The following is a 72,089-nucleotide window of genomic DNA, read 5'->3' on the forward strand; positions in this document are numbered from 1 at the left end:
ATGAATAGGAAATAGTAACATCCTTTACATTGTCTTCTTCTTTTTCTTTTTGACTAAATTGTAAACTTTTTTTACAACTTTAGTTATTTTTTAAAAACATAATTACAACTTTAAAGTCGAAATTTATTTTACGACTTTAAAGTAGTAAAATTTTTTTTTAAAAAAAAAACTAAAGTAATAAAAAAGTTTAAGACTTGTTAAAAAACAGTCACAAGTTATCACTTTTAACTCGAAAATCGTTATACATGTTAACGACTTATCCCAAGATAGTAATAATTAAAAAGACTGTAATTTGATAAATTCGGAAAAAAAAATTACGCTCAAATGGTAAATTGGCCGTACAATGTGCTTCAATGCTAACAAGAAAGCGCAACGAAGAGTTTACCAGCAAAAAAGCTATGTAAGTGTTGGTGTAGTCTTCTATAATCTTTCCATATACAATTAGGGTATATAGGAAGATACCAAACTTATACACAGACCCTTTTTTACAGAAAGAAAAACCCTTTTAACCGAACTGCATAATTCCACAGTGCAGTAACCAAGAAACACGCACAACCCATTTAATCTATGATAAACTCCACAGTATTAGCTTCCCATTGCAAGAAAGAGTAACAGAATTTTTTATCAAAAGCTCTTAGCCAAGACCAGCTTTGATATAAAATGTCATGCAGAATTTTATCCTTATAGAACACCTTGTCTCTGAAAGTGATGTTGTTCCGCCAGTTCCATAGAACCCAAGAAATAGCACACCAGAGAACTCTCCACTTACTATTCTCATCCATCGAACTTGATATGAGCACATGCTGACAAAAATGTTGTTGAATTGATTCTGGAAAAGCCATAGAAAAGTTGAACCATGAATAACATTCCAGCCAAATACACCATATTGCATCATACCATAGTAGAACATGGTCTAGTGATTCTTCATCCACCCCACATAAAGGACACATGTAGTCATAGTTAGGCACCAAAATACTCCTCTTTTTTAAATTGTCTATGGTGGGAAGTGCAGACCTTAAAATCCTCCAAAAAAATACGCTCACTTTCGGAGGAATGTGCAAGTTCCAAATAAGACTGAACTTGCTGTTATGCAGGATATCTGTGAGGGAATTGGTGAGAGTTGTGTACGCAGATTTCATGGAATAGCAGCCATTATTGTTGTCATTTTTTCCATACCCATCTATCATCATCCATCCTAAATAGCCTCCTACTAGACAAAGAATTGTTAAAAGCTTCCACCATGGGTAATTCCCAACTAAACCACTTTCTCCACCAAAAATCCCATTCTCACGCATCCCCATTCCATACAGCCATGTTTTTAACCAACTCCTCCTTTTGATTGGAGTTTAGAAAAAGTCTAGAGGAAAGACATGCACTAATGAGTCATGCCCATTCCATATATCATGCCAAATAAATATTCTGTCCCCTCTCCCCACTTTCCACTCAACACACTCATTGAACCATAGGGACTTGTTTTGTCCCCCGCATACCCTACACAAGTCCCTCCACCAAGTGGAAGAAGATGTATGGACACCTTCAATCATCAAACCCCTCCAACCCCATACTTTGATATCAATATATGGAACCATAAAAATTGTCCCTCCTCCTTGCAAAGTTCCCACCTCCATTTAGCTAGAAGGGCCACATTAAACAGTTCTAATTGAATTCTTTATACTCAACCCCCTTTGTTTTTTTGTTCTACAAATATTGGCCCATGAAACCCAAGAGGCCTTCCTTCTACCTTCCTCATAACCCCCAAAAAAGTTTCTTTGTATGGCCTCATTCTTTCTCACAATGCAAAGCAATTTGAAAAAGGATAGGAAAAACAAAGGCAAGGAAGAGAGAATGAAATTTATAAGAGTGATCCTCGTGTCCATTTAGAATGCTTTTTTGAAAACTTATTAAGAATAGGCTTCCAAAAAAGCTGGCATCTACGGTTGCCCCCAATTGGTAAACCAAGATATGTGAAGGGAAGAGATAGCAACTTACAATTTAAATAATCCACAAACCTCTCCACCAATGAGGAATCCACACCAAAAGCATCAAAGTTACTCTTGAAGAAATTCACCTTTAGTCCCAAAGCCAATTCAAAGCACCTTAAAATGCTTTTGATTACCACAACATTGGTCCAAGTAGCTTCTCCAATAAAGAGAGTGTCATCCGCAAAATGAAGAAGATTCACTTGAACATTATTCTCACCCATCAAGAAACTTGTGAAAAGCTCCTTCTCGATAGTCTCCCTCATAAGACCACATAGACCCTCCACCACCACATTAAAAAGAAGAAGGGGATCCCCTTGTCTCAACCCTATAGATATGGTAAATTCATGTATGGGGCTCTCATTTACCAAGATAGAGGTATAACTACTTCCCAAATATGCTTTTATCCAAAGAACCCATTTCTCATTGAAGCCCAATCTTCTAAGGATATAGAACAAGAACTTCCAATTCACCGAGTCAAATGTTTTCTCATAATAAACTTTAAATATAAGATAACTCTTTCTTTTCCTCTTGGCCTCATGAACAACCTCATTGGTCAGAAGCACACATTGCGCAAGAGATCTACCACTCAAAAAAGCACTTTGTCTTCTATCCACCACTTTATTTAAAACCCTCTTTGTCCTATTTGAAAGGATTTTAGCCAATACTTTCTACATACACCCTACAAGAAATATTGGTCTAAAATCCCTCAAATTTCTAGGTATGCCGACTTTGGGGATGAGAGAGATTAAATATGAGTTGCATCATCTTGGGATGATCCCATTTGCATGGAATTCCTCAACAAATCTCATAAAGTCCACTCCTAACAAATCCCAAAATGTCTTTATGAATTTAAAATTAAACCCATCCAGCCTAGGACATTTATTACTATCATATTCCCACACCACCCCTTTAACCTCCTCCAAACTAAATTTTCCCATAAGAAAAGTGTTATCCTCATGGGAAATCATATTAAATCTCACACCATCTAAAAGAGGTCTCTCCTCCTCCACCTCCAAGAACCTTCTTTGGTAAAATTTTAGAACCTCATCCTTCACTTTTCTAGGCTCATCCACACCCCATCCACAAAGAGTCCATTTAAAGTGCTTTTTTCTCCCCCAATTCACCATAATATGAAAAAATTTTGAATTTTTGTCACCATCACATAACCATTTTGTTCTTGACTTTTGCCTCAATAAAGATTATTTACACCTAGCCAATGTCCAAAATTCCTCTTATAGCTCCCTCTTTCTTGAAATCTCTGCCAAACTTAAGGCTTGAGTGTCCTCTTCTACTTCAAAAGTTGAGAGATTAGACTTTGCTTCTTCCACACATTACCAAAATATTCCTTATTCCACTTTTTCAAGCACATTTTTAAATATTTCAATTTTTCTTTCAAAACATAGGCAACAACACACAACTTCCCCCATTCCTCCTTAACAAATAACTTGAAATTGTTGTTTAAGAACCAACAATCCAAAGCCCTAAATGGTTTAGGTCCCAAATTGATGTTGGAGCTCTTCACCAATAAGGGCAATGATCCGAGATATTCCTCTCTAGGGTATATTAAGCATAATCTAGCCAAGAAATAAGTCATTCCTTTGAGACCATCACCCTGTCAATCTTACTTTGTGCTAGCCCATTAGGCCTACACCAAGTGAATTTCTTCCCAATCAAAAGGTAGGCAATCAACCTTTATATCTTCAATAAACTTGTTAAAGTCTCTAATCTCACCCCTTCCTTCAATTCCATTCACACCTTCCCCACCAATTATTTCCTCCAACTTTCTAACACCATTGAAGTCGCCAATGATGCACCAATTCTCCATATTACTATTCCTTTTTTATGTTCAAAAGGTCCTCCCGAAAATTTCTTTTGCTCCTCAATTCACAAGGAGATTATACATAGACAATAACCATATGAACATCGATATTCTCCACATCAGTATTTCTTTTGCCCCCATACATTATAACAAAACATCTTCATAAGTCCACAATCCTAACCCCCTCCTCATGTCTCCTCCTAACTTCCTTCAATCCATTCTTCACTCTTTTTTCCATCTTGTTAATTTTATCAATCATATTTTCCCCTCCCCATTGTATGACATCCCTAGTTTCACACCTAGATTCCATAACTTTCCTGCTTCATCTATATTCTCTTTACAACTAAATAGTCAATTGCAATTAGCAATGCCATAGTCAGAGACACACTTACTTCCAAACGCTTGAGCTTTATCATTAACCTCCTGAGTTGCAAGGAATGAACGATGCATAACCTTCTCTGCCAAGACATAGTCTTCTAGTAGAATAGAAGGTATGTGAAGTCCCCCTTTAGTTACCCATTTCTTCTCTTCACTTGATCTTTGTCCTTCTTGAGAGATTTGATAATTGCTAAATATGAGCTATTTTTATAATAAAAATATGTTGAAAATATCTTTAAAAATATTTATTTAGCAGTTATTTTTTGCTTAAATGTTAGGAATTGATATTTTTCTTATTTATGGCTTGCAAATATGAAAAGGAGAGATTAAAAGCGAAAAAGATCCAAAAAATATCAAAAATATGAATAAGGAAGATTTTTGGTATTAGACCCAAGTTCACTCCAGCAACTATAAAGAGTCAAGCCAAGGAGAAAAGACACCACCCCGGAGACTCAAAGCTTTCTAATGATTACATCCTAAGCTTGAGTATCTCTAGTAGGGGAAATCTTTCTTTTTATGTCCTTTTTTCATCTCTTCTCTTCCATCAATTTCTAAACCCCTTTTCAAGTGTAAGGTCCCTTATGGCTATAAGAGACTAAACACTTAGTTAGGATTTGGCAGGCCTAAAAAGCCAAAAGATGTATTGTACACTTCATATTTATCAATGCAAACAAGGGTTTTCTTTCCTATTATCCTTTCTTATTTTAATTTCATGTATCATTCATTCTTGCATATCATCTATAGGGGTTGGGTGCTCGACAGAGAATAATCCTTGATAGGAATACAAGAAAGGTCTTATATGCATCAGTTTTAAGAATTAGTCACTTGACAGAGGGTAATTTCTAATAGAACTAAAAGGAAAGAGTATCTTAATAAAATCATTGCTAGACATAGAGTGATTGCATTATACTCATGCATCAAAGCAAACATCTAGAAATAGAACTTCATGCATTTTATCTATTGAGTCTTTGCAAAGGCAGTTGGGAGATAGATAGGTAAAATAAGTTTTTCATCGTGAGACATCAAGGGCAAGTATTCTAATAGATGTGGGTAGGAAAAGATAAAATAATACATCTTAGCAAATAAGGCAGACTAGCTCCTAACATTATCACATTCTGAATTTATCTTTCTTTATCTTAATCTTAATCTTTTATTTTTCTTATCTTTTACTTTTTTATCTTATCTTTTTTATCTTCTATTTTTATCTTTATCTTTATCATCTTTTAATTTAAATCTTTTATCTTTTTATCCTCTATGTTTATTTTTAAATTTTTATTTTATCTCCTATTATTTTAAATTCCTTATCTCTTGCTTGTAAATTGGGTTTGCATCAATCTAAATACAAACAAAGTACATGTCGATTCGACACTGGGACTTCCGAGTACTTTATTACTTGTGACAAATTTGGTGTACTTACCAACGAGTTAACAATTATGCTTTCAACCTTATCCATACGTCTCCTAAAGTTGGAAATAAAAAGGTTGTAGACGCCATCGTGTTGCTTATAGTATGAGGGAAAACCAGTAGAGAGGAAAAAGGTATTAGTGATTGGTGTTGGTCTGATTCTCTTAGGTTTTCCAGTCTGTTGTCCCTTCTTTATTTTCTTCAGCTCAATTGGCTCGTGTAAATCGTCAACCAGGCCCTTGTAAGTTGCACTAATACTTTATTGGGTCAAGAGTAAGAGCAAGCCCGTTCCCAACTTACCCGTGGCATTATCTAGACTGTCTTGGCTCACTCTAGATCCTACTTCAATACTAGCTTCGTCACATTTATCGACCATAGTTGTAGAATGGGCCCCTTTATGGGCTTTTTTGTGCCAATTAAGCTTTCTTTGCCATGCCAACTGCTTCTTACATGTGATGTCAGTTTCTCTTTTCCGCTTTATCCTACCCACTGTGTATTATCCTCAGGGAAACATTTTGAATTTTCAAAATTTTCAATCGGTGTGCTCTCTATCACCTCCTTCTCCTCACTTTGATGGTCGACGTTTATTCTACCACTCCTTCTTCATCTCATTCGTGCACTCCAGCAAAATCCAAACAAGGCAAAGCTTGTTCCATACCAATGTCGCTCCCCATAGACCCATCCTTTATGGAGTTTTCATGATTCTCCCATCTCCAGCAGTTACAGAGGTCTTTTTTCCCCTTGTATCCTCCATCTCCTTGATCCAACATATTATGTTGTTTATTCTGATTTTGTCACACCTGTTAATGAAAGACAATGATGATACTCTAATCAAGAGCCTTGCAAATTCAATATGCTCCAATATCTCAGTTTCTTTAGCTGCTTTGACAAAAGTTTTGTATATGTTCACAACTTTGGAAAAGCAATCGCTTCCCCAAACTTGTAGTGGTATCCCCAAACAATGAATCCATGAAAGCCTATTGTTATTTCTCTCCTCCACACTCTCATCAGAAAGACCTTGTAGCAGCACCATGTCATCTCCCATGTAGCTTAGTTTCACCTATCTTAAGTTGTCGAAAATTAGAATCTCCTGGAGCCTATCAAATAGCGAAAGATCCCTTAACCGACCCTCCCAACAATGTTCTAGCCACTTCTTTTTTCTTTCCTCCACAATATGAGATCCATGCCCGACCAAACCCCATATTCCCTTTGTCTTTCTTCATGTTGTTTCCTTTGCCAGATCATTTTTTCTTTCATCACCAGTTGTTGTAGTACATTTGCATAAGAGGGATCACCAGTTGTTGTAGCGCCATATCTATTACTGCCATTGTCCCTTCTTGGTGCGAAGAAGACCTCCCATACTTTGCCCTACCTCGCAAACACTTTCAAGATGTCGTGTTCATTGAAATTTTCTAGGAATTTTGAGAAATAAAATATTGAGATTCTCTTGTTCTCCCTCAACCCACCCCAGTCTTTCTCCCTTAGCCCTCCTTGGTGTATCGGTCTTGCTTTCCCTCGACCTCTCATACTAGTGTTTTTTGTTCACGCATATTCATAAAAGTAGTAAATATTAACAACCCATGAATAACAGATGTTATTACATGGTCTTTCATTACTATGGTTCTTATCTCTATGTGATAACTAATTAAGTGTTTTTGACATTTCTTGTAAATTAAAGATCTCAATTTTATGTTCTTAAATTGGCTCAACTCCATTTGCTTAAGTATAAAAAAGCTAAATTTACAAAATTTTAAAATACAGTAATTTAATATTGGTAAAACAAATTAAGTTGAAAATTGTACATAATCTAACAATGTGTTTGGTTCGGCCTTCTAGGTCCATGCAAATCCAATTTTCCACTTAAGTAATAAGTAATGACACAAAAGTTACCTGTAATAATACATATTCATTGTGTTACAACATTGGTCCGAACACGTGGTATAAGATTCACCAATGCATGTATAAACATATTACATACATACTTTCATAAATTAATATTGAATTTATCAAAAGAAAAAGTAAATAATTCATATTATCATGATTTCAACCAATCTCTATATGATATTTAATTAAGTGTTATCGACTTTTCTTGTGAATTGAAAATCTCAATTACATGTTGCGTGAAAATTAATTTGGACCATAAGCATGTGATGATCTGACTCTATATAATAATATTTTCATATATAGGTAAGAATCTAACAATGTCTTTGAACACTTTTTTAGAATCACACAATTCCAAATTTTTACGTTACAAATAAGTAAAGATACACAATATACATGTAAAATGTGAGTTTGTTGTGTTAGAATGTTAATCCACACACGCAACAAAACAATATTCGCTAATGGTTATATATATATATATATATATATATATATATATAATAGCGTGAAGATTGATATGGACCATGATACATGACAGTTTGGAAGTATATAAAGTAAATAATTCATATTATCATGATTTCAATCAATCTCTACATGACATCTAATTAAGTGTTATCGACTTTTCTTGTAAATTGAAAATCTCAATTATATGTTGCGTGAAAATTGATTTGGATCATAAGCATGTGGTGATCTGACTCTATATAATAATATTTCCATATATAGGTAAGAATATAATAATATTTCTGGACACTTTTTGTAAGATCACGCAATTCTAAATTTTTACGTTACAAATAAGTAAAGATGCACAATATACATGTAAAATGTGAGTGTGTTGTGTTAGAATGTTAATCCACACACGCAACAAAACAATATTCACTAATGGTTATATATATATATATATATATATATATATATATAAAATAACGTGAAGATTGATATGGACCATGATACATGACGGTCTGGAAGTATATAAAGTAAATAATTCATATTATCATGATTTCAACCAATCTTTACATGACATCTAATTAAGTGTTATCGACTTTTCTTGTGAATTGAAAATCTCAATTATATGTTGCGTGAAAATTGATTTAGATCATAAGCATGTGGTGATCTGACTCTATATAATAATATTTCCATATATAGGTAAGAATCTAATAATGTCTCTGGACACTTTTTGTAGGATCACGCAATTCCAAATTTTTACGTTACAAATAAGTAAAGATGCACAATATACATGTAAAATGTGAGTGTGTTGTGTTAGAATGTTAATCCACACACGCAACAAAACAATATTCACTAATGGTTATATATATATATATATATATATATATATATATATAAAATAACGTGAAGATTGATATGGACCATGATACATGACGGTCTGGAAGTATATAAAGTAAATAATTCATATTATCATGATTTCAACCAATCTTTACATGACATCTAATTAAGTGTTATCGACTTTTCTTGTGAATTGAAAATCTCAATTATATGTTGCGTGAAAATTGATTTAGATCATAAGCATATGGTGATCTGATGCTATATAATAATATTTCCATATATAGGTAAGAATCTAATAATGTCTTTGGTCACTTTTTGTAGAATCACACAATTCCAAATTTTTACTTACAAATAAGTAAAGATGCACAATATACATGTAAAATGTGAGTGTGTTGTGTTAGAATGTTAATCCACACATGCAACAAAATAATATTCACTAATGATTATATATATATATATATAATAGTGTGAAGATTGATATGGACCATGATACATGATGGTCTAGAAGTATATAAAGTAAATAATTCATATTATCATGATTTCAACCAATCTCTACATGACATCTAATTAAGTGTTATTGACTTTTCTTGTGAATTGAAAATCTCAATTATATATTGCGTGAAAATTGATTTGGACTATAAGTATGTGGTGACCTGACTCTATATAATAATATTTCTATATATAGGTAAGAATCTAATAATATCTTTAGACATTTTTTGTAGAATCACACAAGTCCAAATTTTTACGTTAAAAATAAATAAAGATACACAATATAAATGTAAAATATGAGTTTGTTGTGTTAAAATGTTAATCCACACACGCAATAAAATAATATTCACTTTATATATATATATATAATAGCATGAAGATTGATATGGATCATGATTTATGATGGTCTGGAAGTATATAACACTTTCTCCATAAATAATCTATATTTGAATTTATTACTTTACACCTGGTGCAAAGAAGACCACACGTCATTGCATTGCCAAATGCCAACTCACCTAAACCATGACATGCATCATGCTTTAACCTTAATTTCTTCTCCCTTGATTTGATCCAGATATTTTGCTCAAACACATGATATATGTCACGAAACCGGCACAATGAGCCAGGCGCACTTCTTTTGCATCCACCCTGCCTATAAATCTCATGTGTTTGGTCCTCTCCTTTCGAGATCTCTCCCAAAATCAAACTAGAGAGACGCATTCTACCTTCTGTCATCTTTCTACTTTTCCTTCAACTATTAGGTGTGTGTGTGTATAGTTGTGGGAAGATGTGGAAAATGAGAATGGCACAAGTGATCATCTTTTTCTCCTTGATTTTCCTTCACCTTATTGTGTCACCCATTTGTGCCATGCCCCTTGCACCTGCATTGTACGTGTTTGGGGACTCCTTGATGGACAGTGGCAATAACAATTTTATGCCCACTTTTGCCAAAGCCAATTACTTGCCTTATGGGGTTGATTTCCCCAAAGGTTCCACCGGAAGGTTCACTAATGGAAAAACAGTAGCCGATTTTATAGGTATCTTTTTATTTTTGGTTTAATTAATTATTTAATCTCTATATGTGTATCAACTTTTTTGTATTAGTCTCTCTATACCTAAAAGCTCTACGTTTTAATCTCTATACAAGCAGTTTTTTATGCTTTAGTTCTTAGGCCACCATTTTGTGGCAACTTTACATTATTAGAAAACTACTAATAAGGATTAAAACATATAAAAAAATTGTTCATATAGAGATTAAAGAGTAGATTTTTAGGTATAGGAACTAAAATAAGATTGCAAAGATATAGGAACCAAATAGTTATTTAGAAACATTTACTGTTTGAGAGAATAAATTATGTATTAATCCTGTAAAACAATTTTAGATTATCACACTATCATAAATTATCATGTATGATATCATAAATTTGTTAAATTTTATAATAATTATTTTAAAAATAATATAAATGGTGATTTCTAAGTTCTAACTAGTTAACAGGGAAAAAAATTTCTACACTAATAGTGCACAGTCGTTAAACTCAATTGTAATGACAACATTTTTTAATCTTATATTGTGATTATGTTATTTCTTTTGCTGTTTAAAATGGTATGCGACAACAATTGTAACAAAAACATCAAAGTTTTTTTTTGAGTTAGTTAAATTGCGACTATCTTATCATTTGTCTAAAGTTTTTAAAAAATGGTATGCAACCACAATTAATGTAACAGTAACATTAAGATTTTTGTTGTATGTGATTTTACTGTGATACAATTGTCAGCGTATCAACATTTATCTGCATTTTTTTATATAAAAGATTATCATAGAATTGCAAGTGTGACCATGACGGTTATTTAAAACCTTGATTTTATCTTTTGTTAATTTCTCTTTGACATCTTTTGATGATCTCGTGATTATATTAATAGATTAAAACAAGCTCTTTTTTTTCTTTCTATATTAACAGCTGAATATCTTGGATTGCCATATTCTTCGCCGTACATCAGTTTCAAAGGTCCAAGGTCATTAACTGGAATCAATTATGCATCTGGTTCATGTGGAATTCTGCCAGAGTCCGGGTCCATGCTTGTAAGTATACAGACACACACAACCGAATCTGATTTTCTTAATTTTTATATATACTAGTAAGGTAAATGTGTGATTGCACGAGTCACACTTGTTTTCACATATGTTCCAAAATGATTCATGTATATAATAATAAGTTGATATATATACTAAATTTATCAATACAAATCATAACCATAAATTAATATATATTAATTCTTAATTAAAAGTTGAATCATAATTAAAGTTTTTCATCAGTCTTCAAGAATATATTTTGTGAAAAATTTCTATTTCAATAATAGTCAATTGTCCTAATGAACAAGTCGTATGAAATTATAGTTAGAATGTAACAACTAAATTAGTTTACACTCCACCAAAAAAACAATACTAAATTAGTTTACACATAAATAATATCGAGTATATATCTCACTCTATGATTGAGGTTGGAAGTGAAGAAATCTTTTGTGCAACACACTCTAATAATATGCAATTCCTATTGTTATTAGTTGCCTTCCTACTTGTTCAAATACAAAAAAAAAATGAGTGTTTAATTATCTATATTTGTTATTATTTGTTTAACAGATATTATATAATTATAATTTCATTAATATGACAATAGTATGATTTTTCATTTATAAATCATTTTGTTAGATAATTATTCATTCCCATCCCTCTTATTTATTTTATATTATTAAATATCAATACTAAGTTTCTTCAAGTGTTTTTTATATTTTGAATAACTATTTCTACCACAAATAAAATAATTTTCATAAATTATCATTATTATGTAATACTAAGCATTTTATTATATTAAATATTTTAAGTGAAATCAATTATCCCGTAGATAAACACAATGGTTCTATATTTTATGATCATATATATTTATATAAAAGATTTAAATACATTGATCCTCCTATTTTATCTAATATGCAATTTTGGTTCCTTACTTTAGAAAATCTGAAATTTTTGTTCCATTCTCATTTTGCCTACATTTATTTCATTCATTTATTACCTTTTAATTAATTAAATCATTTTTTATGGTAGGTTAAAAAAGTATATTTATAGTTTAGGGTTCAATTGGAAAAAATAAAAGAATAAAGCATGAACAAAAATAAAGATTGGAACAAAATTACAAATTTTTAAAAATAAAAAGACCAAATGTCTCTATTTTAAAATGGATGAGCCAAAATTAGAGATTGAAAAAATTGGGAAATCAAAATTACATCTAAGATATAAATTATAAAATATAAATTTTTGTAATTAAAAAAAATAGACAGTAATATAATATAACATAAATATAAATAAAATACATAAGTAAATGTTAGTAAGTTAGGAAATGATTGTCATTATTTGAGTTCAAAAATCTTTTTTTTTTTTTACAAAATCCTGAAACTAACATGTGTTGCGTAATTGCTATTTGGTTATTTTTCATAATGACAAATCTGGAACACATAAAGTTTGATAGAGCTAGCCTTCCGAAAATGTAAATTTGGAATTACGTTAATATAATTCTAGATCAAGCAATCTAAATTAGATCATTGTGTTGTACGGATTGATTAATTCGTAAGACTGTTGAGTATTTTCTATATTTTAGATTAGACAATCCAGAAGTAATATTTTTGTTATCCGGATCAAATGTTTCAAAATAGCACACATATTCTAAAAGATATTATAAAATATCTATTTCACAATAAAAATAAAATATTATAACGGACCACCTATTTGTAATTATATTTTATTTGTATTCCAAAATAGATATTTCAGAATAAACATCAATGTCATAATTCTAAAAATAACTTAGGCAGGGGTGAGAGAGTATGTCATATAAAAGGGATAAATAAAAATAACTTAGGCAGGGGTGAGAGAGTATGTCATATAAAAGGGATAAATTTGGAAATTTACGAAATATATAATTAAAAAGAGGTACATGAAGTATTTTATGGGGTGTAAGAAGTCATTCCCAAACATTTGAGCATGAAAAAAGTCTTGAGGAAGTGACACTTGTCCTCTAAAATCTTCGGATAAATAATATAGTTAATAGTTAACCTTTTTTTCTCCCTAACCCTCTCTCTCTCATTCATTTTATAGGTCTTTCTTCCTTGCTATATGTTTATTTAGTTTGGAAGTTTTTAATATTTTATATGGCTTGTCATGTTGATACTACTAGTTAGTTAAAATATTTTGTAATCCTATTTTTTATATTAAAGAATATTTCAATTGAAAGATGAAAAAAAAATAGAAAACTAATCACATGCACCCATAAACTAGAGGATATATAGATTGTTGAGTCAACAATTACGAAAGAATAAAATGATATTTAATTAAGTGTATGCCTTGAACTTTTTTGGGTTTTTAAGGGAATTTTTTAGGGTTTTGCATACTTCTTTTGGATAGAATATAATTTTGAAAAATCATTAAAAAAAATAAATAGTTATTTAACAAAAGAAGGAGATTCTCTAAAAGTTAATTACAGGGGCTTTTGTGTCATTATTTTCAAACTAAAAGAGTCAGCTTCTTTTCCTTTACCAATTCCCCCCTAGCTTATACACAACATTTGAATTGAACAATGAACACAAGAGGCAAAGTTAATTGGCAATAAAATGTATTTACTTTGAGACTTTGACAATCATAGTTTATCTAATGAATTCTTGATTTGGTTTGGTTTCAAATAACATACTAAATGTTCTTTTAATTTATCTAATAGAAATGCTCTTGATTTTGTAGGGAAAATGCTTGAATTTGAGGGATCAAATTAATTTATTTCAGAGGACAATTAAGAAGGATTTACCCAGGAAGATAAAAAATCCGATTCAATTATCTAAGCATTTATCAAAATCTATTTATGTATTCTCTATAGGGAGCAATGACTACATCAATAACTACCTTGAAACCAAGTATTATGATACAAGCAAGCGCTACTTGCCTCAACCCTTTGCTAAACTCCTCATTGAAAGGCTCTCTGAGCAATTTGAGGTAAACAATTCATTTTATAAATTAATTTTGCTAAGAAAACTTAGGGATTTGGATTCTTTGTAGTAGATTTTCCATACATTTACACAGTCGATAACTCACAACTGTCAGATAAAGATAAAACAATCCATATATTTATCTCAGTAAATCAATCTTAGAAAGCAAATTTGAAATATGATTCATTCGATCTTCATTCAATAGTCACAAATATCTTGACAACGTGAATACGTTCAAAATTGATTACACCCAATCATGTTCCAAACTTATATATTAATTGATTTTGGAACAAGATTCTCTGCAATCACTTTAGTGACTATATGAAATCTCAGTCATCCAAAACAAAATGCATATATTAATTAGTTAAATAAAATTTAACTCAAAAAAATGTTAGCCCATAGATTATGACTACAACACCCTGCAACTGTTTTGTGACTACAGGGTATTTGGGTCCACTGATTTTCTATAAGGATATCATTTTTCAAGTGTTAATTGTTTGATGAAATTGTTATTTGTGATAGAAATTGTACGGATTGGGAGCCAGGAAGCTAATTATGTTTGAAATTGGACCTATTGGGTGCATCCCATCAGTCTCAAGGAAACATCTACACAAAGGTGACTGCATAGAGGAAACAAACCAAATGGTGACATACTTCAATGAAAGGCTTCCTCCAATGCTGAAAAATTTGACATCCAGTCTTCCAGGCTCCACCTTTGTTCTTGGTCGTTCCAATTCACTGGGTTATGATGCAATAAAAAATCCATCCAAATATGGTAAAATTCCCAAACAATAATATTAGTTAATGTGTGAAGTAACTCATTACCTTCTTCTAAACACTATAAGGATAATTACAAAAAATTCTCCTCAAGATTAACACTAATTATACTTGCACTCTTTCTAATTGAAAATCATAGCTCTCTTATTCTGTTATTCTTACAAAATATGATTGGTAGACACCCAACAATCTCTTTAACACTTGGTGAGAAAAAAAAAGACAGGAGAAGAAAGAAAAGTACAAGTATAATAGATGATATATATATGGTACATACATAAAAACAAGAGCAAAGATTAATGGACGCCTCTACTCTACATGACAGGTATGAAAAGTATATGTATAGTAAATAATATGATGTCACAAGAAAGAAGAGAGAGATAAAGAGAAATAAAAAGATCATCCACAATTGCAAACCCTTCATGATATTTAAGAAAATGGCATAAAACTTTCTGTGTATCTAACCATTTTAGGAGTATATAAATTAGAATCGATGCTTATAGAAGCACCTGTGCTAAAAAAATTATGGGTTATCTCATCACATAAGCATAGATTTTTATAATTAAAATAAAAATAAAATAAGGATGGAGGCTTATTAGTGGGACCCATTTAGTTAATTTTGTTGAGGTGTTGGGTTGGAAAGATTGAGTTCTTATGAGATACTAAAATTGGAAAAGATAAAAATGAGTGTTGTGTATAAGTGGGACACATTTAAGAATCCAAAGAAAGTTGTTGCATTGGAGATGTTTTAAGTGTTAAAAATTTAAAGATTGTGCATTTATAGTATAAAGTAATTTTACAATATCAATCAATCATAAATTAACATTATGACAAGTTTGTTGATTTTTATAATAAGTATAGTAAAAGTTATACCAATGTTGCACCAATCACAAATCATATGTATATTTTGTAGGTCTAACGGATGCAAGCAATCCGTGTTGCACCACTTGGGCAAATGGGACTTCAGGATGTATCCCATTGTCAAAACCATGCCTAAACCCAAGCAAGCATATCTTTTGGGATGCTTTTCATCTTACAGAAGCTGTATATTCAGTCATAGCATCAGGATGCCTAAATAATAGATCTGTATGCACACCTGTGAGCATTCAAGAGCTGGTCAAAATGTAAATGATAATCGGTAAAGATTAACTAGTTATTTGTGAACCATATAGTTTATATAATGATCATGTATATATGATATTGATTATGGTGAAGGAAAAAAATTAATAACAGAGGCCATATATATCCATTATTTACTTACATTGCAATAAGTGATGTATGAAGTTCTTGAGTTGATTTTATTGGTACAGATCAAGAAATTGAACCATAATAACACTGTTGAAATTGAGGAAAACATGTTATAAAGTTAGTTAATCCTATTATTAAAATTTAAGGAGTTTTAAGGGCTAGAATGAGGTATAATGTTTTGGAATCCTCGTCGAACCAAGCTAATGAGATACAAAACTCAATTTGGGAAGGGAATGTAGTACCAAAGTGCAAAAACTTAGCATCGAGGGCCTATTCGGACATCATTCTAATTCGAGATAATTTAATTAAAAAAAAAAAGTTATGGTGGATCCATTGTGCCTAAGATGCGATCCCAAGGAGGAAACAATTTTACATGCTTTAGTAACTTGTCCTGAAGTCTAGACCTTTTGGTTTGCCTCGCCATTCGATTTACAAATAGATGAAGACAAATATGCATATTTTTTGGACGGGTGAAGAATTGTATTCTTCATACTAAGGAGGAGGTAAAGACCATTATTTTATCAAATGCTTTGGGCAATTTAAAAAGACCATTTTTTTAAGCTAATTTAAAAAGAATTATTATTTATAAATAAATAGAGTTTTAGAAAAATGATGAGATTTTCTAAATAAATAAATGAGGAGATATATTTATTAATTAAAATAATGGTTTGAGAGAAAATAAAAAGGGTATTTATTTATTTATTTGATAGAGAATAAAATAGAGTTTATTTTTATAAAATAATAAATAAATAAATAGAGTAAACCTAGCTATAAATGGCGTTAGGTCAGTTTTCACACTGATGGTTTCTCTTCCTCATTTTATTTTTTTCCTTCTCCTCTCAAAGTCCTCTCTTTTTCCCGCAGACTACCAAACTTGTCTCAGAAAAATGACGATCTCATACTCATTCACCGTTGGATCATCGTGAAATTTAAGAAACAGGTTTGCAACTCAATTCCGAGCATTCTTACCGTTGGAATTTACGAAAACATGTCGGAGATGGGAGAAATATTGTTCGAATCGTGACTTTTTTTCACGTAAAAACCTAGAGCTTTTTCGGTAAAATTATGATCCCGGATTCATTAACCGTTGGATTTTCACGAAATTTCGATATGTTGTTAAAAATTCAATTGTGCAACACTTCAGCGTTGGGATTTGCGAGATGATAATCTTGATGGGAGAAAAAGGAATCGCTTAAAGACAATACAAATGGAGGCTTCAATCCCTTCTCCGTCTCTCTGACGTTTGGGAACTCTATCGGAGCAGTCAGAGGGAAAACTGGAGGAATCTCAGGGAATCGCTAGAGATGCCGTTATCACTATCAAAAGACACGTAAGTCCGCTTAGAGGTAAAAGATGAGTTATTCACAACTAGGGGTTAGTGAGAACATGTGTAGAGATTTTTAGAGGATTAAATTAGGGTTTTATTTTGGGATATTTATTAAATTGCAATTTTTCCTTTATGATTATAAATAAAACATTGATGTTCTGATGAGAATTGCTTGATAAATTGTGCTCTTGATATTTGTATATTTTGACCTATGATTTTGATACAATTGTGTAATATTATTTGAGGGGTTTTAGTCCCCAAGTTGTGATAGTCTTTTGTATAAATTGTTATATTGAGGATATGAAATGATGAATCAAATTGTGAGTATGTGGTGAATTGAACATGTGATGAATGGTGGAATACATGTATATTGAGATGTGTATTGTGTTGTGAGCTATGAATTGTGCAATCACACAACTGTAAGATCCTTTAAGGGCGACGAGTTTTGCGCGATGAGTATTGTGATGGGATCCATTGTGGGAACCCGACGAGTTTAATCACAAGCGCGACGAGTTAAAATGATTTTGAAAATAATTGAGTAGTTGTGTGTATTGCATAGTTCATAGGTAAAGTGAATATGATTCATAAGGTGTGATAAACATGTTATTTTGAGATTATATCATTGTAATTGAGATCGAGTGTATGTGATAAACTGAGTATGCACGTGATTGAGATGTTGTGTGCATTGAGTTGTAAACTGTGGATTGTACAATCATACGACTATAAGACCCTTTAAGGGTGACGAGTTAATGTTAAGTCCTTTTTAAGGGCGACGAGTTAATGCTAAGACCCTTTAAAGACAACAAGTTAATGCTAAGATCCTTAAAGGACGACTAGTTAAGAATATTTGAAAACAATTGAGGAGTCGTGTGTTTTGTACAATTCATAGATAGAGTCTGTGTGCTAAAATGTTTTCTGGGTTGGACCTGAATCAGGAGGGAAAGGCCCTGACAAACTCTTCGGAGTGTAGGCCTTGGGGGTCACCCGGTTTGAGTGCTCCTTTAAGCCTATGTTGATCCCATATGGTTGGAGCATTCTCGCAAAACACTGTGACCCTGACTGGTCTCCCTATGATATTACCTAGTGAAAGTGACTTGACTTGCTAGTGTGTGGTTTGTCTTGTCATGTACTCCTAGACGCCCGATGAGATTTTTCACTAACATGGTACCACATTATATATAGGATTGAGTCTTAGTGTATCTGCTGCATAACGCTTGTGTATTGTTCTATATTGATTGATTTGATGATATTGTGTTTTGACTATTGAGTATGCGAATGTTGTGAAAACGAATGAGACGTGTGGTAAAATAACGTGAGTTATGCTTAAGTGAATTGTATTTTGTTATATAATATTTATACCTATATGTTGTCTTATTTTTCTCTATTAGCTAGGAATGTGATAACTCACTCCTTGTGTGTTGTTTGTGTTTGGATTCTGTGATGATCTTAAACTTTGTGTTCGGGGGAGCAGATGGCTAGGTGAAGTGCTTTAAGGAACCTTGTGTTGAAGGACGTCGGGACACAATGCTCTGATAGGATGTGACAGTGGGGCATAAGTTTTTATATTAATTGCATGATGTTAGTCTATTTTATTTTATCTCACTGATTTAACAAAATATTTTTTGTAAACTTTGACGGCCTTATTTTGAGCCGAATATGTTTTAATAAGTTTTAATTGATAATAGTGAAGTGAATGTGAACCTTTTACCCGTGTGAATTTGGTTACCAATATTTTTATATATTTTATTTATTTATATATATGTCGGGGTAGAGGGTGTCACAATCAATGCTTGTTTTATGTTACACAATTTCATAAGAGATGAACAACATACTGATCAACTTTTTGAAGTTCAAGACTTAGAATTCTTATATGTTGTTGATGAAGAGTTAGTCCATCAATCAAGGGAAGGAGTTCAAAATAATGTCACAGATGATGTCACAATTATTCAAGCTACTGAGGAATGGACAAGATTTAGAGATACATTAGCTATGAATATGTTTGCTAACTATCAAGTTAGAAGAAACTTTGCTTAGGGATAGTTCTTTTTTAAATATAATTTGTTATTGCAGCAAACTTTCTGTGTTTTGTTACTATTGTACTTTGCTATTGAAGATAGACTTTTATGTACTTTGCTATTGCATAAAAACTTTGCTTGAAATATTTTCTATGATTGTGCAGTAGACTAATCAAATGAATAAAGTAGGTTGTATCTAATATTTGTTATGTGCAGGTTAAATAAGTGACATTAACTTCAATGGAGTCATCTAATGAAAAAATGACGAGCAAAAGAAAAGTTTTAGGAGAAAATAATGAGGAAACAAGAAGTTATTTTACATGAAATTTGGAGATGGAACGTGTATTGCCTGATGTAGGACAACATTGAGGAGGAACTTGAGTCACTAGCCATGTCGGTGTGTAGGACAACATTGAAATACAAAACCTGGTTGGCCACCAACACTATGTTGAGAAAAATTGAGAACTAGTGCTGGAAAAGGAAGCACACAAAGGCAACAATGAAGGTCGCAAGGTTCAGGTTGAGCAACAATGTTGCAATTGTGGTTGGAGAACTCGGCAATGTTGGTCTGGGTAGAACTTGTGTTCTTAACATTATAGAAAAGGAGAGCCAAATAGTCTTCACCTTAGGGCCGCAAAACTCGCATGTGGAGGAAATTAGCACAAGAAGACACGGGTCAAACAAGATCTTCGAAGGAAGCCGTTGGCCACTGATGTAAGGGGGTAAGGTGACAGCAAAAGCGTGGTAGCAGCGACAACCATGAAGGAAGGATGGAAAGTAGGAAGGGAAGGAGGAGATGATTTGATAAGCATGATGGACCACTTATAAAAGTGGTCCACCTTAGGCATCATCTGAATAAAAATAAAAATTATACAAAAGGGGCAAAGAATATTGTCAATACCTACAAAAAGAAAGAGTATTGCCAATACCTACCCCCAAAAAAGGTATTTCCAATACCTGCCCCAAAAAAAAGACTGTTACCAAATAGCTCTTTTATAAGTCATACCATCCTCAGAGATGCAAAATTTTTCTTTGAGACATCGAATCTGAATAACTTTTCTTTAAAAATATTGTCTAAATAATGGAATTCAAAGTTTGTCCAAATAATTCAATTTGTGCTAGTTATTGCCAATTTTATTTTTGAACATGTCATTCTAAATTATACTTAGTTTTATCTTTTAATTTTTTTTATCCGTAGGAATCTAACACAGTATAAAGGGGTTTACAACACTTACACGCCCTATTCAATCAACTAAGCCAGACTTTGATAACTCTCTCTCTTATCTAACTATGAGACACAACGTTAACTTGTATACATGTCACTATAAAACAAAGGTCAAATAACCTATTCGGTTTTTTTATCTTATTTTTTTGGTTCAGTTTAGTCCTTTATCTTTTAAAAAGTTCACTTTAATCCTTTATCTTAATTAAAAGGTTCAAAGTAGTCCTTTCGTCCATCTAATGTTAACTTCGTTAACGAAATATAGGTATTGACGACTAAGAATCGTCACTAAACGTAGGATTTTTTTCCTTCTCTACTCGTATCTCTTTCCTCAACCTTCTATTTGATACACTTAATTTCCCTCTCCTTTTCATCAATCTTATCTTTCATATCCTCCTTAAACCTAATTTGCTTAGTCTCTCCAATTTTCCTCTTCAAATCCCTAATCTCACTTTCGACCTTCACTAATCTACTTGAAATTCTTAGGAATTCCTTTCACCGTGCCTAAGACCTCATCCTTATTCACATCCTCCTTCAATTTCAAGAAGCTGACTCAGATTGCAAAACCCAACAATAGAATGAGGTTGTTGGTGCTAAGGTCGTTGGCGATCCAATCGATGGTCATAATGTCATCGATGATGAGGGCATGCTTCCCTTGATGATGCTGACATGGATAGGGTGTGTGGAGTATGCTCCAAGAATAGGTGCTTGCGAAATGACTGAAGTCGCACTTGTGGATGACTAAAGTCAGGCCTGCGAGATAACGTTGGGACACGCGTTTGTGATGCTTGACCTCCCTCCACCAACGCTGATAGGCTTTGCCCCTTATTGATGATCTTGTTCGCAATGTCACCAACGCTGACAAGCTTTGCACGAGATGCTTGATCTCCCTCTGCCATCACTGACTCTGATCTCTGTCACCGTCAACCCTTCAACCTCCTCTAGTGGAATTTCTCTTTTTCAAAACTATCATAATCTGATGAGATGAATTTGTGATTTGGGGTTGTGATTTGTGGTTCTTTACTTGTTTTAGGTTATGTTCTTGTTCTGGGTTATGAATTATGTTCTTCATTTGGATTCTTAGATGTTGTTCTTGCGTTTACAAAATGAACATGTTTAAAGAAAAAAAAAAGTATTTTGTGATGGTTTTTAGCTGCTAATGGAGCTAGATTTGTCTTGATGGAAGGACTGTTTTGAACCTTTTAGTTAAGATAAATAACCAAAGTGAACTTTTTTAAAAAATAAAAAAACTAAACTGAAAAAAAAATCAAATAAGTTATTTGGCCTAAAAAATGACATGTAACCAACATTTTGGACACCTTTATTAAAATTTAAACAGTACTAATAAAAATAACAATATTGTTTCAATTTTAAAAATTAAGTGATAAAATTGAAATTTTTAATAACACATGGACCAAAATTGATTAATAGAGGGATCAAATTAATAATTTAGCTTATAATAAAACCAAATTAATATAATGAACTGTTATATTATTTCCATATAAAAACTATATTCATATTTAATTTAATTTTAGCTTCAACTATTCTACTGTCTAAATACTATTGCCTTCATTTTTCATTTTTATTTTTTGAAGAATACTTTTGTTCTTAGTTATCCATCATTAAAATTCTGAGCTAATATTAATTATTAATTATTAATATTTTAATTATATTCTTATTAAAAGGGGAGGAAACTGTATAAAATATTAAAATAATAAATGAGAAAAACGATATAGCACAAATTATAAATAAACATATTAATTTTACTTCATCATTCAAATATGATTATAATCTTAAAAAGAAGATAAAAATAAATAACGAAAATAACCTAGACTTTTATGATAATGACTTTAGTTTGGATTGCCATTTCAAACCGCGCTTGGGTCATGTCGGCACAGCACGTGACAGCCCAACGTAGATTCTGCAACAAAACAAATAATAGAATTTATTAACCTAATTATTAAAGTTGAAAAGCGAAAAAAACAAAGTTGGATTCAAAATCCACTGCAAAATTACAAACAAAACAAACCATGAATTGACAACCTTCTTAAAATAGTTTATTCAAAATGAAAAAGCAAAACAATTACTATTATTATTATTTTAAAAAAAAGGCGCGTTTCCTTTGAACACCGACCAATGAAAAACTCGATGTGAACACATGAATGAATACTTCTATTATTCATACACATTTTACATATGTTAGCAGAAAATAAATTATTAATTATACTATTCTACACATCTACTTTATTTTATTTTTATTTGCATTATTTATAAGTAAAAATGTATCAGTTTTAAATTATAAACTTATTTTCTTTTCTCAAAATTATCAAAGAAATGCATAATATCTTAATTGACTATTGAGCTTATAACCAATTTACTTTATTATTAGCTAATAACTTACTCTATTAATATGCACATTCAAATGAAATTAATATCACAACCAACCACGCATGTATGTTTTCTCTTTAATTTTAAAAAATATTAGAGAAGAGAAAAAAAAAAGAAAGAAGAGAGAAAAGTTAAAAAAAAAAATAGAGGATTAGATTCATACTGTCTTAACGCGACTGTCTTTCTAATTAAGAAATACTTTTATATATTTTTAGAACATGAAATTTAATTTAATTATTACATTATTAAATTCTATATTAACTCATAGAACATACATTATTCATTTAAATTAATCTAACTTCATTCATATAATTAATTTATCAATCTATTGGAGTAATTTTTTTCATCAATCTTTTGCTTCATCATATGAATAAATAAGAACACAAATGTGTACTTTTAAACTTTTAACTTTCCATTTAAAAAAGCTTTTAACTTAAATTTTAATTTATATCAAATATCAAATGCTACCTATAATCCAACTGTAAACATTTCTCTTTCTAATTTTTATATTATTAGCGCCAAAAGTAATGATTTAGCAAAAGCTGTAGAATCTTTTATTCAAACCAATTTTCGGAAACAACAAAGAGATGAGAGACCCAATTCAAAAAGCAGAAAACCATAAAGGACACGTGGCAAACGCTGATGAAGCCGTGACCCTTTATCTCTGAAACATCGCCGCCCCACCCAATCATTCCCTCCTCTCGCACGTGCCACCTTCCTCATCCGTGCCGGAAATCCCTCCCTCTCTCTCCTCAAACCCCACGCTCCTTTCCAACAAATCTTTGGTTTACTCCCATTATATCCAGGTCTGTTTGGATATAAAGAATAAATGTTTTTGAGAGTATTTTTTTTTTTTGGAAATATAAAATTTTTTTCAATAAAAAAGTTTTCAAAAGCTGTTAAATTATTTTTTTAATCTTGGATCCAAATAGGCTTTTAATCTTTTTAAACAAGATTTTGCTTATTTTAAGTATTTTAAAAGATAAAAAATGTGATTAAAAAAAAATCTACCAAAATATAGTTAGTGACCTCCTATTCAGCTTATTCAATTCGACCAAAAAGTAATACAAATGTTTCGTAATAATAACATTGATAAAAAATAATCATATTCTTAAATTCAACTCATTGAATTTAACACCCAAGAATTAAAAATGCTTAGAATTTTTTTTATAGATAAAAAAAAAATTCAACACTCAACAGCAAAATTTCAAACCAAAAAACAAAAAAAGAAAAACCCTAAAAATAAAACGTTAAAAAAACACACCTTTCCTTTTGCGTTTGTCGCAACGCAATTCCGCTCCAACCAACCAAACACTCCCCAATTCCCATTTCCCATTTCCATAACCATCATCATATACTCTCCCCAAACGCCAGAATCTTCCATTCTCAAAATCGCGCTTCTCTCTTTCAAAATTGACCTACCTTACGTTCTTCTTCTTTTGGTGGTTCGATGGGAGCGGTGACGTCGTCGATGGCGGCGAAGTTCGCGTTTTTTCCGCCGGATCCGCCGTCGTACACGGTGGCGGAGGAGGTGGAGGGGAGGGCACGGATGGCGGAGGTGGCTCTGAGGGAAAACGTCGACGTTTTGAAGGTGAAAACGGAGAGAGGGAACAGCGTTGTGGCGATGTACATAAAGAACCCAACGGCGTCGTTGACTTTGCTTTACTCGCACGGAAACGCCGCTGATCTGGGTCAGATGTACGAGTTGTTCAGCGAACTCAGTATCCACCTCCGAGTTAACCTCATGGGGTTAGTAATTTCTCCAACATTCTTTTATTTTTTGTTTACTTATTTTTTACGGAGTATTAATTTCCATTATTGGAGAACCTTATTGATGATCACCTTTATTGAAATTTTTCTTTTCCAATCACAATTTTTTTTTTCATTCACAAATACTCAAATCTGAAACCTTAATTAAGAACACCGAGTTTGTACTAATGACTTGTTGGATACTTACTACTTAGTTATTAGTTATTTATGTAGATTTACTTTATCTTTTATGTTTTTTTACTTACAATTCAGTGTTTGAACTTTGAAATTTAATTATTGAAATTTTTTCGTGTTGGATTTTTTACTGAATTAGCGACTAGATTGAATAATAATTTCTTGAGTGGCAAAATTAGGTCGTGAGAGATATAAATATAACATAGTCTTATTATTTTTCCGGAAAAATGGGAATTATCACGTGCGTTCATGAAATACAGAAATAGGCATTTTGTTGATCGAATTAGACTAAATCATGTATTTTGGAGACCTAATTTTCTTCAGTAGGGATTAATATGATGTATCTAATATCACACATAATGGACTAAATTTGTTTAAATTTTAGCTAAATTTAGATAAATTGCCATTAAGGATTTTCCCGTTCCTTTCATTCTGAATTTTTTGTACCTTTTTAAAGACCTATGGCAATCTCTCACAAATATGTCGTTTTTTTATGCTCTCTGTAGTTATGACTATTCTGGATATGGGCAGTCGTCTGGAAAGGTAAGCATATTTGTTTTTTTTTTATTTCTGTTGAGTGATGGTGCTGATTATGATTATATTTAGCATTTTAGTTTGTGTATTCTACAAGATGAATGTTTATTTTTATATAATTAAATAAAACTTATAATAAATAAATATTGTTAATATAGAAATATCATAGTTAAAATTCATATTAATTATCGGTAAATATAATGTTATTGATAATTTCACTTGAAAAATTATTGAAAATTTAATTTAGAAATAGAAATAAATGATGATAGATTAAAAAGGATATGCAGTAAAGAAAATCAAGTATATAAATAGAGATATAAGGATAGCAGTTTGAGATGGTCGGAATAATTTTCTTGGCTAGTTGTAGAAGTAGTGCTCATCCAATGGGAATAAATAAGATAGAGAATATTGAAAATGTCTAATTGAGACCCGAGTGGGTAAGAAGAGTGACAATTTCACTTTTTAGATTGGATATTCTAATTTATAATATAGGAGTGAGTTTTTGGTTGGCAGATTTGCTAAGCTTTAAAATATTATGTGTTAAGTTCGTGTTCCTTTTAATGTAAATGAGCTTTTTAGATTTTTTTTCTCTTGCGGTTGTTCTCGAGGTGATTAACAATTAGTATTGCACATCTATTATTGATTTTTGTGGCTTCGGAAAATGGAAAAGAGTTTAGATGAATTTTAGTAAAGGTATTTAAAACTTCATTCTGATATTCTATCCTCTAAAATACTAAAATCAGTAATAGGATGTTCAAAATTAGTTCTGTGACTCTGAAAGTTGTAAATAAGATCAAATATCATTAGGAGACATATTCATAATTACTCACCACTTTTAAGAAGTTCCTATATATTGAAAATGATTAAAGTGTAACTCATTCTCTTAGGGGAGAAGTGTATATTTAGAAAAGAAAAAAAAAAGGAGGGGGAATATATTTTAAGTCTTAATGGAGGGAAGAGGAATTTACTCTAAATTTAGTAAAGATAGAAGGGGATAAGAAAAAAGGAGTATAGAACATTGTGATTTGTGAGATTGCTTCATGCTATGGTAGCTTGAGTTTAACAATTTGATATATTTCATTTTGGACAGCCTAGTGAGCAGAACACTTATGCAGATATAGAAGCTGTTTATAAATGCCTGCTGGAGAAGTATGGGGCAAAAGAGGAAGATATTGTTTTATATGGGCAATCTGTTGGTAGTGGCCCCACTATAGATTTGGCTTCTCGTTTATCAAACCTTAGGGCTGTGATTCTCCACAGTCCAATCTTATCTGGCCTTCGTGTCATGTATCCTGTAAAGCGCACATACTGGTTTGACATTTATAAGGTTTTACCTTTATCAATGCTGAATTGGTGAATCATAATTCATAATGTTCAATTTTCATTCATTTTAATATTATTGGTCTTCTTTTGATGCAGAACATTGATAAAATCCCTTTAGTGAATTGTCCTGTTCTTGTGATTCATGTGAGTATTCTTCTCATTTCTGATTGCTGTAACTTGTATTTATAGTTAGGGACTAGATATATATCATTGCATAGAAATGGCTGGAATTGCACAATGCTACTAAAGGTTTTTTTTCATCTCTCAACTGCATAATAAGTGAGCATATGAATTGCATAATGCTACTAAAGGTTGTGTTTCAACTTTCAACCATGTTTATATAATTAGATGGTTCTTTGTATTGCCTTTTATATTTTAGGGAACGGCTGATGATGTAGTGGATTGCTCCCATGGTAAGCAACTTTGGGAAAATTGTAAACAAAAGTACGAGCCCTTATGGATTAAAGGAGGAAATCACTGTGATTTGGAGCTTTACCCTCAATATATAAAGCACCTCAAGAAATTCATCACGGTCATTGAGAAGTCACCACATCAAAAAACTGGATCTGATCGTATTCCTGATCAACTTGACAAACCTAGGAACAGCATAGATTTTCGAGAGAAATCCAGACCCAGCATGGATCAAAGGGAGAATTTGAAGAGTATTGATCAGAAAGAAAAGCCTAGTGCAAGCACAGACCATAAAGAGAAGTCAAGAGCCAGCGTAGACAGGAGAGATAAATCAAGGAAGAGTATAGATCGCCCTGAGAAGTCATATAATGGATCAGATATACCCGAAAAAGCTAGAAATAGCATCGACCGGTGAGATATAAACCATGCCCAATGCAGTGAGTTCAAATGTTGCAGTTATGATGTTTTTTGACTTTATTTTTCTGTTTTGTGGTTGCAGTTTTGGGGAGATGGTGAGATCGGTTGGATTATGCAATATTGATTGTTTCAGGCCCACAGCGACTCATGCATGAAAAAGATGGTGGAGCATTATGCAGAGCTTGTTGTATTTTTCTCATTAATTATTTGATTGGTTGCCTTTGTCATGGCCTGTGTAATGCCCTGGCCTTGGAATGAGGTAGCCTACCTTGGCCTTTATAACTTTTTTTCTTCCCACAATATATAGATGATTGGTTGGTGGAGTCTGGGGTTAGGTAAATGTTTCATTGTACCTGATTTGTTTTCTAAAGAAATAGATAGGAAAGTAATTTAACCATGTAGATCATGTACCACAAAAATCACCCTAGAGTTCAAGTTAATAATCTAACCTGTCTTTCTGGTCATATGCTGACATAGATAAGTTTGATTTATTCTTGGGGTATGGACGTATGAACATGTAATTTGCTCTGCATCAGTAATAGTTTTTTTTTCCCCAATTGAAACGAGCTGGATTTTTTTTTTTTAATTCAGTAGTTGGCCACAATGATTTTGCAGTCTGACAACCGAAGGTGCTTGTGGGATCAAAATCTAATAGCAGGGGATTGCCTCTAGGTGTTTTAGTTTATATCAATTGTTTAGTGGGTTTATTTTGTGTTAAAAAATAGTTTATAATCAGATTGTTGAGAAAAGAATTAAGCTAAGCCAAGCATTTGTAACCAAGACTAAACAGAAAACCAAGAGATGATTTGGGAAAAATTGTATCTACGTGAAGCATTTACCTATTTCCTCCCATGACATCTAGCTGAAGAGTTCGGATGGGTGTGTTTGGATTTTAGGTGGAAGCATCCAAAAGTATGTTTGAGAGGAAAAATGAGTTTGAGATCATATTTGATTATTTCTCAAAAATATGTTTAAGACTAAAATTTTGTCTGAAAACTCAATTTCAGAGGGAAAAACATTTGAGATACTTTTGTAAGCTCAGTTTACAAACTTAAGTTTGACCCAAATTTAAGTTTATAAATTTTAATTCAAACATGAAATAGAAAGAATGGATATTTGCAAAAAAATTTAATGACAATATGACATTCAACAAATTAGAAGTTACTAATATATCAATACTCCGAATCAGCCTCTATCAAGAATGACTCGTTTACTAATATATCAACTCAATGGTCGATAGATGAACTGAGTACACTTGCAGAAGGTACTAGTATTGCATATATTTCGTAAATCCTTATGTGACAACTGACATACAAGCTAACCTACAAGTTGTTGCTTGGTCTTTGGCGATAAGGACAATGAAGAGATCCAGGGTGAGAAGCTTGATAATTGTGATTATTCCATCGGTACAACTAGCTGTTTCCAACATAGCTTGTCCTATTAACATGGCGCCAGGTCTTTGGATTAACCCTTTATTTCTAGTATAAAGAGCATGTGAAACAGTTCACCATTACTATTTCAGAGGGAGCGATGCGTGGAATTACAATATTTCTTCATCAGATTCAATTTTGATAAAGAAAATTATTCAAATAAGGGATTTTATTATCTCCAAAGAGTTAAGTACGGAAGAGGCCAAAAAGAAGATTCAATCTTGGAGTACCAATGAACAATTGCTTGTTGACAAAGCCTATGAATACATTAGAGGTGTCAAGCCTACTGTTAGTTGGTGTTCGGTTATATGGAACCTAACAATCCCCCCTAAGATGTCTTTCATTCTGTGGCTTGCTAAAAGGAACCGGTTGTTTACTCTTGACAAAGTTGCTTTTTTGAACAAGGGTTCATTCTGCCCCTTTATGTTCAAATGAGGCTGAGTCAAATGCTCATTTGTTCTTTTCTTGCAGGAAATATCTCCAAGTTTGGGCTCACATTCGTGATTTGGCTCCTTTCCGCAAGCGTTTCACTTCTTTACAGCGCATTACTGACTCTTTAATTAGGGTCAAATCCACATCAGGTGTTCAAGGAAAATTACGTTGTTTGGTTATAGCAATTACAGTCTACTGCATCTGGCTCTCTAGGAACAAGCTGATTTTTGAAAATTATCAATTTTCTGTAATAGAGGTTATTAGCAAGATTAAGTTTCTTATGTATAGACAAGCGCACCTGTTGCATTTGTTTTAGCATCTTGATATAGGTCTTCTTGTATTAGGGAGGCTTTTGATTTTCTCTAGCTGCGGGGTATGCCCCGTTTATTGTTGTATCATTTTGGGTTTAATATAATTTATATTTTTTCCAAAAAAAAGAGCATGTGAAACAAAGTTTTATTAATATACCTGATTTTGGTTAAAGAATAACTTCTGGCCATAGTCTGGGCTACCCAACTAATTACATGTTTGGATTAAAGTTTGGAAACTTAAGATTTTGGTTTATAAAGTTGAGGTTGTAAAAATATCTCAATTCTTACTTCTTTAAAACTGAGTTTGGAGATATTTTTTTTCTCTTAAACAAACTTTTGAGGGATAACTATACATGATGTTAAAATGATTGTACTCTCACCTAAAATACTTTTGGACTTTTCCACCTAAAATTTAAACATATTCTGAGTGCGTGTTTGGTTTCATGTTAAATAATTGTTTGAGTTCAAAATTGATTTTAGTCTAAATTTTACATGTTTGATTTCACATTAGAGAAGAGTTTAAAATTGATTTTTGGTTCAAAATTGAATCTGAGTTAAAGTAACTTTGAGTAGCTTATGCGTCAGATTCAAATTTTTTATATTGAGTTTTATTTTTAACTTGATTTTATATTAAAAACACCTGAATATAAATTATATCACCTCAAAATCAATTTTAATCAAAATTAATTTTATCAACACTCATCCAAGCATGCAATAAGTGCATTTTTAGTTTTACGTTTGAAAATTGATTATCAGTTCAAAATTGATTTGGGATAAATTGGCATATGCTTGGTTTTACTTTGGAGAAGAATTTAAAATTGATTTTGCATTGAAGATTAATTATGAGTTAAAATAACTTTTGTGTTGGATAAAAAATTTCTTACTAAATTTTACTCATAACTTAATTTTGTAATAAAAATATCCGACCATAAATTACATCACTTAAAATCAAGTTTTTTTAACATATTGCATTAGATATACATTCAAATAATTTACATATATACTAAAAAATAATTTACATATATTTGTGTCTGAATTATTAATTATTATTTCATTTTTTTGTAAATATACCAGATAGAACCTTTGACGTATAAAATGTAATATGCCACATTAGTTTAGAATGGTTGGTTCAAATTGGATATGCTAATTAAATATTTTGATGAGTCAGAATAGTTAAAATTACTCTATGTAAATAAATAGATGGAAAAGATTGTTAATAAAATAATTATATTAAGCATTTTAGCTCATTCTATGTAAATATTATAAAAAATAGTATAGTAATTAGACTTAAGTTTTAAATCCATCAACCATATATATAAATCATATAAGAGTAAAAAAAAAACTTTATTAATTTTTTATGCTTAAAACATTATTAACTTTTTTTAAAGGAAAACATCTATTTATAATATATAAAAGTTGAGCTCCTCCCTATTACGGTGTCGATGATTTGGAGGAAAGAAAATATTCTCCTTTTGTGTTTATCACTTTTATTTTCCTTATTCTTTTTCCAATGTTACTCACAATATAACAAAACCTTATACCAAAACATTTCAATTCAATCTTACTAACCTCCAAATACTTCTCATGTTCACGGTCCTCATTCTTCAATGTTAATCACGATCTTATAAAACCCTATATCAGTACATCTCAATTCAGTCATACTCACCTCCAAATTCTTCTCATGTTCACGGGCATCAGCAATGACAATAAAAGAAAGGTACATGCGCGACTTGCAATCACAAGCCTTACCTAACAAGAGCACAAGAGACTCTTGCATGGTCATGGAAGCAACATATGCGCCACACGATTGCAAGCAAAGCCACAATGCGTTGATCTTAGCATAGTAGCATTGGAGCAAATGGAGTCTTCCGCATTCCCTTCTATATATTTTTTTTATATTTAATACTATAAGCATTCTATATTTTTTTTACATTATATATTTTAATAAATATATAAGCCTCTCAAAATTAAATAAAAATTAATATTTAACTGATAATTAAATAGAATTTTAAATTTTAAATTATTCATTACCCGTTGTAAAAAAATTATTTTAAATTTTCATTAGAACTCATTTTTTTATTGATTTTTCATATTAAAATACTTAATTCAGATTTGATTTTATGATTATTAATGTATGGTACTCTTTGAATTTTAAATTTAAATTTATGTCATTGTTATGTCTCATTCTGACACAATTTGATTTATTTATTATTTATATTAATTATTTGATTTAGATTTGATTTCATTATGAATGTACAACATAATTTTAAATTTCAATTTCTTAATTGAATACATATTAAAATCATTTGTTACCTTACATATCATACTATTGTATAATTGGAATTTTTTTCTAATTACATACAAGTTTTATCTACTATATTCTCTCTCTTTACATAAGAATCTAACAAAGTAAAATGGAATACAAGACCTCAACACAACTCGTAATGATTGATTTCTAAAAGTGTGTATTACTCGATTGTGGAATGTTTATAGCAAGAAAGATGAACAATGTCCAATGTTATTGGACATCGTGTTTTTGGATGAAAAGGTAATCATTTTTATTTTTACAATTTACATATCATTCAATTTTTTCATACTAATAATTTCTAAATTCTAATATATTTTCTGCTCTATAAATATAAATATAAATAAATATTTTAGATCAACAAAGTTCATGATCTAAAATTAGTTTTCAAACTAATTTATAAAAAAATATGTTGGTTAAACAAAGTTGGAATTTATTTATTTTTCACATTTGTCTGTAAAAATTATATTTCACACCAACTTTAATTATTACAAATATAATTTTATTTATTATCTCCAATATTACATATCACAAAATGCAAAAAAAGTTTACATTAAATTACTTTAAACAAATTTTATGTGGATTAAATTTATTTAATATTTTTAATGTTAATCCGATTTGCACTTTTAAATATATTGTAACAGAAAAATCTAGTACATGTAGCAGTAGTTGGAGAATATAATTTCAAAATTCAATGATATTTTACAAGAGAGAAACTTATATACCATACATAATTTAAAAATTATCTCAACAAATGATGCATACAAACTTGTCAAAGGAACATTCAAAGAATTATTTTTGCTTACTACTGTTGTCAAGAAAATCAATAACATATCCATTAACATTCCTCCACACTATTTTGAGTTTGGTTAAATGAAAACTTTAGCTCAAAGGGTGGATGATAGAATTGTCTTAACATGTACAACATTAATTTTTTGCAAATTCATAACTAATTTATTTCACTCTAACATATCTCATGTTTTATTATAAACATTATTGGCACACTTTATGTACTTGGAAATGAAAAGGTACTTGTTAGTGGCTAATCAACAAAAATAAGGAGATTGGAATTGCTACTAAAAGAGTAAATAAATTATCCTTACTTTATCATTAATTATAATTTTGTTTAAATAATAATTTTGTACAATTCATTAATATATATTTCTTTACACAATAGAATGTAATATAGAACATTATATTTTTTTCATCCCCTTTTTTATTGGTTGAAGTTGTTAAAGTTACTTTGTGGACAAACATAGTCTTAGAATTTGAAAAAGCAATCAACATCTAAAAAGAAGATTCAAAGATAGTTACAATCACTTCTATCATAGTTAAGAAATTCAGAGATTTGATTACTTTAACACATTTAAAATCCTTATCAAAATTTATATTCTACACTTTATATATCTGACCACTTTATCTCTTTTCTTTTATATATATATATATATATATAGATAATTCAGCCAAAAAAATATGGATAATTATATAAATAGATGGTTAAATTGTACTTAATGTTTACATTAATATATATATATATATATAATCTTTAAAGAACATTTAAATAAAAATTAATGCATAATTTCCTATCTGTTTATTTTTATATTAGCGTGTTTATTTAATTTGATATTTATTTATTTATTTGAGATGTTTCTTTACTATCTTAAGTATTGTTTTGAATTTAACTTATTTAATAAATAAATAATTTTAATTCAATTAACTCTATATACTTTTTGCTCACAATAATTTTTTTAATATTTTATTTATTATAATAATTTTAATTTACTAACAATTGTATTTTAATAATTATTTTTCAGATGAGTATTTCATCAACTGAAATTCAAGTACAATGATCTATATCAACCTAGACAATCTTGATCTTGCAAAGTTCAACATAGAGTAAAATGAACTTCCTCCTTTTATTTTATCATACACATTTTCATTCAACGAATAAAATGTTAGTTTATTCTAATTCTTTGATTGATGTAGTTAAAAAATTATAAATTGTATTTTAAATAACTACTTTGTAGAAAAAAATGTAACAGCATCAAATAAAAGAACTATCTTCTCCAAGTTCTATCAACATTGATCTTGACAAGAGAATGTAAAAAAAGAATAGAAGATTTTTGCAATATATAACGTCCATGAAATGGATATCAAAATCATAGGTATGCTAACTTACCATGACCTTCATATTCATAATATTCAATAATATTTTATTTTTTCTGAGTTTTAACATATATGAAATAGTAGGATAATGCGTTCACAATTCATGCAACAATCAATGAGATCAACAATAGATTTGGTTGGAATTATGTTGCAAGTGAGAGATGCCAAAGAAAGTTACAAAAGAGGGAAATTAATGCAAACAATCATCCAAGTACTCAACAACAAGGTTTAATATTTGTATACAATGAATTATTTTTTATAACATAATTAAATAAATATTACAATTTTTAAGATCTTTTTTAGGTTCAAGATAGAATTGAAATTCACAACAAATTCTGAATACACAACAAATTCGATCGAAATGTTCACAACGAATTCTAAATACAATAACATCTGAACTCCTCTACACCCAAAATGCAAACATATGGTATACCCTTTACAAACACACTTTCATTTTTGAAATCAAGCTCACAACATGAAGCAAGGATTTCAAACCTATACCGTCACATAGACTTTTACCCCAAAAAATATCATTCGTATGATCATTTCCTCAAAGAAATTAAGCAAGTAACCATATTTATAATTTATTTACATTTTTACTTGTACAAAATATTAATAATTTCGTCTACTAATTAATATTTTTATTAAAAAAGGAGTTCACTTCACCACAACAAATATCATCAGATGAGTGAGTCAACGAAGAACTAATTATAAGTCAAAGTCCAACGCTACAAGTAACCAATAAGTCAAAAGGTGGACATTCATCATTTAAAGAAGAAGTTTATCAAATCTCACAAAGTCCATTAAAAAAAATACGAATAAACAAACTATTACAAGTCAAAATCCAAAGTTACAACTATTTAAGACGGCAAAAGATGCATCTTCATGATCATCAAAAGAAGAAGAAAGTCTATTAAAGAAAAAATGTGAAAAAAATCTTTCATAAGTGATGGCTCAAAACTACAAACATCCAAGAAGTTAAAGGATGCATATTCATCATCAAATGAAGTTTATTCAATCTGGGACATCCATTAAAGAGAAAGACAAATAAATAAACTATTATCTTACTTCATAGTTTAGAAATGAGAACACCAAAGAAAACAAAATTCAATAACATCACCAGCGAAAGGAAATAAATACAAAATGTTTATTTAAATGAACAATTTTCAATGTTTTATTCACATCATTTTTATGCGTTTTACCATTATGATTGACTATTTTTCTTTCATTAAATATATTTCTTTGACTGCTTTATTATGTCAATTTCACTTTATTCTTATATTGCTCTTATGAAATTTATCCATAATGCTTACTTTTATTTTCATGATAATCAACTTTAATTAAGTGATCAGTCTCTAATTTTAAAATATTTCCTTATAAATATATTGATAAAAAAATATCTTAATTTATACGTATTTTTTTTTATCTTCTTTAACAGAAAATGATATAAAATATAATTGATAATTATATTTTTAAATTTGATTTATCAAATCAATAATTTATTTAAATATTGTTTTAATTATTTATAAACTCACACAATGCAAGTGTCTATGTCTAGTTATTAACTTAATTATGTATCAATCCAACGACGATCAAAATAAATATGACACGCTGAAAATGTTGTAGTTTTTGTCACTTCCATTTTTTTTCTTCTGATTTTCAGCTTTTCCATATTAATAACATCAAATATTTTGATATTTTCAAATTAAAACAATTCAATTTGAGAAAAAAAATTTTATTTTTTATCTTCACTTTATTTCTTATATTAAAAAAGTTATATAAAAATTGTGAAAATGAAAAATGGAAACATAAACTAATATATATACTCTTTTTTTACTATTTTTTTGTATTTTTTTATAAAAATAGAAGATAAAGTGAAAATAATATGATATTACATAGTTAAAAATAAGAAAAACGTATACTTTCTTATTAAATATTTCAATTTTTTTGTTTTTTCAGGAGAAATGATCATATATATATATATATAAATGGATAATAATTTGTTATGAAAAGAAAAGTACCTATAAATTGGTATAACATTAAAATAAGGATTTAAATATGTTTAATATCTCCTATAAATATTCAAATTTGTTTTTGGGGCTCTAATAACTTTTTTTTGATTTTTTTTAAGTTTTCAATATATTAAAAATTTTGTTTTAAATTTCTACTAATAATTAAATGATGATGAATTATTTTACAAATTAATGTTTCTAATACCATAAATTAAATGAAATTCTGTCATTTATAATGTATTTTAAACATATTTAAGTCTAAAATAAATAAAAATAAACAATATTATTCTTTTTTTTACATCTTTACTCTATGCACATATCATAAGAAATTAATTAAGAAAAAAGAATTATTGCTTTGTAATATGGGAAAACTTGCGTTTTTAATGGGCATGATCAATTTTGTTGTACCTTCTACATATTTAGTTAGTGATTAAATTTATTTATTTTTTATCTTTTATAATTCAGAAACTAATTTTCAGCGCCTCACATCTTCACATATCAAAATTAGTATTTATTCTAATTTTATTTATATTTTTTTATCTTATACTACTAATTTATTAATGGGTGTTTCTAGGTGCACCCAGTATTATTGTTGGGACACCCAGTACCCATAGTGAAAAGACGAAAATACCCCTAAACATTTAAAGCGATTAGTGTGCATCCAACTAACACTGTTTGATCCACGTGTGTTGTAATGTGATCCGCAGATGCTATAGTTGTTGATCCACAAGTTTGTTATGAAGGAAGTTGATCCGCAAGTATGTCATGGATCAGGCTGATCCAAGAGTTGCTCGCGGATCAAGTTGATCCGTAAGACATTCGCGGATCAAGTTGATCCGCGAGCAACTTGCGAATCAAGTTGATCCGTGACATACTTGCGGATCAACTTGATCCGCGAGAAGCTTTTATCTTCTTCTTTTTTTCATTTTAGAAGGAAATTTTATTTTTGAATTTTTGAATACGAATAACATAAAATTTGCACGAATTTAAACGTAAAATGATTCCAAACATAAAATAACATTACATTAACTTAAACAATACATTCACTTCAACAGAATGGAAACAAATTAGCATCAAATACTACAACTAAGACATGTTAATTTTGCGACAAGGACACATTATCTTCCCTTTCTATTACATGCTTACTAAAAACAACTAAAATTTTTATTGACCCGATTTTTTTCCAATAGTTTGATTGCACTAACACCTTCAACATGTCATCGTTGGTTTTAAGTTCAATAATTTTGAATTTGATAATGTTATCTGAATACTCATAGTGACTTGGTTGTCGAAAAAACAATCGTCTTACCGTTTGTGTTTGATGAATACCATAAGGGAAAATCCCTTGAGGCGCAACTTGTTTGATCAAATCATTCAGTTCATCCATGGTACATCCGGAAGGAATGTCAAACTTTTTGGGATTTTTTCCTGTGAATGAGTAACCAATAAACTCATTTTGGCGTGACATGTTCCACCTTCCATTGTAATAAAGTAGGGCATCATGAGTAGGGGTCATAGTGGCTTCAAGTAAGTTTAGTATACCATCTGGTGTTCTACCAATGGTGTATAATAACTCAATCGGACTAACACCTGAAAATTGATTATTACACAACAACATTCTATTAACATCATCATCATTTTTCAGTTGCATACATTGAAAGCGAAGATGGTTACCTATATCTGTGAATGGTTGCCGGTAGTAAATTTTATCCAAATATTGTTCGTTGGTTAGCTAAAGGGTATTGTGTATTCTGGTTTTTAACATTTGGAAATCACAAACGTTAGGTACTCGAAAAAGTACTAGAGTGGAGGTTTGAAAATAAACACCATTATCATTGTGAACAATGGAACAATTTGGAAAAATAAAAGCTAATGTGGAGTTCACAATTGTCTGACCGCGTGCACATGGTTTCTGTCTATGTTGTCAACCACACCAATGATGTGACATGGTAACACGCTTTATGTTAACACACTTGCGTTTCCCAACGTGTAGTCAAATCTTACAGTGTCCTATCACGCTTTATGTTAACACGCTTGCATTTCCCAATGTATTGTCAACTCAGACAATGACTTATCATACATGCGTACTTTATTTTAGTTGGAGCAATGATTTTTTTTTTCAAATAAGCAACAAATTTTTATGTTAACATAACAAATAAGCAAAGGTACATTTTCAATCATCATTTAAGTCAACATAGTCTCTTTTGTACGACATCAAGCTTCTATAATGTTGCATTCTACTAATATATTCTACTATTATATGGGGTTGGCCACTGCTTCACCTGAGTATGACAATTGGTGGACCATAACAATGCTATCGGTGGTAAAGGACAATGATCTTTTAAATAAATCTGTCGTACATGCAAAAATAAATAAGTATTAACTCAATCGTACACAACTGATTGCATAAATATAAAAAAAATTATATCTACAATGTATTTGAACAAAATGATTGTCATAAACGTGACCGATACAAATTATGCGATGCACCGAAGGATCTCCCGGTGGTTAACTTCTAAGAGGAAAGAACGTCATGCTTTGTTGGTGAGACAAGGATACAAGGATTACATTATACCTTGATGCAATCACATATTCCATGTTGGTTATATCCATTCACTTATCCATAGTGACCTGAATGAAACAAATATAGACGTCAAAGTTTATTTTAAAGTTAAGTCTTAAAAATCAAAAACACAAATTAAATACCGTGGTTAACCCATCAACATGTAGTGACATCCTTAAATCCTCAGATCTGTCTGTGCCACCAAAGAGCTTGATATAGTTTTTTGCGAATTTGGCAAGTTCTATAAGAAGATGGGTGCGGACCAATGACCAAGAGTCTCATCCATACCTAATAAACCGACAACCGCCCGATATCCACAATTTCTATCAGCTCCGACATCAACAATATTATCAATGAAGTCGTAGATAAATGGCTGAAATTGATCTAACATAGGCATCATCCTTCTTGGATTGGGTTGGTCAGAAGATGATGAACTATGCCTCATTGACGAATTGCTATTTTGCTGAGAATGAAAAGCATCTACATATTCCCAGTAAGATGGATCATGCTTTGTTGACCTTGAGTTTCTTTTCATCGATTTCTTTGGTGCACCTTTTGTGTTAACCTTTGCTGGAGGAAGACACATCGAATTTTGATCAGGGTACGCAATTCCCCGAAGCTTTGTCTTCAGAGTAAACTTACCACAAACATCATGTTCATCAAATCTTTTGTATATTGTTTCCATTTCTTCCTTGATGCTCACCTCGGGCTTAAATATCCCTTGATCTAAAAAACTGAGTCTCCTCCAGAACATATGGATTGAATCCAACGGGATGCAACCAAAAACATATTTGGATAGCTCACAAGCACAAGGAAGACCGTGCGTCGTTCTCATCACACAACCACAACTGGAAGGATTGTTGCCAGCATAATGAAGACGCTTAAATTCAGCAGCAATTTGATTTAAAACATACCTTAAAATCATTCCAAGAAGACTCTTGTATAAGGTATTTTTGAATACATGTCCAACGACATGTGTACTTGTTTCCAATGATGCTCTAATTTCTGTGTGTTGTAGCGTCACCATGTTGTTCATGGCATCTCAGACACTGCATAAGTCTCCAAGACTATTTTGTAACACTCTTTTTAAAGCCCAGTGAGCAGATTCAACCATACATTTCAAATACACAAATAACAATAAACATATACAACAATAAAAATCCATCAATTCATCAACGTTAATTGAAATAAGTGAATAATTTCATACATGCTTGTTGTTGTGTTCCCTAAGTGCATTACCTTATTCGTCTATGCGGTAAAAAAAATTTCCTTGTGTGGGATTATCCATGTATCCTTCACATAATCAACAAACATTGGCCAAGGTGAACAAACCATTTCAAACCTCTTCAGGTATTCATCAAACCGCTGCTCCGAAGGACAATCAACAAGAGTTCCCCAGACATTCATGACATATTCCCAAGCATTTCTTTGACTAATTAACGATTTACATTTGCCCTTCACGTTCTTGTTTATGTGAAAAGTACACAACAAATTTGTACACTCAGGAAATATAATTTTCACTGCATTCATCAATATTAGGTCTCTGTCAATGACAATAACTCCAGGGATGACATCACGTCTTAAAAATATACCTCGGAAGCGTTCTGAAACCCAAACCACATTATTAAGACGTTCACCCTCCAGATATGCAAAACCGACAGAGAATGTCATCCCAGTTGGTGTCACCCCAACAAAATCAAGCAGTGGGAGTCTGTACCTGTTTGTTTTGTAGGTATTGTCTATCAAAAACACCAAATTACATGCGTTTACTAACTTCACTGCATCAGGGTGACACCAAAAGATATCACAAACCACGTCCTTATCCTTTAATCTGTGCCAATGAATATACTGATCCCGTTCAAGAAGCTTCATTAGGTGTTGCATTTCAATATCATTTCCTCTTATGGAAGAACGATATGTACTTCTTGCATTGTATATTTGTTTGATGGTCATACAACTATTGGCATTATGCTCCTTTAAAGTCAGCAAAATGTTTTTTGGTTTGACCATTGACTTTGTCATATCACCAATAAGTGTCTTTTCAGCTTTACTCAATCGCCCAACATATGGATGTCCAACTAATGAGTTGGCCAATTCATGATTATGAATCCCACAAATCAACTTCATCGTCTAGCCTTGTCCTCCAACCACTGGCTTGCCACGAAGCTTGAAGGGACACCCACATTTCCTAGTCTCAGTGTCTCTTCTAACGAATTCTTTCTTCCTACACCTATACTCGTCACTCCTTTCACACCCAATTAACACAAATGAAGTCCTTCCTCTACTACCTGTGTTTGTGTCAGACCTTACAATCGCCGCCACAAATCCATTTTCATAAGCAACGGATCGAGCCCATCGTAGAACATCCTCTCGACTGTCAAACACCTACAAACCAATCCACATAATTTCAGCTTCCTACGACATATTCATTTTATTAAATCACTCACAATCATGAACATTATTACCTGAGAAGTATTGAACGCATCTGAATAATCGACATGTGGTTCATTCACACCACATTCTTCTTCATTTTCATAAGCCATATCCACTTCTTCAGGCATTATACCTTCATACATCCACTGATCCTCGTCCATCTTAACAATAAATCAAAAATTTAAACACAAACATAGAAAACCCTATTCAAATAAAAATACACAAATAACATAGTAATAATTTAAAAATAAATACACAAATAACGTAGTAAAAAGCCAAAACCCTATTTCATTCTACACGTATAAACAATTCAAATACAAAATGACAATACAAATAAAGTAATAAATTAAAAACAAAATTAAACTTTACAATTTCAAAAAACAAAGCCTCTTGCGGATCAAGTTGATTCGTGAGTCTTTTGCGGATCAAGTTGATCCGTATGTCTTATACGGATCAACTTGATCCGCAAAAGACTCACAGATCAACTTGATCCGCAACTATCAACTTGATCCGCAACAATAAAATTTAACTGCGGATCAAGTTGATCCGTAAACTTTTTATGGATCATCTTGATCCGCACGATTTTCCGTACACCAGAATAGAATGCACCCAACATTGCGTACCTCGTATGCCACCACCAACCACCGCAATGCCTTCACCTTCACCTTAACGGAACCTAACCGTTCACCGAACCAAACCGATCACAACGAAACGAAAGAACTACGGGGAAGAAGCACTGTGCACGGAGGAGAGAAAACAACGAAAGAATGCACAAATGAAGCATTGTGCCGTTTAAAAAAGCTTGGTGCCTGGTGCAAAGCACTGTTCATGGAGGCACTGTTCATCAACAAGACGGAATGCAGGGACAGCAGAGGAAGGGGTACTTTGGCCATTTAGAAAATTTGCTGGGTGCACCAGCAATAATGCTGGGTGCACCTAGCAATACCCTTTATTAATTTATGTTTTTATTCTTGTTACCCCTCGTGACTCTCTGTGACGCATCTGCAGCGTCTTCCTCCGTGGCGTGGCTTGTTAAGGTAAGCCCTTCTTCCTCTCTTTTCTCGTTCTTACTCTTCAATGGTGCTCTTTCTTTCTTTCACCTTTTCTCTCTGAACAACAATACTCTTCGCGACAACAAAAACCAAGAACGAAGTGCACTATTATTACGTGTTTTCAATCTCTCACCCATTTCCTTCTTCAGAGTCTCTCTCTGTTTCCAACTTGGTAGCGCTGTGAGAGAGTTTAAGCTTTTCTCTTTTACCCTCTGGTGGCCTTTTTCTGTTCTTCCTAATTCGCGTTTACGCGTTAAGAATTTTGATGAATTTATGTTTTGCACACCAACTGTTTGATGAAATTAAATAAATACCTGCATGTCTCAGAATTGTATTTTCTGTATGCGGGGTTGTTACTTATTATGCTAAATATCTGAAATTCTAGCTCCTGCTTGTCGTCGACTTTGCTCAAGTGTTAATATTTTGATCAGTTATTATAACTTATAAGCATTAGCGGTTGAATGAATCTGTTGTGGGAGGGTTAGATTTCAGGGTATGTTAGAGTAGAGTTGTTAAATTATTTTAATCTAAGAGTGGCTCATGTAATTATTGAGTGTCTTTAGTGAATTGATGCTCAATTGTATTGAAGTCATTGGGGGTTATTTTAGATTTATTGAAATTAATTCCCTCTCTTCTCACTCCATAAAAGGGTAATTTTGGCAATTAAAGGTAAAAGGGTGAATTTGAAAAGGGAGGTTACAAAGAGGTTGCCTGATTTATGCTAACAAGAATTTTTGGAAAAAATTGTGTTCTGGATTGAACTATGAATATCAGATCTGCAAGCGTGTGTCAGGTAGAGCTCCAAACTGTCTTGGGGTGCTTAGAGGGTGAGTGTGGGTGGGGGTGGGGGGACACATGCAAGTAAAATGATGTTTAAGTGAGTAATGGTTCTTTTAGAGTTTCAGTACCTGAGTGGAGAAAACATACCTGAGGGAGGTGCTTGTATTGTGTATTTATTTATAGGAGTGGTGGGACATTTTCCAAGCACATTAGCAGCCTCCATGCTGTTTTTTAGATGCAGAGGGGTTGCCCATACTATGTCATGGAGTGATTCCAGGAAATATGGTGAGAATTTTGTTCCTAAGGGAGGAAGCGTCAGTTGCCTGTCACGTAGGTTGGTTAGCCGACTTCTGCCTTGCAAGGCGAACCTTGGTCATCCAGGATGAAAGACAGGGTGTGGTGAACTGAGGTGTGTGTTTGGTGGATTGGCCTGGATTGGTACTGGGTTGTCTGTTGTTCATTGGGCCTGAGGCTGGTCCGATACAATTTCTATTTTCCATCTTTCATGCTTTGGGTATTGGATGGAATAATTATCTAAACACTTATATTTTGTCATGTCAATTCTTGGATTGAATATGACAATATCTACCCTTCTGGATGTTCAGGGCCTTGGCCAAAATTGTGGTGCGTAGTTTTGAAATGCAGGAATGGGAACTGGACTTGTTAAATCCTAGCTTATGGAATACTAATAAAAGTCCATGTTCTGTTTTCTGTTTTAACAAGTTCATAACTGGTTCCTTGCTTAGACCTTTTTGGTTGTCCTGTGTTTGGACCAAAAAGTATGCGAACAGTTTTTTTTTTTTATAATAAAAATGACACTTTGTATTGGGAAAAGTTAGACCTGAAATTCAAAAGGTATCGACCTAGATGTGTTTTGGATTTAGAGAAGAACCTTAATATGAAAATACTACTCCAGTCTATTGATCCTCACATGTCATGGACTTTTACTTGAATTCAAATTCTCATACCACATAGTTTCTATTGCTCAAACTTGAGTCATATTTCTTATCTGTGGGTCATTGCTTGTGCTCCATCATTTTAATATAGATCTGACTGCTCTCTTTGAATTGCCTGTATTAATACTTATTGATGGAGCCTAGGTATCAGAAAAAGAGATTAATTGAGTTGAAGAAATCATACTGGTTGCTTTCAGCTCCATCCCACATTCTCCTGTAGCAACTCCATATGATTTCTCCTCTGCATGTGTGGATCTGATTCTTAGAGATTAAGATAAATAGAGAGGATGATAAATGTTGGGGGATTAAGTGATTCTGACTGGTCAGTTTAGTTGTGGTTTGTCTTAAAACATTGTGCCAAGTAAACAAAACCAAATTTTGATTATTATGATGAGAATAAGGTATATATTGATGGTTTGTCCTTCAAATTGTACCTCACTTGCAATTTAGTTCTAGATTAAAATTTAGTGTACAATTCAGTCCTTAAACTATTTCAACTTGTTTCATGTTACTTCTTTTATTATCACTTTCTAATATAAACTGACTTTCAATAATTAAAAGACTAAATTACGCATTTGAATAAATAATAGATTGAATTGCTAGTGAGAATATTTTCAGGACAAATATACCATTTTTCTCAATTAGAAAAATATGCCTCTCAAAGAGTAAGGTTACTTATACATAATGAAAGAAGATCTTTCTGAATATTGTCTTTGGAATTGGAATATTTTCCCTTCAATGAGTTGTTAATTTTGCTGGCACTAAGCTCACAGTATTTAAGGTTATCCTTGTGAATAAGTGTACTATCCTTGTGAATTTAACCTATATAATTTTCACAATTCCATAATCCATCTTGGTCTTTTGAACATCTCAAATTTGTTTCTAGAAGGCTATGAAATATATTGGGAGGAAAGGAAGTTGTTTGGGATTGTGTGGCCTGATTTAATAGTTGATGTATTGCGCTCTCCTTTTTGTTAAATAGTTGAGATTTTTTTACCAGGATTTGTTTATCTTGTTTACTTGAATATGTTTTTGTTTCATTTTAATATTCATTAAACTCCATTTTTTCATAAACAAAGTGTTTTTCTTATTTTACTTGCAAACTTTCTAATGCTTAAAATTCAGGTGTGAAAAGTGAAAGAGGGAACAAGAAGTTGACGGTAGCAGAATGGTGGTCTCCAGTACAAATCCCCACAATAAGGAGATAGCTATCAGGAGGAGGATTGCTAGCATGTGATTCTTTTTTTCTTATCACATTTTTGCTTCATAATGTGTGACATGAGAAATAATAGATGCATCATATTTAGAGTTCTTAATTGAATAGATATACTAAAAATATGGGTTTTAGTATTACTTTGAAGGTCTTTATTATATATATTACAAACATTTTGTAGAATAGAAATAAGTATCATCGTGATGGCATGGAACTATGTTCAGCATTTCATGTTAAATCAAATTCATTCAATTATCTAATTCTGCTAATTGTAAATTTATAGATTTAATAAACGTGAAGATGATTTCCCATCTTTGAGAGAATACAATGATTACTTGGAGGAAGTAGAGGACATGAGTAAGCTTCTATTATCTTGTTTGCAGCTGTTTCACTTGATAACTTTTGCTTTCTTTTGATGATTTCCTCCCCTTTTCCCCATGCAGCATTTAACTTGATTGAAGGAATAGATGTTTCAGATATTGAAGCAAAAATTGCCAAATACCAGGAAGAAAATGCAGAACAAATAATGATTAATCGAGCTCGGAAGGTACATCTGAGAATAGACTTTTCATTGATTTGTTCTTTCTATGTCTCCGTAATATGTAAAATCATATGCACCTTTTCCTGGATATCTCTCATTCACAAAAGAGTGAAATTTAAGTTTGTTATGCAAGTGCGACTTTCCTGCCATATTTTAAAATGTATTTTTATGTTGATATTAATTAAACAGGCTGAAGAATTAGCTGCAGCTATGGCAGCAAGTAAGGGACAACCTGCACAAACTGATGATGATTCAGTGAGCATTAGATTGCTGTTTTTATAAGTTGATTACTGTTACTTTTCGGCACAATATTCAAACTTTATTGAGCTTGGACTGTTATTTGAGATTGAGTTTTGGTTTTATCATATTACTTCATCTATTAGCATATATACTTTACCTGCACAAACTGGTTATTGACACAATTACTGCCTCTGTTTCATTTGTGAAAATTGTTGTTTGTTTTTCCTTAAATAAGCATTTGGCTTTATGATCTACATTTGACTAGAAAAAAATATAAATCCTTGAATTCCCAAATAAATTAATAAATCCCAGTCAGATTCTTTTTAAAAGAAAAAACTGTAGTTGTTAAGAAAGACAGAAAATGAGCCTATATTATCATTACATAACAAGCTCTAGGACAGAAAATGAGCCAATATTTACATAACAAGCTCTAGGACATTTGAATGGTTGATGGCACATATGAGGATTGTTTTGCAGCAGATGGGATGCCTGAAAGAAGTGATCTGACTAAGGTTGCCTTGTGCCTATATATGCAGCAACTGTGAAAATTAAGATTCATTGTGTATGGAATTATGGTATTGCTGATTGGGTTTCTACAAGGTCCTGCTTTGGATTGCTCTTGTATCTTTTCTCATTGTGTTCTTGTAAGTTTGTATAACCATAATATATATATATATATATATATATATATATATAGATTTTCAACTATTATGGTTAAAATTTTGATCCTTGAAGCCTTGTTCTTTCTTTTGGTAGTTTTATTTTGGTTGGGATTTATTTAACTTTGTGTGAATTAGCCAATATGTTGTAATCTGCACGTTAAAGGGTTTTATTTATGTGTTCTGTTCAAATATCTAGTTTGTGCTACATAGTCTTTTAGAGCACATTCGCAAATACTACAATATGCACGATTTACTTTGTTGATTCTTTTGAGGCAGGCCACAAACCAAAACTCCCAAGCAGGATTTGGAGCTGTTCCTCAAGGACAATATGCACCTACATTTGCAGGAGGACAGCCAAGGCCTACAGGCATGGCCCCACAGCCTTTACCACTCGGAGGGGGCGACATGCCGGGCTTTGCAGGTGATGATGAGGAAACCAAGAGGCTACGAACTGAGAGGGCTGGAGGATGGAGTGGAGATATTAGTAGGAAAAGGGCACTTGAAGAAGCCTTTGGAAGCATCTGGGTTTGCTGAGACAATAATAATCATGCAAGGCTGGACATGCTTATTTTAAAATGGTGTTTAGATACTTTCTAAATCCTAAGGGCATGCAAATTCCAGTGTCACAGAAGCTATTTTGGCATGGATATTGCGATGTAAATGGTGTAGAATGTAGATTTGTTGAATTTTGTTCTGTGAACCATATTGAATTTTATTGTAAGGGGCTTTGGCTTTTCTTTTTAAACTATTCTCTTTCTCCCTTTTCTTTGAAGATGTTATTTGTTTATAGAAAGACTTTAATTTGAAATGAAGAATTTGGGAAAAACAAAAATTATGCCATAGATTACAAATTGAATATTTGAATAATAGATTTTTTACGCATCAAGAAGTTTATGTAGAAAAGGTGTTAAAACGATTTTGCATGGATAAATTACTTTTTTACTGATTGTTTATAAGCATAAATATAATTACAATCATATTATTAAACTCTCGAGTTAACTCGTTACCTTTTACAAGTTTATAAGTCCACTTGTTTTCTCTAAGTTGATTCTAGAGTAAACTCACCTCTTACATGTTTATGAGTCCACTTGTTACTCTTGAATAAATTCTTTTTTTAGTAGACTTTGGGTAAATTCTAGGTAGATTCTCGAGTTTATCACAACGAGTTAGCAAGTTAAAAAAATTAGATCAAAATGGAAGTCATTTTTTTATTATTTTCTGTCTATTTAGCATTAAGAATACCTTCATTTATTGTGTTATTCTCAAATACAAAATTCTGTCAAATCCTTGTTTTCTAATAATATCAAACCCTTTATGAGAATGATTTATCACTATTATAATCTCTATAAGTTATTGTCTAGTAGTGATGTATTATTACTACATTTGATTTTTTAAATATTTTGAACTTTATGATTTATTCTTTTGCTTTATTATATTATTGAAATGTTTAATTAGTATGTTATTTATAGATATTTTGTTATTAGTTTTATATTTACGAGTCTACGAGTTGAGTTTATGAAACTCTCACGAGTCTGCGTAAACTCTCGAGTTTAATAAACTTTGTTACAATGTGATGAAAATGAAATTCAAGATTTATATTTATTTCATAGATTTCTAACTCCACATGCATCTTATTTTATAGTTTTTGAATATTTTTGTATTATCGTAAAATGATAATTTTAAAAAATAAATAAAAGATTAAATTTGAATTTTAGTTCCCAATTGATCCCTTTTATTTATTTATAATTTGTCATACATGTTAGAAAATTCATAATTTTTGTTAAATTATCAATTTTGTGCATATTTATTTTCTTTATTTTGGTTAAGTTAAATACTAAATTTAACATATTTATTTAAAATATCATTAAGAAATAATTTAAATGATTAAAATATAAAAGAAAAAGAAACAAATATATATAAAATTGATGATCCGACAAAAAATATGGATTTTCTAAATGTGGGAATTAAAATAATTGAAAAAAAAATAAAGACCAAAATCTTTTAATCTTTAACCATAAATTAAATTATAAAAAAAATTACAATTTAACCTAATTAAAAAACACACATTAAAATCTTAAACCATTACTAAAAATCCACACGTTGAAACGATAATTAAAATGAAAAAAAAATGGCAAGACTCGAACAAAAAGGGAATGAAGGAGAAACCAGCATAACTGAATCGACGAAACCGAGGCAAAACCTACATTGGTTGCTCCAATATCAGTATGCTTCCAATTGCACTGCACTCGTCCAATGAAAATTAAGCTTTCCAATGAATTCGGTGAGTTACACCCCTTTTTCATTGCATTGCACAATATAAATAAAATTTGGCTTTTAGTGACAGCTATTGAAATGATGTTTGCTTTGTACATCCATTTGAGATCATCATCTTAATGCATGAATTTCCCTTAGTTTGATGAATTGGGTTAGAAGGGAAGCTTGTGATTCAGTGATTGAATTGAATAATTGGAATACAACTTTCTTTTCATCTTGAGTTACTGGTTTTCGTTTCTGATTGCGCAGGTTTTAATTTCTGGTTCAAATTAATTGCTTGTTTTTTCTTCGTTAAGCTATCTGTTTCATGAATAAAAAAAAAAAAAGTAAAGTGAGGAACCCCAAATAACAGTAATTTATAATCCACTTGCTAGTGCTAAGCTAATCAGTCGGGCTCAAAGAAAGTTTTGATTTTCTCGAACCAATTTGCTAATGTGTCAATCTGGGTTTTGTTCCATTTGCTCAAGAAACTCTGCCAAGGGAACAGATAAGATGATTTTGATTATTATTAGAGAAAGATATTTTTTTTAGGGTTTGTGCTGTTTATATTATGATATGCATAACAACGTCTGTTAATTACTTAATTGGATTTCAATTAGTGATTGTAATAAGCTATTAGTCACAGCTGGCAGCGCTTCTGATTTGTATATAAAATACGTTCTTATATTCTTGTATCACTTGGTTATTTCATCAATTCAATGATTACAATCAGTAATTGAAATACAATTAAGTAACTAACAGAAGACTGTTATACATATCCTTATAGTTTAGATATTTTGGCTTCATTACTTGGATTTGTTATTGTCATACTCTGAAATCTCTATGCCAAAGGTAGACAAGTGTACCATCCTAGTGAATTTAACTTAGGCTTAATGGCAAAGATAGTCCCCCTATCTATTCCAACTCACTCGATTCCCTGTAATTTAATTCACCAATTGAGTGTCTTGTTTTTTATTTATTTTCAATCTGGTTATTTGAGTCCCCAATTCCGAAATGGGACATTGATTGTTAATGGATAACGTTAATTGTCATGTGTCATAATAGGATTATGACACGTGACAATCAACATTACCCATTAGTCACGTGTCATAATATGATTATGATATGTGGCAGTCAACCAAGATTATGACACGTGACAGTCAATGCTATCCATTAACAATCAATGTCCATTTTTGGGGACTCAAATACCCAGATTGAAAAGAAAGGAGGACTCAATTGGTGAATTAAATTATAGGGGGACCGATCTAGTGAGTTGGGATAAATAGGGGGACTATTTTTGCAATGAAGCCTTTAACTTATAGCATGATCACAATTTTGAAGAGTGAAGTTCATGAGCTATATTAACATCTCATTGATATTGATTATTTTAAGGCTTTATAAAAGATATGGGAGGGTGGCAGTTGTTATCGATTTTGTGGTCTGATTTAATTGTTGATGGTACTTGCATTCACCTTCCTTTGTTGATGTCATCTTTTAGCTATGTTTGATTTGCTTCCGAACTCTGAAGTGTCTTAATAATCACTTAATCATTTCATGAACAGAGAAATTATTTCTTGATTGTTAATTGTGTCTTTTTGAATGATGCTTAAAATTTAAGATGAGAAAAATGAGGGGACACTGGATAATTTTTGGAAGCAGAATGGTGGCCATCGGTACAATCCCCGCAATATGGAGACTTCTCATATCCAATTTATGAGAAGACTGAGTTAGTGTTTAATTTCTCAGCTTGCAATTACATTGGGTTGTTGTTTTTAAATGACTGCAGTTTGGACCTGAAAAACAACACCTGGTTTGATTGTCACCTTGGGTCGCACAGTTATTACTACCCTTCTCTTGTGAATTGGTGAAATATATGCTCCAACTATGGATAATATGAAGAAAGATGAAACCCAAGATCGGAAGCAAGATGAACTTGCTGAATCGCTTGATGGTCTATTCAGTAGCGTTTCCACCATGATCAAATCAGAGCTTCAGGTCAAACACCAAATTCTTTCTTCCTTCCCTCTTTGAAATCCTAATTCTCATCTGTTCAATGAACACTCGGTGATTTGAAATGGGGCATTGTTGGAAAGTCCATTGTGATTATTTATTTATTTTTGTTATAATATGACGAGTTTTTGTGTTAGGGGACAAATAATCACCTAGAGCTGTTGGAGAAGATGAATGTAAGAGTGGCAGAAGAGTACAAAGGGTTCGGTGACTTGGCTTCAGGGTTGAGGGTTTTTGTGGAGCAGTTGAAATGCAAGAGTGGTAGCTTTAACGAGTATGTTGAGCAGATTGATAACATTGAGAAGCAAGTAACTGAGTTTGAAGCTGTGGTCTCTATGCTTGATAAGTACGTTGTATTGTTGGAATCAAGAGTGCAATCTGTGTACCAAAACAAAATCCATCTTCCCATTCCACAATGATGTAAAAATTTTACTTTTCATGATCAACATTTACCTTGTTTTCTAGTTTCAATTGAAAGAATTGATAGATTTATCATTTACCTTGCTTCCTAGTTCCAATTGAAAGAATTGATAGATTTACCATTTACCTTGTTTCCTAGTCTCAATTGAAAGAATTGCTAGATTTACAATCTTGATATATATATATACACACACACACACTAAAGCATTTAAAAAAAGATGGAAACGGGAACATACACATTGAATCACCTGTCTTGAACTTCCCTGACTTTTTATAATGGCTAATCTCACACAACAAAATTTTCATCATGACAGAAGTTGATATCTCAGAAAGTTCTAGGATTGAAAGACAATTTACTGATAACTATGTCTGATTAGCAACACCAAAGCAACTCTTTCTAAGCGAATGATAGTTGAAATCCATGACCACTCAACAACATTGCTCTTAGTGGTTGTTCTCTTTAAGGCCTGAATTTCAGTTATTTTGTTTTATTTTTGCCACAACAGAGACCTTAAATGAGAAAGACAGGGGAGGTATTAAATTTAGTTGCAATTTACTAAAAACACGGAGGGGTGAGTGTAATTTATTCTAAATAGTTTTATTTAATTATAAAATTAAATTTTGAATTTATAATGAACCAATAACTTTTTATGTAAGATTATTTTTAATTATTGATTTTTTTTAAAAAAACTATCAAAATTCAGTTTAAAAATAAAGATATAAGAGAGTATATTAAAAAGGGTAGACACCCAAAATCATTTCAGGCAGACATAAAGATAAAAGAACGATGGTTGGAATTTTGAAATTGTGAAAAGAAAATCCTTCTTAGGTGTTGTAGGACTCACGTGTGAAATGCACATCAAGAAGCTTTGTTTAAACAGATTGGTCAATGGGATCATATGGTCCTGATTCCTGAAGGGTGCGTGGGCTGCTGAGGAAATTAAGTCCTGATGAAGGAATGATTCCATTTTTAATAATGTTACTTGGTCGTTAGATGAAGTGCTGAATTGCTCATCAAGAATGTTACAAGCTATCATGGTGGCGAGGCCATGTGAAGCTAATACTCAAAATATATAAGAACTCTTCAGAGTTGTGTGCAATTTTTAATTTATGGGTTATACTTAGCTTGGAGAATGGATTATCAAAATCATGGTTTTAAATTTGCGGTTACAGTCGTGGCTGCAGTTGCCTAGTAATGAGTCAGAAAACCTTTATATTGTGGTTAATTGCGGGAAAATACGGCTGATGTGGCTGCAATTGTGATTGTTGTGAGTCAAAATACCTTAACCAATGGTCACAATTGCGGTTGCGGAAAGCTATTTAAATCCATGATCTAAATATCAAAATATACTCAGATACCCTTACAACAATTAATCTCTTGTTCATCGAGAGAGGTTAGCTCAGTTAGTTGAGCAAGATAATAAGTTGTTGTGGATCCCTTGCTAACTATCTTTGATTGTTACGGATAAATAAAAAAATCTCTTGTTTAAAGGTTTCTGTTGTGGTGATCCATGTGCAAGTTTGGTCAAAGCTATTTGTGATATCCATCGGAATAAAGGCCACATTTACTGGGTTCATGTGCTGATGGAATCCAATCAGGTGGTAGATCTTAGGGCAAATCAGGGTTAAACTTTAAGGTCTCCACACCATGGTGCATCTATACACAGTACCTTTTTCCACACAAGTCTTGTCCCTCGGCTTAAGTTTAGTTGAACTGAAGATTTGTTGACTTCAATAAAACTATAGTGTGTTCACTTTAATTACACTGAAGTAAACTCTAAAATTGTAGCAATGAGATAAACTAACAACGGAACTATGCACATACAGATAAGTATCTCAATAAAGTAACACAATTGACGATTCCATAATTATGCACAATTAACAATAGAACTATGCATATGCAGATAAGTAGCTCAATTAACTATCAAGAGAACTATGCACATACGACGGATTACAACAACTCACGCACACGCTTCAACTAATGGACTTGCATGCATGCATGATGATAGCTTCTTTTAATTGTTGCCTATAAATATCTTCGCTGTAGAATTCACTTGACACATTCCCCTTACAGTTTCCATACAAGTTTGAGCTGATCAACAATATATTTAATTGTAGGCTCTGTCTGTTTTGTGTGGTGACTGTTTTATGCATCCCTTTATGCATTGGTAGTTTCCATACGAAGAAGTGTGCAGAGACAGACAAGCAAGCTCTTCTCAAGTTACGAGATGGCTTCGTGCAATGGTGAAGACTGTTGCAAATGGAAGGGGATTTCATGCAATAATTTAACTGCTCGTGTGACTAGATTGGTTATCCAATTTTCATATTCTATTCCAGTGCCAGGACCTACAAGTTACGAAAATTTTGTTGCATTGGGAGGTAAGATAGATTCTTCAATATGTGAACTGCAGCATCTCACTTTCTTAGATCTCAGTTATAATAACTTACAAGGAGAGATTCCAAAATGCATTGGTTAACTTGGTCAATTGACAGAGTTGAAACTTGCATTGAATGAACTTGTTGGTCTCGTTCCTCATACTCTAGCAAACCTTTCCAATTTGCAAACTCTTGACCTCCTGGATAATTATAATTTGTTTGCAAATGACCTTGAATGGCTTTCTCACCTTTCTAATTTGAGATACCTTGATCTCTCAAATGTCAGTCTTAGTAGAGTTGTTGATTGGCCATCATCAATAAGTAAAATCCCTTCTCTTATGGAGCTTTATTTAGATCACTGTATGCTACCTCAAGTCAATCCTAAATCTATTACCCACCTGAGTTCTTCCACTTCTCTCCAAATCCTCAGTCTTCAGGAAAATGAATTAAACTCTTCAATTCTGTCATGGGTACTTAATGTTAGCAAAGTCCTCAAATCTCTAGATCTCGCAAGTAATAACCTTCCCATACAATCCTCGCAGATTCTGTGTCAACTAAAGGATTTAGAGTTGTTGGGTCTCGACCAGAACTCTTTTAGTGGGCCATTTCTTGATTTTTCTAGGCTTTCTTCCTTGAAGAGTTTGACACTTCAGAACAACAGTATTTCTGGGCCATTATCATTTGGTCACTTGCCCCATCTTGAGTTTTTGGACCTTAGTTTCAACCATTTGAATGGATCATTGCTTATATTTGAGGTCACTCAATTTTCCTCATTAAAGTATTTGGATCTGTCCCATAATCAATTGAGTATTGTCATGCTCTGAAAATTCTCTGCAGAAGGTGTCGCAAAAGACAAGTGTCCTATCCTAGTGAATTTAACCTATATCATTATCACATCTCATATTTATATTGATTATTTTAAGGCTGTATAAAAGATATTCAGAGAGTGGTGGTAGTTTAGGATTATGTGATCTGATTTAATTGGAAATGGTACTTCAATTCTCCTTCCTTTCTTGTTTGTTATATCTTAATTATATACTTGATTGGCTTCCTTAGCATCTTAAAATTCACTAAACAAAATGATTTCATGAGCATAGAAAGATGAGTGTAAGGGTGGCAAGAGAGTGTAAAGGGTTTGGTGACTTGGCTTTAGGGTTAAGGGTTTTTGTGGAGCAGTTGAAATGCAAGAGTGATAGTTTTAATGATGTATCAAAATTCAGAGCTTGCACACGTCAGGGTGGACGTGGGTAAGATAAGCTTCTAGATTTCACACATCAGACTAAAAGTGACTTTTGTTAGGAGGAAAGAGGAGAGACTTACAAAACAAAGGACTTCGACATTCAAATAAGTATATGAGTTAGAAGAATAAGAGAGAGTATGTATAAATGAGTATGCAAGCAGGTGTGCATGTGTGTTGGAGATGTGTGAAGGGTTCGAGGAAACCTGATACTTATAAGAGTGAAATGGAACTGCGGGTCTTTGTTTGTAGGGATTGTACCTTATAGATAATGTATGATTTTGTAGATAATTGAGTATCTGCCAAGAAATAAAATATGACAGTATATTCAAATAATAAGAGGTTAGAGATACCCTGTCGGTTAAGAAACCCGACTGTTAAAGACTGACCTCTGTGCTCCTATGCTAGGACTGACATGAAGGGTTGACATGTGTCTCAAAATGTCACGTAAGATGTCACATATATTTTGTGGACCCTCAACAGTACAAATGAGTATATTGCTCTGATTGATAACATAAAGAAGCAAGTGACTAAGTTTAAAGTTGTGGTCTCTATCCTTGATAAGTATGCCGCTTTGTTGGAATCGAGAGTGCAATCTATCTATCAAACCAAAATACATCTTCGTAATCAACAATAATGTAAAAAATTAACTTTTCATGACTAACATTTACCTTGTTTCCTAGTCTCAAGTGAATGAATTACTAGATTTACAATCTTATATATATATATACACTAAAGGATATAAAAAAGATGGAAACGGGAACATAGACATTGAATTAATCATAACCTTCCATGACTTCTTATAATGGCTAGTTGATATCCCCTAAAGTTCTGAAGATTTAAAGACAATTAATTTTTGGAATGTTCTTCAAACAATGTTTAATTTACTGATCACTATTTATGCATGATTAGCAACACCAAAGCAACTCTTTCTAAGGGAATGGTAGTTGAAATTCATGACCACTCAACAACATTTTTCTTGTTGTGGTTGTTCTCATTAAGGCTAGAATTTCTGTTAGTTTATTTTATTTTTGCCATAGCAGAGACCTTAAATGTGAAAGCAAAAGGGGACAAGACAGGGATAAATAAAACCCATTTCTTCAAGCACATCTCTGTTAAGACAATTGATAATAGTGCCTTTTTATTTATTTATTTTAGTACTACTTTTGCTCACAACTTACAACAAACCTTTCCCAGCTTAAGGAATTTTAACGTGACTATGTAAGCATATTGATCAATCAATAGTGAGAATTCAACACTTGTATAATTATAAGATTTTCAGTTTAACTAAAGAATGACTTATTTGTAAAAAAAATTCAAGTTATGACTTATGATTGAGGAAAATATTAATAATATAACAAAATATAATTAACCTAATGAAGACATACATAGAATGATCACCACAGAAAAGCAAGCTTGGTTCCACAAATTCATTGGTTATGACTTTGCCATTAAATATAAGCTAGGGAAAGACAATCTTGCTGCTGATGCCTTGTCAAGAGTGATGCTTATGGCTTGGTCAGAACCTCATTGTCAATTTATTCAAGAGCTCAAGGATGAATTGCAACAAAATGAGCCATTAATAGCAATAATGGCAGGCTGCACTAGCAATACAAACGAGGATCCAGATCATACAGTGAGGGAAAGACTATTGTATTAGAAAAATAGATTGGTGATTCCAGCAGCAAGCCAACTGGTTCAGAAAATTCTGAAGAAATTTCATAGTTCGGCTATTGGGGGACATACAGGGATCTCTAGAACAAAAGCAAGAATTGTTGCTCAATTTTATTGGCCTAATATGCAAGCTAAGATCAGAAAAATCGTGCAAGAGTGTTCCATTTGCCAACAAGCCAAATCAGTGACTGCTTTACTTGAAGGTTTACTGCAACCATTGTCTATTCCTTCTCAAGTTTGGGAGGATATCGCAATGGATTTCGTAACTGGTTTGCTTTTATCTTTTAGATATACTGTCATCATGGTGGTCGTGGATAGATTATCCAAATATGGCCATTTTATTCCTCTAAAAACATATTACACTGCCAAGCAAGTTGCTAAGGCTTTCTTTGCTAATGTGGCCAAACTTCATGGGGTACCAAAATCAATAGTGTCGGATAGAGACAAGGTGTTCACTAGCCAATTTCGGCAACAACCTTTTAAGCTACAAGGGACTACATTGGCCATGTCCTCAGCTGACCACCCTCAAACGGATGGCCAATCCGAAGCCCTTAACAAGTGTCTAGAGATGTATCTGAGATGTTTCACCTTCCAAGAATCCAACAGTTGGTTTAAAGCTCTGCCTTGGGCAGAATTCTGGTACAACACAACCTTCCATAATTCATTGGGTATGACTCCTTTTAAGGCACTCTATGGTAGAGAACCACCTACATTGAAGCGATATAATCCCAATAGCAGTGATTCTACTGATGTTTAAGAGGAATTGCAGCACAAAGATCAGCTCCCTACTCAGTTGAAAATCAATTTGGCGAAGGCTCAATAGAGCATGAAGGATCAGGCAGATAAAAGAAGATTTAATGTGGGAGATTTAGTCCTTGTGAAGCTGCAACCATACAAGCAGAATTCGGTGGCACTAAGGAAAAACCAAAAGCTGGGAATGAAGTATTTTGGGCCATTTCCAATTTTGGCTAAAGTAGGAGCCATAGCATATAAACTCAAACTACCTAAGAATGCTAGAATACATGTTGTGTTCCACATTTCTCAGCTGAAACTGTTTAAGGGGGATATGAGTGATCCTTATTTACCATTACCAATGAGTATGCACCCATCATTCACCCTATAGCAGCACTGGATAAAAGAGTTATTTTAAGAGGAAGCTCTCATGTACCACATCTACTCATTAAGTGGGACTCAACAGAACCAACATGGAAATACATGACTAAGTTTCAATAGACTTACCCAAATTTCAACCTTCAAGACAAGGTTGTACTTAAAGGGGAAGGTAATGCAAGGAATGGAAATGATGACAAGGACAATAAGACAAAAGGAAGCAACAACTCACACGAGGACACCGGGCAAAATAGCCAGCTGGTCAAAGATTTAATGGACAATGCAGAAATTCAGGGCTTAAGGAAATGAAGTAGGCCCAAATAACCAACTCACGGTTAAAGGATTATGTGTGAAAAGAATCCATAAAGAGAGAGGGAGGTAGAACGTGAAGGGTGTGACACTCTCTACCCCATACATATATGTGCTAATAATAAAATGAATAGTAAATTATAATTAATTGAAAGTTCTTAAAACACGTTTAAATAAAAGTCTTTCAAAAGGGTACAAGGTTCACATTCACTTTTCTAACATCATAATAAAATTTGTCCAAATAAATAATAAATCATCTCAGCTCAAAACAAGGTCGTCCAAGACTTCATACAATTAATATAAAAATCTATACCCCAATGTCACATTCTATCAGAGCATTGTGTCCCAACGTCCTTCAACACAATATTCCTTAAAGCAATTCACCTAGTCATCTGTTCCCCAAAACACAATGTTCAAGATCATCACAAGATCCAAACACAAACAACGCACAGGGAGTGAGTTATCACATTCCTAACTAATAGAGAATTAAGACAACTAGATATACATATCATATAAATGAGATAGAACTTACTTCAACATAACTCGCGTAATTCCACCACTTTGTCATTTAAAATTCACTTTTCAATCATCAATCACATTACACATGAATCACATAATCCGATCATGACATAATAACACATCAATTTCATAATAAACAATTAGCAAGCGTTATGCAACAGTTATGCTAAGACTCAAGCCTATATGCAATATGGTATCATGTCAGTGAAAAACCACTTGAGACGCTTAGGAGTACATAACAAGACACACCACACAATGGGTATGTCAGGTCACTCTCACTAAGTAAAATCATAGGGAGACCAGTCAAGGTCACGCGGTTTTGCGAGAATGTTTCAACCATGTGGGATCGGCACAGGCTTAAAGGAGCACTCAAACCGGGTGTATTTACCCCCAAGGCCTACACTCTGAAGAGTCCGTCAGGGCCTCTCCCTCCTGATTCAGGTCCAACCCCTAAAATAATTTTTGCATGCACACACTGCTCATGAATTATACAATACCCACGACCTCACACTCGTGTTTTAAACACGTTTAACACAATTGCGCTATAATTTAACATTGGTTCCTAAATAGGAAACCTACACTTTATCTTTAACACTGCGCATCAACACTTTTCTCAAGATAACACTGGTCGAGTTATTGTATAATTCACAGCTCACAACACAAGTATTGTCACATCAAGTGTTAACCACACACTTATTCACAACTAAAACTTGTTCACAATTTCACATCTCATAATGTCACAATCCACCATCACATGTTTACATGTATCTCACAAATTAACACATGTTCAAGTTTGCACTTATATGAACCTCGATAACAATATTATAATCTCAAAGCAACATGTTATTCCACAATTCATCATATATTCAATTTATAGACATTGGTCATGAACTATACAATACACATGACCTCACACTCGTGTTTCAAACACGTTTAACACATTGCATTACAATTTAACACTGGTTCCTAAATAGGAAACTCACACTTTCTCTTTAACACTACACATCAATACTTTTTTCAAGATAACACTGGTCGGGTTATTGTATAATTCATAGCTCACATCATAAGTAACGTCACATCAAGTGTTTACCACACACTTATTCATAACTGAATCTCATGTTCACAATTTCACATCTCATAATGTCACAATTCATCATCACATGTTTACATGTATCTCACAAATTAACACATGTTTACGTGTATCTCACAAATTAACACATGTTCAACTTTGCACTTATACTCAATCTCAATAACAATATTATAATTTCAAAGCAACATGTTATCCCACAATTCATCACATATTTAATTTATCACTTATACACAATTTCAATCACAATTTTACGATCTCAATATAATTATTTATCATGCTAAATATTTTCTAAAACACAAACAAATCATACAAAAATGTTTCTCACAATACTAGGAGTAAAATCCCTCAAACAATTCACATAATCATACAGAAAGAATTATAATACAATAAACATCCTAAAATAAACCCAACTTAATCCTCTAAGGATCCCTACACATGTTCATTCTAACCCCAATTGCGATAAACTCATCCTTATCTCTAAGCGGGTTCACATGTGCACTGTGACAGTAATAGCGGCATCTCTAATAGATTCCTCAAGTTTTTTCTTCGATTGCTCTAATAGGGTCCCCAAACGTCAGAGAGAAGGAAAATGGATTGAAGCCTCAATTTTGTACTGTCTTCATGCAATCTTTTTCCCTCTCTCCATGGATATTATTTTGCAAATCCCAACGATGAAGGTGTGCGGAATTGAATCGCAAACCACATATCAAAATTTCATGACAATGCAACGGTTAACGAGTCAGGGATCATAGTTTTACTGAGATGGTTTTGGGTTTTTGCGGGGAAAAAAAGCTACGATGCAAAGGGTATTTCTCTCAGCTCCGACATGTTTTATAATTCCCAACGGTGAGATTGTTTGGAAATGAGTTCTGAATCTGGTGCTCAAATTTCACAGCGATCCAACGATGAATGAGTCCGAGATTGTCGTTTTTCTGAGATAGGTTTGGTGGTATTCGGGAAAAAGAGAGGGTTTTGGGAGGAGAAGAGGAGAAAACGAAATTGAAGGGAAGAGGAAGCATCGTAAGTGTGAAAACTGACCTAACACGTCTTTATTTATAGTTAGGGTAGTTACAACTTATTGTTTACTCTATTTATTTATTTTTATTATTTTATAAAAACAAATTTTATTTTATTCACTATCAAAAGAATAAATAAAATACTTTTTCTTTTATTTTCTCTCAAATCTTTATTTTAATTAATAAAGTTATTTCTCCTTATTTATTTGATTATAAAAAAAACTCATCATTTTTCTAGAACTCTATTTATTTACAAATAACAATCCTTTTTAAATTAGTTTACGAAAAATGAGATGCTACAAAGAGAGAATTTTGTGGATAGACTTTATTCTTTTCTATCTCATTCCAATTTTGATTGTATCTTCTCCTTCTATTCTTTTTGTCTATATATCATTGGCTAATATATTGTACTATTCTTTCATGTACTTGTTTTGGAAGTTGATCATTATCCCTTAAATCAATAAAACAGTATAATTTCCTTTTTTTCTATCGTGATCCTACTTTATTCCTTACATAATTATGGGCCAATTTACGTGAGAACAAGAGGACCATTGATGATAAAGAAACGATATGATTTCCATTGTATATCATGACACAATCATCAATATAATAAACTAAAACTGCAATAGTATTGAAAACTGAAAAAGAATATTTAGCATGGATTCACATTGGAATGCCTTTTCTGTCTTTTTTTTATTATTTTTAAATAAGAAAAATGAGTACATGCATAACATAACGTACTCTATTCCAAGAAAAAGATCATGTGAAGCATATACTTATATCACTAAAAAAGGAGATCGTGATGTCAATCCCACTTCACTTAATTTGCTGCTCATAAATCTTGTTCCTTGTTCAGTTGTTCCGGTACATTTAACTTGTAGCTAGTGAGAACCAAAGATTTAAATACTGACCACGGTTGTGTTAAAGTTTGATCGTGTTTGTTGATATCATGGCAAATCACAAACAAATGTGATCGACACGATCTCAATTGTGATTGCAAACAGTTGAAAAAACTTTGATTTTACGGCCTAAATCACGGTCACATACCATTTTTTAAAACCTTGATGAGAGCAATTGATGCAGGGGATGATATTCACCAAACGATACCTATTACCTACCCAATTATATGATAATAAAACTGTAAGTTTCTTTCAGTTCACATGGAAGTTGTGACACCCTCTACCCCTCACATATATATTAATAAAGGAATAAAAATTCAAATATTAATTAAAAGTATTTTTAAAACATTTTTAAATACAAGCTTTTCAAATGGGTAAAAGGCTCACATTCACTTTCTTCTATATCATATTCAAACTTGTCCAAATAAATAATAAAGTCATCTCGACTCAAAGAAAGTCATATAAGTCTCATACAATTAATATAGAACCTATATCCTAATGTCACATCCTATCAGAGCGTGGTATTCCCGTGTCCTCTAGCATGAGGTTCTTCATAGTCATCCACCTATTCATCTACTCCCCCGAACACAAAGTTCAAGATCATCACAGGATCCAAACACAAATAGCAAACCGGGAGTGAGTTATCACATTGCTAACTACTAGAGAGAAACAACACAACATATAGTAGTCAAATACAATTTACTTAGCATATCCCACATTATTTCATCACTTTGTCATTCATCAATCACACTTTTCATCCATCAATCACACCTTTCAATCATCAATCATTATACACAGGAATCACACACTCCGATCAAGACATAATAACACATCAATTTCATAATAAATAATTAGCAAGCGTATGCGTCAGTTATGCTAAGACTCAAGCCTATATGCAATGTGGTACCATGTCAGTGAAAAACCACCCTAGGGCGCTTAGGAGTACATAACAAGACACACCACACAATAGGTTTGCCATGTCACTCTCACTAAGTAAGATCATAGGGAGACCAGTCAGGGTCACGATGTTTTGCGAGAATGCTCCAACCATATGGGATCAACATAGGCTTAAAGGAGCACTCAAACCCGGTGACCCCCAAGGCCTACACTCCGAAGAGTCTGTCAGGGCCTCTCCCTCCTGATTCAGGTCCAACCCCTAAAATTATTTTAGCACACAGACTCTATCTATGAACTGTACAAAACACACGACTCCTCAATTGTTCTCAAAATAATTTTAACTCGTCGCCCTTAAAGGGACTTAACATTAACTCGTCGCCCAAAAAGGGACTTAGCATTAACTCGTCGCCCTTGAAGGGACTTATGATCCTGTGATTGTACAATTCATAGTTCACAACTCGATGCACATATATATCTCAATCATATACATACTCAATTTATCACATACACTTAATCCCAATCACAATGGTATAATCTCAATTTAACATGTTATCACACCTCATGAATCATGTACACTTTACCTATGAACTATGCAATACACACCTCTACTCAATTGTTTTCAAAATCATTTTAACTCGTCGGGTTCCCACAATGGATCCCATCACAATACTCGTCGCCCTTAAAGGGTCTTACAATTGTGTGATTGCACAGTTCATAGTTCACAACTCAATACACACATCTCATCTCAATACACATGTATTTCATCATCCGTCACATGTTCAATTTATCACATACTCACAGTTTGAATCATCATTTCATAACCTCAACATAACAATTTATACAAAAGATTTCATCACAACATGGGGTGTAAAATCCCTGAAATAGTTTCTCACTATTATATCAAAATCAATTAATCAAATTCATGGGTTAAACACAAAGACATCAAGAGCACTCAAGTTTATCAATCAATTCTCATCAGGACATCAATTCGTACATAGAACACAATAATATTATATTTATAATCATAAAGAGAAAATTATAATTCAATAAACATCCCAAAATAAACCTGGATTTAGTTCTCTAAGGATCCCTATACATGTTCATTCTAATCCCCAATTGCGATAAACTCATCCCTTACCTCTAAGCGGATTCACGTGTCTTCCCATAGCGATAGCGTCATCTCTAGCGGTTCCCTAAAATTTCTCCAGTTGTTCCTCCGACTGCTTCGGTAGAGTACCAAACGTCAGAGAAATGGAGAAGGGATTAAAGCCTCCATTTGGACTATCTTCATGCGATTCATTTTTCTCCCTCCAAGAACATTATCTCGCAAATCCCAACGGTCAAAGCGTGCGCAATTGCATTTCGAACAACATATCCAAAATTCACAACAATCCAACGGTTGACGAAACCGGGATCGTAGTTTTACCAAGACAGCTCTGGGTTTCTGCGAGAAAGGAAAGGCTACAATGCGAGGGGTATTTCTCTTAGCTCAGACATGTCGGTGAACGAGTCCGAGATAGTCGTTTTTCTGAGATAGGTTTGGTGGGCTGCGGGAAAAAGAAAGGGTTTTGAGAGGAGAAGGAAAAAAAACGAAAATGAGGGAAAGAAGAGGCACCGTCAGTGTGAAAACTGACCTAACGCTATTTATAACTAGGTTTACTCTATTTATTTATTTATTATTTTATACAAGCAAACTTTATTTTATTCTCTATCAAACAAATAAATAAAATACCTTTTTATTTTCTCTCAAATCATTATTTTAATTAATAATTATATCTCCTTATTTATTTATTTACAAAATCTCATCATTTTTTTTAAACTCTATTTATTTATAAATAACAATCCTTTTTAATCTAGTTTACGAAAATTGGGATGTTACAGAAGTTAACTGGAAATCTACCACAATTTAAATATTGAGCAGTGGAAGAAACAATAATGATATGAGAAAACATTTTTCATAGACTTCATCTTTAGCTTCTTTTAATTATTCTCTATATAAGGCCGTAACTACATATCACTTAACAATTAATTCAGTTGGCATTACATTCTTCAAATTTCATATCCAAAATCCTTTCCATACAAGTTTGAGCTGATCGATCGCCATGTTTAATTGTAGGTTCTGCCTCTTTTTTGTGGTGACTATTTCATGCATATATTTATGCATTGGGTATTCCCATTCAAAGAAGTGTGCGGAGACAGACAAGCAAGCTCTTCTCAAGTTAAGAGATGGTTTCATTCATGGAAGGCAGATTCTATCTTCTTGGAAAGGTGAAGATTGTTGCAAAAAAGAATCTCATGCAACAATTTAACTGGTCATGTAACCACATTGGTGTCGTTAAATACTCCTGCATCATTGGGAGGTAAGATACATTCTTCAATATGTGAACTTCAGCATCTCACTTTCTTAGATCTCAGTGATAATGATTTACAAGGAGAGATCCCAAAATGCATTGGCTCACTTGGTAAATTGATAGAGTTGAAACTTGCATTGAATGAACTTGTTGGTTCCATTCCTCATACTCTAGCAAACCTTTCCAATTTGAAAAAACTAGACCTTCAGGATAATTATTTGGATGCAAATGACCATGAATGGCTTTCTCACCTTTCTAATTTGAGATACCTTGGTCTCTCAAATATCAATCTTAGTAGAGTTGTTGATTGGCCATCATCAATAAGTAAAATCCCTTCTCTTTTGGAGCTTTATTTAGATCACTGTGCGCTACCTCAAGTCAATCCTAAATCTTTTTCCCACTTGAATTTTTCCACCTCTCTACATATCCTTAGTCTTTCGGAAAATGAATTAAACTCTTCAATTCTGTCATGGGTGCTTAATGTTAGCAAAGTCCTCACATCTCTTGATCTCTCATTAAATTCTTTGCATACTGTTTCAAATGTCTTTGCAAACATGATTTCTCTTCAATTTCTAAATCTCAAAGATAATGAACTTGATGGTAGAATAATAAAAAAATTTCGCACTTTGTGTCAATTGAAGCAATTGATCCTTTGTAACAATAAATTGTCTGGCCAACTCCATGACTACTTACCAGAAATTTGTTCTGCACAACAAAATTTAGAGTCGTTGAATCTCAGCTTCAACCCATTCAATAGTGGCCCACTTCATGATTTTTCAAGGTTTTGATCCTTGAAGACACTATCACTTCAAAATACTAATATTGTTGGGCCATTATTATTTGATCTCTTGCCCCATCTTGAAGCTTGGATCTTTGTTTAAACCATTTGAATGGATGATTGCCTGTGTTCGATGTCACTAAATTTGTCTCATTGTTTTATTTGGATCTTTCCCACAATCAATTGATCAGGACACTTTCATATACTATTGGGCAACTTTCTAATCTCAAGTATTTGTTTCTCTCTTCATGTCACGACCCACCCTTGGATCATGATCAGCGCACAGACTATAATTTCCTTAGTCTGTCTAGCCTACCCTATATTAAATAATTTGTAAAAGAACACATAATATATCTAGACAAATATATATATATATATATATATATATATATATAATATCCCATTGCATCCATTTAATATCAAGGTCTCAAGTCACAACACAGACCCTTAACATATTATCCAGGATATCTACTAATAACATTGTTGATTATAAATATTAATCATCAAAGTATCTCTAAACATCTTAAGTACATCATTAATATACCTATAAGAGAGAATCATTTAAATTTCAAAATAAATAAATTCTCTCTAAATTTATTATTATCTTTATCCCTATAGCTGCATTATACTAGAGTCACAAACAAAATATTCATCAGATACAATGGAGGCCTACCAAAAGATAATCAAATTCCTGGGTAAGTCAACAAATCCCAAGAAGTCAGTTACTCCACTATTTGTGTATCTGAGAAAATAAAATAAAACAATGGGATAAGTCACAAAGACTTAGTGAGAGCATAAAATACAAAGCGAACAGGAAGGAGAGCACAACATAGCACGAGTCTTTACATCCAACGAAATTTAAAATGACATTAAATAAATAAATAAAAAAATACACTTGCTTTTAGAAATCAATATATTCAAAGAAATATAATTTTAGAACTACTGATAAACTGGTATTCAAGAATAATAATTTTATAATCAAACTTTCATTCCACTATGTGTCCATATACCAGATTATTTCTTCGTTGTGGTGAACGGTAATTATAAAACTATGGCATTTAGCTCGTAAACTGCATTATCTCTTCCTTGCAACGAACGGAAAATATAAATATACTATGAGTAATTGTCTCATAGACTACATTATCTCCTCGTTGTAGCAAACGACAAATATAAATATACTATGAGAAATTGATTCATAATGCTACATTATCTCTTCGTTGTAACAAACGACAAATATAAATATACTATGAGAAATTGACTCATAGGCTATATTATCTCTTCGTTGTAGCAAACGACAATTAATCAAGAACTCACAATAAATAAAATAAACAAAGAATCCAACATTCATCCTTATGTATCATATCAAAATCTCAAAATAAATTTCAAGATCACAAAAGAATATATATATTTTGGAGTTTATTTGTTTCTCCTAAAAGAACTTAAAAAAATGTCGCTAAGTAGATTAGCTATTCACAATAAATAACACAATCAATGTCTTCCAATGTTGTTAGGAGGATCAACCACAGTATCTAAGCATTTAAGATAAGAGAACAAGAGATTAGAGAAAATCTCCAATTTTAAAAAACCTAAGATTTTGAGGAAACCACGATAATCTCTAATACTTAGTTTCTAACCCTCTTCACACAACTCATAACTAATCAGTGCTATAAAATACTCATCTAATACAATGAGTTATAAATTTTTACCTTAAAGAAATCAAATAAAAAAATTTAAGGAAATTAGTGGTGTTTTCTTTTTTTTCAATCACCTTCTTGTGCTTGGGAATGATACAAGGATGCAATAAGCTTGATAAATTTTGGAACAATGAAAAAAGATGAATGAAAGATTGAGAGATGAAAAATTGAAAAGAAAAGATAAGGTTTGAGTGATGGGGGGTGGGTTATTGAAAAAGAAGAAGAAATTTGAAAAATGGGGGAGGAGTCTCGGGGGTAATTATAAACTGATGGAGGGGGTGGGTTTTTTTTTTTTTTTCCTCTTAAGTGAAACGGTGCGTTTCACTTCAAATAAGTTGAATGGGATCATTAGTGAAGCGCACCTATTAAGCCTCTCTGAATTGGATGTATTGGATGTGAGTCGAAATTGACTTTCATTTAACTTGAATCCAAATTAGGTGTCACCTTTCCATCTGCAGGCATTGTATGCATCATGATGTATTTTGGGGCCGCAATTTCCAACCCGGCTTAAATATCAAAGGAAACTTGAGGTGTTTCAAATCTTTAATACTAGTATTGTTGTTTTGATTCCTGAATGGTTTTGGGACATATCTACTAGTTTGTCATACTTAAATGTTTCACAATAAACTTAGTGGAGTCTTACCAAAATCATTACAAAGTATAAAAGGAGAGGACCCAAGCATATGGGATTTTAGTTTCAACAATTTGTTTGGTCCACTGCCTCCTTTTCCTCAAAAACTATATGGTCTATTTCTCTCAAATAATATGCTCTCAGGGTTTGTACCTTCCTTTTGAACAATGGCCCCAAAGCGTTTAACTTATCTTCACCTGTCTAGTAACTTACTAGCAGGATCACTTCAAAATTTTTGGTAGAAATTTCAAAGTTTGAAAGTTCTGAATTTGGCAAACAGCAATTTATCTGGGAGAATACCCAAGTCATTTGGAACTTTACAACAAATTCTTTAACATTGGTGATCCTGTGATATATCAAGTAGCTTGGTATAAGAAAGACATGATATATGTGATAACCAGGTGTTGAGTGGTGTTATATTGGGCAAACATGTGGTTAAAGGTTAACTAAGCTTAAAAGATAGTACACCTTAAACTTATGATATGAGACATGGTTAAAGTATTGCAGAAGAGAAAAGGATATGAGTCTGATCTAAAACGCTATCTGACTGAAGCAAAACAACTTTTCAGACTGAGCCAAAATAGCTATCAGAGTATAATATTTCATTTTTTCGTAAATAAATTAAAAAAAATTAGTTAAAAAAATAGAGTTTTAAAAAATGGTGAGGTTTTTATAATTAAATAAAAAAAATAACTGTATTAAAATAATGATTTGAAGAAAAAAAAATTAATTTATTCATTTGATAGAAAATAAAATAGAGTTTTTTTTTTATAAAATAATAAAAATAAATAAATAGAGAAAATAGTAGGTTGTAAGTAGCCTAACTATAAAGAGAGACATGTTAGGTCAATTTTACGATAGGGCTATACGCCTCCTCTCTTCTCAATCTTGTTTTCTCTTTTCCCCTCCTACAATCCTCTCTTTTTCATGCATACACATAAACATGTCTTAATAAAACGATGATCTCAGACTCGTAATAAAATGACGCACTCAGACTCGTTAACCGTTGGATCGTCGTAATATTTCAGCACCAGATTCGCGACTCATTTTTTAGCATTCTCACCGTGGAAAATTGTGAAAAAATGTCAAAGCTAAGAGAAATGTCCTTCACATCGTAGTTTTCTCTTTTCCCACAGAGACTCAAAACTTGTCCAGTAAAACTATGATCCCGAACTCGCTAACCGTTGGATTGTCGTGAAATTTAGACACCTGATTTACGATTCAATTCCGCACATCCTAACCATTGGGATTTGCGAAATACTATTCATGGAGAGAGAAAAGTGAATCGCACAAAGACAGTACAAAATGAAGGCTTCAATCTCTTCTCCTCTAACGTTTGGAAACCTTATCAGAGAAACCAGAGGAAAAGCTTGAAGAATGTCAGTGAATCATTAGAGATGCCACTATCACTGCCAGAACACACGTGAGCCCGCTGCTTAGAGGTAATTGATTAGTTTATCGTAATTGAAGTTAGAATGAACATGTGTAGGAATCCTTAGGGGATCAAATTGATGTGTATTTTTGGATGTTTATTGTATTGAAATTCTTTTTGTATGATTATGTGAAATTATTTGAGGGGTTTTACTCCCCGTGAATTGAGAAATATTTTTGTATAATTTGTTTGTGTTTTTTTATAAGATTAACGTGATAAATAATTATATTGAGATCAAGAAATTATGATTGAAAGTGATAAATTAAATATGTGATTAATTGTGAGATAACATGTTGCTTTGAAATTATAATATTGTTATTGAGATTGAGTATAAGTGCAAAGTTAAACACGTGTTAATTTGTGAGATACACGTAAATATGTGATGGTGGATTATGACATTATGAGATGTGAAATTGTTAACATGAGATTTAGTTGTGAATAAGTGTGTGGTTAACACTTGATGTGAAAATACTTGTGTTGTGAGCTTTGAATTATACAATAATCCGACCAGTGTTTACCTTGAGAAAAGTGTTTATGCACAGTGTTAAAGGGAAAGTGTAAGATTCCTAGTTAGGAACCTAAAGTGTTAAATTGTAGCGTAATGTGTTAAATATGTTTGAAACACAAGTGTGAGATCGTGGATATTGTATAATTCATGAGCAATATCTGCTTATAATATTGTTGAAATCAAGTATAAGTACAAATTTGAACATGTGTTAATTTGTAAGATATACGTAAACATGTGATGGTGGATTATGACATTATGAGATGTGAAATTGTGAACATGAAATTTAGTTGTGAATAAGTGTGTGGTTAACACTTGATGTGAAAATACTTGTGTTGTGAGCTGTGAATTATACAATAACCCGACCAATGTTTACCTTGAGAAAAATATTTATGCGCAGTGTTAAAGGAAAAATGTAGGATTCCTAGTTACGAACCTAAAGTGTTAAATTGTAGCACAATGTGTTAAACGTGTTTGAAACATGAGTGTGAGATCATGGATATTGTATAATTCATGAGCAGTGTCTGCTTATAATATTGTTGAAATCGAGTATAGGTACAAAGTTGAACATGTGTTAATTTGTGAGATATACGTAAACATGTGATGGTGGATTGTGATATTATGAGATGTTAAATTATGGACATGAGATTTGGTTGTGAATAAGTGTGTGTTTAACACTTGATATGCTAATACTTGTGTTGTGAGTTGTGAGTTATACAATAACTCAACCAGTGTTTACCTAGAGAAAAGTGTTTATGCGCAATGTTAAACGGAAAGTGTAGGTTTCCTTGTTAGGAACCAATGTTAAATTGTAGCGCAATGTGTTAAACGTGTTTGAAACACGAGTGTGAGGTCATGGGTATTATATAATTCCTGAGCAGTGTTTGTGTGTAAAAAAATGTTTTAGGGGTTGGACTTGAATCATGAAGGTAAGGTCGTAACGGATTCATCAAAGTCTAGATCTTGGGGGTAAAGACACTCGGTTTGAGTGCTCCTTTAAGCCTATGTTGATCCTATATGGTTGGAGCATTCTCGCAAAACAGAGTGACCCTGACTGGTCACCTTATGATCTAACTTAGTGAGAGTGACCTGACATACCCATTGTGTGGTGTGTCTTGTTATGTACTCCTAAGCGCCCAAGGGATGGTAACGGATTCTTCGAAGTCTAGGCCTTGGGGGTAAAGACACTCGATTTGAGTGCTTCTTTAAGCCTATGTTGATCCCATATGGTTGGAGCATTCTCGCAAAACAGAGTGACCCTGACTGGTCACCTTATGATCTAACTTAGTGAGAGTGACCTGACATACTCATTGTGTGGTGTGTCTTGTTATGTACTCCTAAGCGCCCCAGGGAAGGTTTTTCATTAACATGGTACCACATTGCATATAGGCTTGAGTCTTAGTATAATCGTTGCATAACGCTTACTAATTTTTTATTATGAAATTAATGAGTGTTATTACGTCTTGACCCAAGTGTATGATTCATGTGTAATGTGATTTGTGATTGAAAAATGAATTTTAAATGATAAAGTGATGAAATGACATGAGTTGTATTTAGTTAAACTATGTTATAAATACTTCTAAAATTTATTTGTATTACGTCTTTGTTTATTTGTATTTTTCTAAAAATGTGATAACTCACTCCCTGTGTGTTATTTGTGTTTGGATCCTATGATGATCTCGAACCTTGTGTTTGTGGAAGCAGTTGACTAGATGGATGACATTAAAGAGCCACGTGTTAGAGGACGTTGAGGCACAATGCTCTGATAGGATATGACATTGGGGATGAGTTTTTATTTTAATTGCATGATGTTATTTTATTTTATTTTACTTCACTCACTTAACACAATATTTTTGTAAACTTTGACGGCCTTACTTCGAGCCGAATATGTATTTTTATAAGTTTTATTTGATAATAGTGAAGTGAATGTAAA

General features: G+C 32.3%; 4 protein-coding genes across 6 annotated transcripts; all 4 read left to right on the forward strand.

Annotated features, from left to right (window-relative positions):
- Window positions 1–9,866: 9,866 nt before the first annotated feature.
- Window positions 9,867–16,339, forward strand: LOC114399890 (GDSL esterase/lipase 7-like). Its single transcript, XM_028362107.1, has 5 exons — window positions 9,867–10,271; window positions 11,193–11,314; window positions 14,015–14,263; window positions 14,779–15,031; window positions 15,944–16,339. Exons 1-5 carry the CDS (start codon window positions 10,022–10,024, stop codon window positions 16,156–16,158), a joined length of 1,089 nt encoding a protein of 362 aa, XP_028217908.1. The 5' UTR covers window positions 9,867–10,021; the 3' UTR covers window positions 16,159–16,339.
- Window positions 16,340–24,477: 8,138 nt separating this feature from the next.
- On the forward strand, window positions 24,478–28,417 carry LOC114400790 (alpha/beta hydrolase domain-containing protein 17B-like). The gene is made up of 6 exons (XM_028363425.1): window positions 24,478–24,979; window positions 25,681–25,717; window positions 26,799–27,035; window positions 27,128–27,175; window positions 27,411–27,853; window positions 27,942–28,417. Exons 1-6 carry the CDS (start codon window positions 24,681–24,683, stop codon window positions 28,012–28,014), a joined length of 1,137 nt encoding a protein of 378 aa, XP_028219226.1. The 5' UTR covers window positions 24,478–24,680; the 3' UTR covers window positions 28,015–28,417.
- Window positions 28,418–42,463: 14,046 nt separating this feature from the next.
- Window positions 42,464–47,787, forward strand: LOC114398011. 3 transcript variants are annotated; one of them, XM_028360117.1, is made up of 6 exons: window positions 42,464–42,548; window positions 45,425–45,532; window positions 45,796–45,869; window positions 45,956–46,059; window positions 46,243–46,308; window positions 47,232–47,787. In XM_028360117.1, the coding sequence occupies exons 2-6, from the start codon at window positions 45,468–45,470 to the stop codon at window positions 47,487–47,489; spliced, it is 567 nt and encodes a 188-aa protein (XP_028215918.1). In that variant the 5' UTR covers window positions 42,464–42,548; window positions 45,425–45,467; the 3' UTR covers window positions 47,490–47,787. The 3 variants fall into 3 exon arrangements, with proteins under 3 accessions (XP_028215918.1, XP_028215920.1, XP_028215919.1); XM_028360119.1 differs by lacking the exon at window positions 42,464–42,548 and adding an exon at window positions 42,589–42,735; XM_028360118.1 differs by lacking the exon at window positions 42,464–42,548 and adding an exon at window positions 42,595–42,743.
- Window positions 47,788–49,078: 1,291 nt separating this feature from the next.
- On the forward strand, window positions 49,079–51,764 carry LOC114399216 (biogenesis of lysosome-related organelles complex 1 subunit 2-like). Its single transcript, XM_028361350.1, has 3 exons — window positions 49,079–49,236; window positions 50,995–51,203; window positions 51,356–51,764. Exons 2-3 carry the CDS (start codon window positions 51,093–51,095, stop codon window positions 51,635–51,637), a joined length of 393 nt encoding a protein of 130 aa, XP_028217151.1. The 5' UTR covers window positions 49,079–49,236; window positions 50,995–51,092; the 3' UTR covers window positions 51,638–51,764.
- The last annotated feature ends 20,325 nt before the right edge of the window (window positions 51,765–72,089 follow it).

The sequence above is a fragment of the Glycine soja genome, chromosome 19 (assembly GCF_004193775.1).
Source record: "Glycine soja cultivar W05 chromosome 19, ASM419377v2, whole genome shotgun sequence".
NCBI classification, from domain to species: domain Eukaryota; kingdom Viridiplantae; phylum Streptophyta; class Magnoliopsida; order Fabales; family Fabaceae; genus Glycine; species Glycine soja.

Excerpts from the sequence above, each read along its gene's own strand:
- LOC114399890 (XM_028362107.1), top strand. The coding sequence starts at position 10,022 with ATGTGGAAAATGAGAATGGCACAAGTGATCATCTTTTTCTCCTTGATT. Across the intron at positions 10,272-11,192 it reads AACAGTAGCCGATTTTATAG|CTGAATATCTTGGATTGCCA; the intron begins GTATCTTTTTAT and ends CTATATTAACAG. Across the intron at positions 14,264-14,778 it reads GGCTCTCTGAGCAATTTGAG|AAATTGTACGGATTGGGAGC; the intron begins GTAAACAATTCA and ends TATTTGTGATAG.
- LOC114400790 (XM_028363425.1), top strand. The coding sequence starts at position 24,681 with ATGGGAGCGGTGACGTCGTCGATGGCGGCGAAGTTCGCGTTTTTTCCG. Across the intron at positions 27,036-27,127 it reads ACTGGTTTGACATTTATAAG|AACATTGATAAAATCCCTTT; the intron begins GTTTTACCTTTA and ends CTTTTGATGCAG. Across the intron at positions 27,854-27,941 it reads GCTAGAAATAGCATCGACCG|TTTTGGGGAGATGGTGAGAT; the intron begins GTGAGATATAAA and ends TTGTGGTTGCAG.
- LOC114398011 (XM_028360117.1), top strand. The coding sequence starts at position 45,468 with ATGGTGGTCTCCAGTACAAATCCCCACAATAAGGAGATAGCTATCAGG. Across the intron at positions 46,060-46,242 it reads TGATTAATCGAGCTCGGAAG|GCTGAAGAATTAGCTGCAGC; the intron begins GTACATCTGAGA and ends TTAATTAAACAG. Across the intron at positions 46,309-47,231 it reads CACAAACTGATGATGATTCA|GCCACAAACCAAAACTCCCA; the intron begins GTGAGCATTAGA and ends CTTTTGAGGCAG.
- LOC114399216 (XM_028361350.1), top strand. The coding sequence starts at position 51,093 with ATGGATAATATGAAGAAAGATGAAACCCAAGATCGGAAGCAAGATGAA. Across the intron at positions 51,204-51,355 it reads TGATCAAATCAGAGCTTCAG|GGGACAAATAATCACCTAGA; the intron begins GTCAAACACCAA and ends TTTTTGTGTTAG.